Source organism: Crassostrea angulata, chromosome 1 (genome assembly GCF_025612915.1).
Source record: "Crassostrea angulata isolate pt1a10 chromosome 1, ASM2561291v2, whole genome shotgun sequence".
Taxonomy (NCBI): Eukaryota; Metazoa; Mollusca; class Bivalvia; order Ostreida; family Ostreidae; genus Magallana; species Magallana angulata.
In genome coordinates, this window is record NC_069111.1 from 22348952 (window position 1) to 22421040 (window position 72089).

General features: G+C 32.9%; 1 protein-coding gene and 1 pseudogene across 1 annotated transcript; one reads left to right on the forward strand and one right to left on the reverse strand.

Annotated features, from left to right (window-relative positions):
• Positions 1 to 25245: 25245 nt before the first annotated feature.
• On the forward strand, positions 25246 to 35449 carry LOC128165374 (buccalin-like). Its single transcript, XM_052829845.1, has 2 exons — positions 25246 to 25409; positions 34054 to 35449. Exon 2 carries the CDS (start codon positions 34077 to 34079, stop codon positions 34911 to 34913), a length of 837 nt encoding a protein of 278 aa, XP_052685805.1. The 5' UTR covers positions 25246 to 25409; positions 34054 to 34076; the 3' UTR covers positions 34914 to 35449.
• A 13966-nt stretch (positions 35450 to 49415) lies between these two features.
• LOC128191736 (uncharacterized) lies at positions 49416 to 50812 on the reverse strand (annotated as a pseudogene).
• Positions 50813 to 72089: the final 21277 nt, after the last annotated feature.

A 72089-nucleotide genomic window follows, 5' to 3' on the forward strand; every position in this document is an offset into this window, starting at 1 on the left:
TAAATTGGTATTTCGAATCTATAGCTAAAATTTGAATGTCAGAAACCAAGCTACAAGCGAAATACTGATCGGAATTTGTTGTTAGGTAAACAAATAAAAGCTCGAGTCATGTTTTTGTTTACAAAGAATCTCTATACCATTAACAAAAAGAAAAACTGCCAACAAGATAAACAGATTTAATGTGTTCAATATTAATATTATCATCATAAGAAAGCAAAATCTGATCGAAACTTCTACCAATATACACTTATGTATTTTTTATTTTACAAAAAAAGAATTCTGAATTATTTCTACTTGTAACTCAGTATTTGAAATGAAATTTTGATGGAGCATTATAAATACCCATATTAAACAATCTTGATATGAAAAATGTAAAAGTTCAATTTGAAAATTTTGAGCTCAAATCGTGTCTAGGTCCTTTTAAGAAATAAAAATCATGAACTTAAAGTTGTTAAGTCATAACTATATAATGACTTAAAGATCAGAATAGGTTATCTCAGGTTTTATTGGTATTGTCGTCCTGATTTATATACAATGTATTCACGACTAACGTAGTCTGTATGAACTGCTAATGTTGTTTCCATTACGATATTTACTGAATACATGTAAATCGAGTTCAAATTTATACTAACCGTTACGCAATTAATTGCGCTTAATATAAGATTTGTAAATTTTCTACTCGTAAAACAACCTGTCAACTTTTTAACGCAGTCCCAATTGTAAAAAAGGAATGCAGGCTGTATCCATCAAGAAATACCTTCATGGAAAGAAAGATAATCGAACTTGGCACTGTTAAAAATGTATCAGCTAGGTATGATACACTTTACAGGAGCGAGGGTACCAAATCCATCGACGTTTACATCAGAGAAAAAGTTATATCACATCAGAGAAAAGTTATATAACATCAGAGAAAAGTAATATACATTGTAACAGGAAAAAAAAACCCGGTTGGGCGTTACGCTGAACTCAGGCATGTAATTATTTCTTTTTAAAATTATCATTTAATCAAAAAATAATATATAATTCAGAAATACGTTTTTAACTTGCGTCTATAGTTTTCACATGAAAATTAAACGAACATTATTTCCAAACGCTGCACATGAACATGCTTTGTAAAATATTTACAGAATAAAGTGAGTCATCAAAGCTACCTTTGTTAGATGCCTTAGGAGAGAAACTGTTGTGTTCTAAATAATGAGAGGTTTACGTAAGTTTAGCCATCCTGTATAAGCAGTAGTCTTTTTACACGTTGTCCATGCTCCATTTTGTGAGAAGTGGTCTAATATAATATTATTTTATTAGTTCTGAGAATACTCCCGTCGTCGTATTACAAGTGGAGCTCTAGCAATCAACAAAACCAAAAATTGTGTTATTTTAATCCTTTTCAGGTGGTATGGGTCACCTGTCGATATTGATGTGGATTAAAGTACATCAAATAAAAATACTTTCATAGATGCACTGTTTTAGAATTTTCAAATTTTACAAAAAATTGAAGAAGGAAAAACTTATATTTAAGGGCCGAGGAGTGGTCACGATTTTGATCAAATTTTATTTTCCTCTTTTAATTGTTCATAATGATTAAGTAAAGCATTTCTCATGATCATCATTTAATTCGAGTGTTAGTCGTAAGGTTATAAGCAAGATACAGAGCTTACAATTCTTTGTTATATAAATAATGCTCGTGCCATGATTTTGTTTACATTGGCTCAATAAACCGGTAAAATCTCTTCATCAAACTGTTTTTTTATTTGGTTATTCGTTTTGAACATATTTGAATAAACTGTTCCTAGCGTTTGTTTCATTCATTTTAGGTCTAAATCTGGAATTTTCTTAACAACATCCAAATTGAAGCAGGAACTTTGTTTAAAAACGAAGAATTGTGAGGTGTGTATCACGCTTATAACTCGACCACTGACACTCAAGTTTTTGATGAATATTATAAATGCCTTACTGCATTGTAAACATTAAAATCGGGAAAATATTTTTTGAAAAAAATAATGACAACGCCCCTTTAAAAATACTGGAAAGGTGATTTTTTTCAAGGCACAGCGGGTTTCAAACTCATGTCTTATATATTCGTAGTTTACGCTTTAACCCAAGTTGCTACGATGATAAGTATTAATTTTGGTAAAATAATGATAACAAACCAAAATTCTTTATCGAATTATATATGATTTTATTGTTTGTTTCAATAGGAAGTACGTCACAATTAGAGTTATCTTTCATTGTCTATCAAGTTAGGAGATGACTAGAAGGTGAAGAGCAACGAGGTCCTGGAAGGGGTTCTTAAGCTAACCCCTGAAGTAATTTTTTATCTTGCCTTGAGTTGATACCTTGAGTAAAAGTCAAAATTAAGATAATACAGACGTGTACATGTATCTCTCTTTTGTCCTTGTTACTCGTCGAATGTGTAAAAATTAAAGCACAGGAAGTACTGCATCTTCATCTTCGCTAGCCAAGGATTTTCGGTCCAGCTCGCTCCCCAGAAAGGGAGCGAAGTGGACCGAAAACCCTTGGCTAGCGAAGGTGGAAGTACTGATGGGAATTGATTTTATGTTGAAACGAGTGTACAACAAACTTGACATAAAGGAGCCGAACAATCACATTTTAAAAGAAATTCTTTACTCTCATTTCATATGACAAGGATTAACAATGTCGTTTACATGTCATAATGGTTGTGTCAGAAAAGTTCATATTATTTCCATAAATAAAAATAAATTTTCTTTAAAAGTATCGGTGTTGAAAATTAATGAAAAATACATAAATAATAGGGAGTCTGTTTTCATCCTTCTGATTTATGGCCCATTAAATTTAACCTTTTTGAACCTAAAATGCAATTTCAGCCTGATTAGGATTTGTTGTCACTAATTTTGATTAAGCAAACTTATTTCTTTAAATGTCTAATTATGCACAATGATCACAATAAACAGAGGGATTACGAAAAAAATATTGAGGAAGCTGCATAAACTTTTTGTGACCTTTTTGCACTAAAATTAGACAATTCCTAATATAGTTACAATTTGATTTGGAGTAAAAACTTTTTGAATATCAAGAATATTTTAAGATTTGTCCAGTTTGCCGAGATATGTATTCAATATCATCTTGACATAATAAAACATGGAGGTTAGTGATGTCAAATCTATACTACTATATTAGTATAATTTTGGCTTTAATACTGATAAATCAGAAGAGAACTGTCTTTTGTTTTATATATTTTAAACATCATTGGTACTTGAAGATTACCAATTTGTTTTTTATTTTTTCTCAACTCAGTTTCGCTAATTAATAACCGACGAAAACCCCTCAAAAAATCCCGGAAATCATCTGGATTTTTTTTATTTTACAATCTTGCGCGTGCGCATTACATTGATGCTAACGGGATCTTTAGTTTATGTTTGAACAATATCATATTTGCATGAACAAACTCAGAAACGATAATACAAATAAGTGTAAACTTTCATTGGAAATTTGATATTATATTCTGTTCATACATATTTATGATTTCTTATGGGAGAAATTATAAAATAACAAATATACACAACAACTAAGTATATGTACTTACTTAAATTATTTGATTCCATGCAAAAATTCACATTATATTCCTTTGGAGAGTGAAGATAGAATATTTTATTGTTAAAATGATAAATGGCTTACGGAACCGGTTTAACGATAGAATGCGTTCCGTGTATTGTCTCTGTAGCAAAGAAAATATGTGTACGTTGGCGAATTCTTCCATTATAATTGGATTAAATTTTTATATGAAATGTATTTACAGTCACAAAAAGGTTTTTATGATTAATTTGACTTATTTTCAATGCAACTTCATTAATTTTCTAAAAATCGTTTCGGAGCGATTCTGCAATTTTCTGCTAAATTACGGGTATAATTGGGAGGCATTCTTACTGTGGTGAGGGCCTTTTTCGAGACCCAGTTAGATTATTCTAACTAATGAGAGTGTAGTGAATTTATAAGCATTAATGTAGGCTTATAACTTTGTTATGTAATTGTCAACAATACAGTGTGTGACTCGATGTATCCATTTCGTAAATGTCCAATATGCTATGTCAACCCGTGCGCGCACGGCTTAAAGTCTAGTTCTCAATAAAGGGCTTCAACTGTGACATTTTACATATATTTGCATGATTTTATGCTAAACGTCTACCACTCTCTAAAGATTTGATTTTGTACATGTCACACAGAATCTATAAAATATGTTATAAACCTAAACAATTGTTAAAAATGTAAATAATAAGAGCAGGACTGATCAGAATTAAATCCGTCAGAATTGCTGTATATCATTGATAAATTGTCGGTGGAAAGGAGGGGGGGGGGGTATGTAAATATATTTACATCGCAGGACATTGCGACTGTCTAGATTGGTGCAGGATAGTCTTAAACACTAATTGTATAATTGCTCAAATAAAATGTTAAGCTCGATGGCCAATGCAGGTTGAATGTCAAGATCATTGATAAACACGCATGTCATAGGAATATGATATTTAAAGTTTATTATCAATATGTTTATTAAAAATCAAGTCCTTTTTTGTAAAGAAATTGTGCATATAAAAGCAAATGATAGAAACTAATAACACGCATCCTAAACATTTGAGATTGTTATTGTAGCTAAATGTATTTTACAGTTTTGATGCCACAAACTTTAAAGAGACCTTGATATGATTTGAAATCAGAATTTTTACCTTTTTTACATTTACCAGTGGTTAAATTGGTATTTCGAATCTATAGCTAAAATTTGAATGTCAGAAACCAAGCTACAAGCGAAATACTGATCGGAATTTGTTGTTAGGTAAACAAATAAAAGCTCGAGTCATGTTTTTGTTTACAAATAATGCACAATAAAGAATCTCTATACCATTAACAAAAAGAAAAACTGCCAACAAGTTAAACACATTTAATGTGTTCAATATTAATATTATCATCATAAGAAAGCAAAATCTGATCGAAACTTCTACCAATATACACTTATGTATTTTTTATTTTACAAAAAAAGAATTCTGAATTATTTCTACTTGTAACTCAGTATTTGAAATGAAATTTTGATGGAGCATTATAAATACCCATATTAAACAATCTTGATATAAAAAATGTAAAAGTTCAATTTGAAAATTTTCAGCTCAAATCGTGTCTAGGTCCTTTTAAGAAATAAAAATCATAAACTTAAAGTTGTTAAGTCATAACTATATAATGACTTAAAGATCAGAATAGGTTATCTCAGGTTTTATTGGTATTGTCGTCCTGATTTATATACAATGTATTCACGACTAACGTAGTCTGTATGAACTGCTAATGTTGTTTCCATTACGATATTTACTGAATACATGTAAATCGAGTTCAAATTTATACTAACCGTTACGCATTTAATTGCGCTTAATATAAGACTTGTAAATTTTCTACTCGTAAAACAACCTGTCAACTTTTTAACGCAGTCCCAATTGTAAAAAAGGAATGCAGGCTGTATCCATCAAGAAATACCTTCATGGAAAGAAAGATAATCGAAATTGACACTGTTAAAAATGTATCAGTTAGGTATGATACACTTTACAGGAGCGAGGGTACCAAATCCATCGACGTTTACATCAGAGAAAAAGTTATATCACATCAGAGAAAAGTTATATAACATCAGAGAAAAGTAATATACATTGTAACAGGAAAAAAACCCGGTTGGGCGTTACGCTGAACTCAGGCATGTAATTATTTCTTTTTAAAATTATCATTTATTCAAAAAATAATATATGATTCAGAAATACGTTTTTAACCTGCGTCTATAGTTTTCACATGAAAATTAAACGAACATTATTTCCAAACGCTGCACATGAACATCTTTGTAAAATATTTACAGAATAAAGTGAGTCATCAAAGCTACCTTTGTTAGATGCCTTAGGAGAGAAACTGTTGTGTTCTAAATAATGAGAGGTTTACGTAAGTTTAGCCATCCTGTATAAGCAGTAGTCTTTTTACACGTTGTCCATGCTCCATTTTGTGAAAAGTGGTCTAATATAATATTATTTTATTAGTTCTGAGAATATTCCCGTCGTCGTATTACAAGTGGAGCTCTATCAATCAACAAAACCAAAAATTGTGTTATTTTAATCCTTTTCAGGTGGTATGGGTCACCTGTCGATATTGATGTGGATTAAAGTACATCAAATAAAAATACTTTCATAGATGCACTGTTTTAGAATTTTCAAATTTTACAAAAAAATTGAACAAGGAAAAAATTATATTTAAGGGCCGAGGAGTGGTCACGATTTTGATCAAATTTTATTTTCCTCTTTTAATTGTTCATAATGATTAAGTAAAGCATTTCTTATGATCATCATTTAATTCGAGTGTTAGTCGTAAGGTTATAAGCAAGATACAGAGCTTACATTTCTTTGTTATATAAATAATGCTCGTGCCATGATTTTGTTTACATTGGTTCAATAAACCGGTAAAATCTCTTCATCAAGCTGTTTTTTTATTTGGTTATTCGTTTTGAACATATTTGAATAAACTGTTCCTAGCGTTTCTTTCATTCATTTTAGGTCTAAATCTGGAATTTTCTTAACAACATCCAAATTGAAGCAGGAACTTTGTTTAAAAACGAAGAATTGTGAGGTGTGTACCACGCTTATAACTCGACCACTGACACTCAAGTTTTGGATGAATATTATAAATGCCTTACTGCATTGTAAACATTAAAATCGGAAAAATATTTTTTGAAAAAAATAATGACAACGCCCCTTTAGAAATATCTGGAAAGGTAATTTTTTTTCAAGGCACAGCGGGTTTCAAACTCGTCTTATATATTCGTAGTTTACGCTTTAACCCAAGTCGCTACGGTGATAAGTATTAATTTTGGTAAAATAATGATAACTATCGAATTATATATGATTTTATTGTTTGTTTCAATAGGAAGTACGTCACAATTAGAGTTATCTTTCATTGTCTATCAAGTTAGGAGATGAAGACTAGAAGGTGAAGAGCAACGAGGTCCTGGAAAGGGTTCTTAAGCTAACCCCTGAAGTAATTTTTTATCTTGCCTTGAGTTGATACCTTGAGTAAAAGTCAAAATTAAGATAATACAGACGTGTGCATGTATCTCTCTTTTGTCCTTGTTACTCGTCGAATGTGTAAAAATTAAAGCACAGGAAGTACTGCATCTTCGCTAGCCAAGGGTTTTCGGTCCAGTTCACTCCGCAGGAAGGGGACGAAGTGGACCGAAAACCCTTGGCTAGCGAAGGTGGAAGTACTGATGGGAACTGATTTTATGTTGAAACGAGTGTACACTTGACAAAAAGGATCCGAGCAATCACATTTTAAAAGGAATTCTTTACTCTCATTTCATATGACAAGGATTAACAATGCCGTTTACATGTCATAATGGTTGTGTCAGAAAAGTTCATATTATTTCCATAAATAAAAATAAATTTTCTTTAAAAGTATCAGTGTTGAAAATTAATGAAAAATACATAAATAATAGGGAGTCTGTTTTCATCCTTCTGAATTATGGCCCATTAAATTTAACCTTTTTGCACCTAAAATGCAATTTCAGCCTGATTAGGATTTGTTGTCAGTAATTTTGATTAAGCAAACTTATTTCTTTAAATATCTAATAATGCACAATGATCACAATAAATAAAGGGATTACGAAAAAAAATATTGAGGAAGCTGCATAAAATTTTTGTGACCTTTTGCACTAAAAATAAACAATTCCTAATATAGTTACAATTTGATTTGGAGTAAAAACTTTTTGAATATCAAGAATATTCTAAGATTTATCCAGTTTGCCGAGATGTGTATTCAATATCATCTTGACATAATAAAACATGGAGGTTAGTGATGTTAAATCTATACTTCTATATTAAAATAATAGACTCGAATTTTTTGGCTTTAATACCGATAAATCAGAAGAAAACTGTCTTTTGTTTTACATATTTTAAACATCATTGGTACTTGAAGATTACCAATTTGTTTTTATTTTTTCACAACTAAGCATCGCTAATTGATAACCAACGAAAACGCCTCAAAAAATCCCGGAAATCATTTTGATTTTTTGGATTTTACAATCTTGCGCGTGCGCATTACATTTATGCTAACGGGATCTTTAGTTTATGTTTGAACAATATCATATTTGCGTGAACAAAATCAGAAACGATAATACAAATAAGTGTAAACTTTCATTGGAAATTTGATATTATATTCTGTTCATACATATTTATGATTTCTTATGGGAGAAATTATAAAATAACAAATATACACAACAACTAAGTATATGTACTTACTTAAATTATTTGATTCCATGCAAAAATTCACAAATATTTCTTTGGAGAGTGAAGATAGAATATTTTATTGTTAAAATGATAAATGGCTTACGGAACCGGTTTAACGATAGAATGCGTTCCGTGTATTGTCTCTGTAGCAAAGAAAATATGTGTACGTTGGCGAAAAAGTGTTGAGTTCTTCCATTATAATTGGATTAAATTTTTATATGAAATGTATTTACAGTCACAAAAAGGTTTTTATGATTAATTTGACTTATTTTCAATGCAACTTCATTAATTTTCTCCAAAATCGGAGCTATTCTGCAATTTTCTGCTAAATTATGGGTATAATTGGGAGGCATTCCAACTGTGGCGAGGGCCTTTTCCGAGACACAGTTAGATTATTCTAACTAAGGAGAGTGTAGTGAATTTATAAGCATTAATGTAGGCTTATAACTTTGTTATGTAATTGTAATACGGTGTGTGACTCGATGTATCCATTTCGTAAATGTCCAATATGCTATGTCAACCCGTGCGCGCACGGGTCAAAGTCTAGTTCTCAATAAAGGGCTTCAAATGTTAAATTTTCATTATATTTGGCTTAAAAAAAATTAAGACATTTTACATATATTTGCATGATTTTATGCTAAACGTCTACCACTCTCTAAAGATTTAATTTTGTACATGTCACACAGAATCTATAAAATATGTTATAAACCTATCAATTGTTAAAAATGTAAACAATAAATAATGCATGATGAAAAGAAAAGTAAATTGAAAATTCATAAAATTTTATCGAAACAAAACCTTCCGCAAGAAAAAATAGTTCCCGAAAAATCTTGTTTCATGAATTCATATAAAATGTTTATGAATGTTGTGTAAGTATGAAATGTTAATGTTTCTGTAATGATTTAATAAATAAATCATATTCATTCTAAATATTATGATCACTTGTGCAATGAAATCAAACCATGAGTATATACCTTAAAGGGGCATGGTCACGATTTGGTCAAAATTTATTTTCTGTTTTTATTATTTGCAATGCTTTAGGAATGCATTTGTAATGATAACCCAAAATTTAAGAGTCGGTTGTATAGTTATAAGCAAGATACTATGCCCATAAGTCTTTGTCATGTAAACAAGGCTCGTGCCCTATTTTTGTTTACATATGTTCAATATACCACTAAAAATCTTTTTCAACCTGATATAGCTGTCTTCTTATTCATTTTAAGCATAAACAAACAGTTTCTAACGTTTAAAACATTCATTTTAGGTCTTAAACTGGAATTTTCTCTTCAACGTTCAAAATGTAAACAAAAGCTTTGTTTACATAGCAAAGAATTGTAAGCTCTGTAACTTGGTAATACCTCAACAAATGACACTCAAATTTTAACTGCTTATTAAGAAAGCCTTACTGAAGCATTGTTAACAATAAAATGGGCAAAATAATTTTTGATCAAAATCGTGACCATGTCCCTTTAAGCTATCTCAAAAAGAACTTTAAAAATAATAAGAGTTTGGATTAAAAAAAATGTTAATCTCAGAGTTCAATCTTGTCACTTTTTTATGTTGGTGCAACATCGGTTATATTATTTCGATTAAATGAGTTGTCGTACATTGCCAGGAAATAAATATCCTTAAAAGCCACTCTAAAATTGATAAAGCAAAAACCGAATTGAAGTGTTAAAATTATATTCCTGGTTTCTTTATAATGAAATTGAAACATAAATCAAAACTTCAATATGACAAATTGTCTCTTACATCAAGTCTTCCCAATGCAATCATTTATTTTGTAGTGAAAGCATAAGAAAATTGCGTGCAGTTTGTCATAGTCACAGAAATTGACCCACCGTGGACATGCATGGCATAAATATATCTTCTGATTTAATAAAAGAAAATAATGCATGGCATCAAGGATTCTATGACCAGTAAGTAACCTTTACTATGTACAGAGTATATGCTTGATCAAATATCTACGATCAATCAAGAGGGGAATAAAAACGACAACAATGAGGTACAATTTTCACACGCTGTAGGAATAAAATACCGAAGAAGAGGGATATATGTAGGCTACAATGATTAAGTTAATACATCAATAAGATTTGAAAAATATTAGCAAAAAAATGTGAACACTAATTACTAAACTAATTATGCCAGGGTGACATTTTTGCACTTGTCTAAGCTGCAAGTAACGAAAAATTCATGTCATATGATAGACCATTGCTTAAAGAGTTTGTACCCATCTTTGTTATTAATGTATCTCACCTTTCAGGTGAGATTTTTACCTTCAAAAAATAATTTCTTACAGGAAAAAATTATATTTCCAATAGCAAAGAAATTTTTCCTATTTGGAATTTCAACTACCGGAAAAAATTAACTTCCTGTAGAAATTTAAATTCCAATACGATTTGAACAAAACTTCCAGGATTCTATAAACAAACTGGTAGAAAATCTTCATTTCTTATAGGAAAACTTCCTATCCGAATCAAATCCCTGCAGGAAATACTTTTCTCCTGTAGGAAATATAATCCCCATAGGATTTTTCGAAAATACTATAGGATTTTCAATTTTCTCTGTAGAAAAATTATTTCTCCGATGGGATATTAATTTTTAAAGGTAAATATCACACCTGTTAAACTCTCTAGACAATGGTCTATCATTTGGTGTAAATGGATTTTTACAATACTGTATCGTAATTAATAGCACAGGCAATTGAAGTTCAAAAACTTATTTTAATAGAAAAATAAATTCTTGTTCAATGATAAAAATAATTTTGCTCAAGGTCGCCATTTTGATTTTTGGGAGTTGATTTTAATCAACTCTCCTATGCAGTTACTCTGACAAGCCGCTGACAAGACTTAGTTCTTGAAAATAACTTATAAATTCGATAAAATGTATGCTAAAGCATTGTTTTTCAAGAAAACTTATTTATAAATACTTTGAAAATAGACAGGTTTTAAATGGTACGAACAATTTAGATATTTTTTGTAGTCGTATGTATTCTTACGCCAGAGTTCAATATAGTCTCTTTCAACTCGACGCTCGGCTGTCTCCGTAAATCTCCGACAAGCAGAGAGTCTCTCTTGCTTGTCGGAGATTAACGGCGACAGCCGAGCGTTTGGTTGAACGAGACCAGAGTTCAATATTGCTTGGATCCATAAATTTTCCAGAAATATTTTTATCACTGATACATAATTTGATCAATTCTATCTTTAAATATTACTTGACATGATTCATATGGGGTTTTATCAACATTCTTGTGTCGAAAAAGTCCAAAAATTCATATAAAAATGTGCATAATTCAAATACAGATTAGAAACTACCCGTACTTGTAATGTAAAATAACATATCATTGATTTTAAAATAAATAAACATCGATAAAATCAACTCCCGTCAGTTGTTCGGTAGTTTGATTTAGACTGTTGTTGTATAATTTTGGTTCCTCAGAAGAGATATACTTTGAAATGAAAGTCAGTAACACTTTGCCGGATAATTATGCCAGTGCCAAGGTGGCATTTTTGCACCCGCTTAACTGTGTGAGATCGGGATGTCCATTGCGCGACAAAATAAAAGTTCTGGGATTGCGTGTTTTTTGTGTATTTGACTGTGCACTAGTAGTAGTATTATTTTGGATGTGATTTGTTTAGCTATAAACTATTATATAGTAAAGATAATGCATAGATATTAACTTTAAAATTTTAGTATTTTTCCCAATACGGTAAAGACATTAGATCTATAGTTATATACATGCAGTTGATTTTCTTCTAGATAATTTATTGTAAAAAAAAAAAAAGTAAGGGAGAGGCTGAATCCTGAATATTTATGGTAACCGAAGAATTCTACCAAAATATTTGTATTCTGTATTGCTTAACCTCGATCGATACCAAACTTGCACTCACAATTTAACCCTTGATAATGCGGATGTAACGTGTAGGAAGGGATTAGCAGACGGGCATTAAATTCAATCTTTTCAGATCTCGTTTGTTCATGAGAGTGTAGCTCTTCTGGGGAAATTTTAATTAAATTCCAGATTCGTTAACTGATAAAGTAACCTATAACATTAAGTTGTCACCAACAATCTTCATTTTAACGAGTTGAACTTTAATTTAACCATTGCCTTTTGATTAATTATGAATGAATTTCAAAGCAACAAGGTTATTTTCAACGTAACAATTAAATTTCCGCTTAATGCTCTGTAATCGTTCAATAAATAAATTTCATGTACTTGTTGGCAACACTAAATATTGAATTTGAAATCCTTCCAAATCCTTCCAAATCATTCCAAACAAAAAATCTAACATCTACACTTAGTTACAAATGAAGACATTTTACCAATTAACTACAAAATGTGTTGGACATTCTTTGGCGGATCCAAGTCAGTTGGAGTTTTTTTAAGGAATGAATTAAATATTTATTTTTTTATACGATATAAAATGGTTTGGGGCAGTTTACGCTTTATAAACCGCGAAGCGAAGCATCCCAGCATATATAAATAAATGTGTACAAGTATAAAATACAAAGCCCGTTAATATGTAAATTGTTATTTCCAGCGCTTGCGCGGGATATAAAAACATTCGTTTATGTCTATGTAATTAACCTGACAAAATGGCGTAATGATGATTATAAAACTATATGAATAAAGGGTTGAAATTGTTTTTGTTATAAAGAATGAATGTTGTTATACTTTCATGTTAAATACTGAAATCTGATTGGTTAAGACGCAGTTAATAATATTTACTATTACCCTCAGCGTTAGCAACGCACTTGGCAACGGGTAACATTATATAAATAGTGCCTGTTTGGGAGGGTAACAGTTGAAATTGACACCCCGAGAAAACCATTGTCAACCGACGCGAAGCGGAGGTTGACAATGGTTTTCGAGGGGTGTCAATTTCAACTGTTATCCTCCCAAACAGGCACTATTTATTTTGTTATACTGAATGTCTTTTTTAAAAATTTTAAGAAAATTTTACTGCTTTTATATAGGAATAACGTGAATTCTACAGCGAACCGTACGCGCATAATTTTCGCGCATGTAACATTTTTTAATATTACCCGTTGCCAAGTGCGTTGCTAACGCTGAGGGTAATAGTAAATATTATTAACTGCGTCTTAACCAATCAGATTTCAGTATTTAACATGAAAGTATAACAATAAAAAATATTACATGCGCGAAAATTATGCGCGTACGGTTCGCTGTAGAATTCACGTTATTCCTATATAAAAGCAGTAAAATTTTCTTAAAATTTTTAAAAAAGACATTCAGTATAACAAAATAAATAGTGCCTGTTTGGGAGGATAACAGTTGAAATTGACACCCCTCGAAAACCATTGTCAACCTCCGCTTCGCGTCGGTTGACAATGGTTTTCTCGGGGTGTCAATTTCAACTATATAAAAGCAGTAAAATTTTCTTAAAATTTTTAAAAAAGACATTCAGTATAACAAAATAAATAGTGCCCTCGAAAACCATTGTCAACCTCCGCTTCGCGTCGGTTGACAATGGTTTTCTCGGGGTGTCAATTTCAACTGTTACCCTCCCAAACAGGCACTATTTATATACTAGTAATCATCAGAGTCGCTTTGATCACCTACTCTTCGTACCCATAACGAGTAAAAAGCCTTTGGTCTAAATGGCATTAGACTCCTTCTAACTTGTTTTTCAGAGTTTGATTTTTCAGTTAGTGAATTGATTCTTAATACTTTTAGTTTGTTTCAAAGTATAAACACGAGAGTGGCCAGATACTTTTGTCCTTAATTAACATTTGATTATTATACTGATTACATGACCAGCTGTTTCTGGGTACAATAATGCCACGTTAATGTTTTCTTTTTGATATTTGAGATATCTATATGTACGAAGAAACTTCTCGTATACGCCAAATCTCGTAATCTTTTTTACTGTAAAGTACTGTAGAGTCATATTCATTCGGTGGAGAGAGCATCTTGCAATTATTTTCGGCTCTATTTTAGGTACAATGTATGAAGATTTTTTTAATTCGCCAGGGATATAAATGGAATCTAAGCATAGGCGTCGGAAGCAAATTGAAAGTGGGGGGGGGGGGGCTAGACTAATCCTCAGAAATATTGAGAAAAAAGTATTTCCCAAAATCATTGAAATCCTAATCCGTGGTGGGGGGGGGGGGGGGGGGGGGGGAGTATACCTATACTTCCAAAAAAAAAATTATTTATCCAAATTTTTTTTCCCCAAAATCATGAAATTCCTCATCCGTGGGGGGGGGGGGGGGGGGCTAGTATCCTTCTGAATCTAACTTTTCAATCTTTCAAGGTAAATTTAGGAATAATAATCTTTCTTGCGAGAAAAAGTGGGGGGGGGGGCTGAACCCTCTATCATGCTATGTTTCTAATGGTTAGGTATAACTTTGCAAAAAAAGTGGGGGGGCTAAGCCCCCCCTAGCCCCCCCGGTTCCGACGCCTATGCTAAGAAATCCTACCACGAATTCTAAATATTCCGCCAAAGTTTCATGTTGTGTAACACAAATAGGGTAAGTTAAGTTACACATTATATCTATCACTGGGAAATAAACGATAATACAACAGTTTTAGATCTTAGTACATGTACATTTAATTGACAGGGAAATTTAAAATTAACTTAGAAAATTTTGCCTACTTAAGTTTAAAAAGAAGTTCGAATTGTGATTAGTAAAAGTTGACAGACGAAAAATTGATCTAACAGACTGATAAAAAAACATTAATTTTGATTTCCGATGTTTTTTGTCGAGGTTTCGATTGTCAGACATGGGAGAGAATCAATAAAGAAATTTATAATAGGAGGAGGGGCAAATTTGCGGTCAAAATAATAAATAAAGCAATTGTTAGCGTCCCTTTCATTTGGATTGCTCTTTCATCGGGTTTTCTTAATATATTTTTCTTGTTTTTATGTGTGATTACACGATCATGTGCTGATATCCGTAATACGAACCCTATGAACAAAGACTAATTGTGAATCTTAACAGTCAGTGATCGCTTACAAAAGATAAAAACAGAACTTTTATGGGCAATATTATTGATATGATACATTGATAGATTTGAACAACTTTCTCGAGCTCGTTTGAAATTCTACTAGTTCTACACTAAAAAAAACTACATTGTTTTTTTTTATGTTCAAAGATAGCTTTGTAAACGGTCCACAATGTTTTGCATAAGGAAAAAAAAACAAGCCAAAAAAATCATACACTATCCCGCAAAAACAAAGTTTTATTTTAAAAATTCGGGGCTTTTGACTTGTGTGCATGCTTCTGTGTCTGAAATTCAAAACTCGTTATTTTAGTGTCATCAAGACATCTTTCTCTTTTTCCTTGTTTCTTCTCGCTATTTAAAAATGATGAAAGCAGCTATCACATTACAAATCAAATCCATTAAAAATTAAGCGAAGCGCATACAATCAACACTGCATAATTCATCTAGTACATGTACATATGTAGGTACTGTGATTTTAAGTAGGTAGATGGCAAAGAGGTTCAGGATAGCAATGCAAACGTAAGTCACTTCAATCTTACTCTGGGAAAACTTTTATTTTCGCTTCAGATCAAGATTTGAATAAAATTATTGCAATGAATGTTCTACCATATTCTTTAAAAACTCCGGAAAGGAAGAAATATACGAGCAGTTTACAGTAAAATTTCTCTTGTGAAAATTTCTATGGCTACTAGTACATTTATTTACTTTACGATGGTCAGCTATCTCTGGATAAATGAATATCATTAAGATTCATAAAAGTATCGTTTTCCATGGTTCATTAAGTATCATTAAGATATTATTTATTAGAATTCATGGGTAAGCACTGGAGTAAAATGACGCATTGGGGCAAACAAACATAGATGCAGAATGTTCCTTATTCAACTCATATTAAGTATTTGGCCAATTTTCCTAAAAACCAGGAATAAATATACACAAAAACAGTTAGGTTTCGGTCAAATCAAATACTAAATCATATTGTAAGCATTAACAGATATGTATGATGATTATGTCCAACTAACGTCATTTTTCGACAAATTCGTTCTGTCATGATGTCATGATGATGTATAACTTTAAAAGCTTTGAGGATAAAATGGATAAAGCGATAACCAAATTTCTGAATTTGTATGAATATTTTTATAGCAATAAAGTATTCAGTATTCAGCAGTTTCAGCTTCCTAATCATCTTTTTCTTAAAATCAGTTGTACAATACTACTCCTAAAAATAAAAAAAAAACACCCAAAAGAAGGGAAAAAGGCGAGAGTGAGTTCCGAATGCCACAACCCCGTGTCCTAAAGCCCTCCTTTTGCATAAACAAAACACCGTCATCAGTTGAGAATGACGTCAAATAATTTTTGCACGCACCGTCGACCTACATTAAATGACGTAACAACTAGAAGAGAGTTAAAAGTGAATTGATATTCTGGAAAATACAGAATAGAAATTGAATCATAAATAAATATTTACAGGCTTACTTTAGTAGTTGTTTAAATATCAATGCATAATTGCCTCTCAGTCGATATCGCTGCAAAATTACAGAACACTGCCCACGCCACAAACAGTGAAAAAAGAATTCATTGAAGGAATCAATTTCATTCAGACTATAGTATACAAGTTTAGTAGAAAAAATGTAGGAAATACAGAAACTTGATTTAAGAAATATACAACGTTTTTCATTTATCCTTCACCGCCATCATGTTACTTAGCATGTTATGTATGGGTATACAACATGTACATGTAGCCCCGCACCAATAACCAGTGTCTTATTAATCCCCTACCGGTTTTCAACGGAGGGGACTATAGCTTTCCTCTGCGTCCGTCAGTCCGTCTGTCTGTCTGTCCCATTTCAGTTTTCCACACTTTTTTTCTTTATGCGTGTGAGGAATAATATGAAATTTGCCGAACAGCTTCAAAATGTCAAACTACAGATCAAGTTTACACTTTTGTAGCGTCTGGTTGACATATTTTCGAGAAAATTATTTTTTTTTATATTCAAATTTTTTAATGTTCGGGTTCGATATTCTGCATAACAGTGCATTGTTTTCACAATTTCCACAAACCGGTAGGGGACGTGTATTGCTTATGCAATATTCTCAGAATGCTTGTTTATTTATACGGTTGACTTACACATATACGTGGGTAGGTAGGTTTGTGTGCTATTATTTCCGATACTACGGATAATATGATATGATATAATTAATGTATCGAAGAACGGGTATACCGTATGTACGTGTACGCCATGTTTTGACACCGAAACCATGATGTTTCTCTCGTTTACGTTTCATATTATGGCCTATTACACCGTAGGTGATACGATAGCTCGCTACGAATGAAGGATATTGCATATTTATGCCTATCATACCGTTTTCTTTACTTAATTCAATGATTTTTGTTGTTATATCGTCTGAACTTTTGGGTTTACGCAAACCAACGTGCTTCGTATTCCCTCCATTTTTCGTCCGCTTCAACGTTCCGACGCATATTACAAGCCGCCCGCTAATTGGCTGGCAAATATAGATACAGAATGATGTACTGCTAGAAACCGGTCTTTATTTGTGATTTAAACCCCCTTTACAGTATTTCGTTGCATTTCATACTGTTGTAATCACTGGAAAACGTTTTATACTTATCATGTTTGTATTATGACTTTCAAAAAATGTTGAGATTAATTTATAATATGTGACAATGAACGCAACTAGTTGGTGTAAGGTTTAAAAAGCGCATTTGCTGAATGTATTGAAACAAGACTTGTAGCATCTAAGTGTGTACAGCTCTTTGAATTATGTAATAGCTTGGGTTAATTTTATTTTCTAAATTGTTTTTTTTTCTATTTTTTTTTTTTCAACTAAAATTAACAGTGTCGAGAAAGTATACCTATTTATTACTTCACCACAAAAAGGATAGAAATATAATGTTTGACTATTTCAGTGGCATTAATGCGTGAAAGATTTTTGTGTAATCAATAATATGCTGTTTACTTAAAAACATTTAAACATGATCTGAACGTTCTATATTAAAAAAAAATACCTATTTAAAAATATCAGTTTAGATGAAAATAGTAAGCTTTTGAATCATGGAAGTTTAAAAATACACCTATTTAAAAATAGCGGACTTAAAATGACTGCTACACAATTTTATTCAATACACAAACAGAGAGAGTTATTAATTTTAAGGACAGCTAATTCAGGCTATCACAGCATGACTCTATAGAAAAAAGTGTTGAAAAATTATTGCAATAATGCGTCGATAATGTCTTGTTCTCCATGCGTCAACTAAAATAACTTCAAATTTTTAAAACATTTTTGTAGACGTCATGATTTAAGAAATGAACCTTTCTTTTGATCGACGTATTAACTTTATTGTTAAAGAAAATAATCTGAATACATTGAAATACAAAAACTAAAAAAAAACTATTCTGAAGTCAATTTCATGTTCTACGTACTCCAACATTAGAAGGATCATCTGAAAAATATTATTACAGGAATCTTTATTAGTATGCTTCCGTATTGTGTGTATATTCATTACATCCATGTAATACTTATTCTTTCAACAAAGGCTTAGGCTATAATATTTGGTATAAAATCTGAAATAAAGGTTATCGGGTTAAAATGCTGTGAATTATCTGCATCCAGTATTTCAACGAGGCGGACTTTTCTTGAACTATAATATTGGGTCCTACCCACTGAATCATTAGGTGAAAGTCAACAATTTATCAATTTGTTAAATACATATACTTTCTTATATAACCGTTATACTAGTATTTCAATGGTGCAGACCTGAAATTAGGCCCCCTCTTTAACATGGAGAGAGAGAGAGATATTTCCACATTAATATCGGGCTTTTATCAAAGTTTTCAAATCATTTTACCTGTAGTCAATCAAAACACGCTTTTTAAAGGTACTGTCATCTATTATCTTATATCAAATTATATCAAATATTTAAAAAAATTGTTTTGATTTTATGAAAAAGTACATTGTAATTGAAACATAACTACTTCTAAACAATTTGTGAAGGACTAGGACAAAACTCTTAGTAGTCAGGTCTATACAAAAAAGATCCGTTATTAGTTGTTAGAAAACATAGAAAAGATGTGAAAACATCAGAACCAAATGGCATGAATTCCATCTACGTCCATTGATAGGTCTTTGAATATTAGCAAATGCTACTTTTTACATAGTCATCTACATCCAGTTTGATAATTATTACATCGCTTGCTATTGTACAACAGCCATTGTTCGAGTTTTCGTGGTCTTGACGTCTCACGGAGATCTTACGGCGCTGTCACGGCGACCTTACAACGCTTCTACGGTGTGTTTATCAGTACGCAGAGCCACGGCGCGTACTTTGTGCATGTTCAAAGTGCGCGCCGTCGCATGGCGTTCTAAAATGTTCAAGGCGATCCCACCGCGACGAACGAAAATACTGTTGCGTTGTTACGCGCTGTAGGAGACTCTACTGCGTTTACCTTGGCGTTTTACAATATTTAAGGACGCAGCGGGATCGCCGCGAGGACGCAGCCTTGGTGTGACAGGGGTTTAAGGGGGTGTGCACAGGTGTGAATGCCTGCATGGCTTCATTTACTCGTGTGAACCTGTCGAGAAATCCTCTGTTAATCCGTATACACCGAAAGAGATTTTAAAACAAATGGACTAAATTGTGTCACAGGGACCAAGCCCGTTTTAACATTAATTTCAATGTTACAATAAATAAAGAAAGGGGTCGAACTTTGACCCAGATAAAATTTACCAGCTCGCGTCAAAAGCCTTATAAATCAGTTAATTTTTAAAACATTCGCAATATGCATCTAGTTTTCAAAAAAGTGATGTCTGAGATATACTCATGGGGAATTTCAAGTTGATTGGTCTTAAAATGAAGTCGCCAGTTTATTTTAACTCGAACATTTACCTGTCCAGGGCTCACGATGGGATTTTGCCTAATATGACAACAGCAGTGTTGCAACAAGTCGAGAAGCATTCACACTAATCTTTTAAAATCTCACATCAAATGCACGCTACTTACATTTTTAAATTCCGATAAAATTCCTTAAATACTCTCCAAACTGAAATTTTATTCTGCAGCCACATCAACTTCTGACCAGGTCGGCCATTGTGATAGCTAATGTTAAACTCAATTTCATTGGTTAGTATTCCTGATGGTCCAATCAGAATCAGTCTTTTTCGAAGACGTCAAAATGGCTGGTCCTGTCAGAAGTCAATGTGGTTGCAGAATAAAAGTTCAGAAGGAGGGTATTTAAGGAATTTTATCGGAGTTGTTATATGTAAGTAGCGTACGTTTGATGTAAGATTTTAAAAGATTAGTGCGATGTTTCTCCATTTGTCGAGATACTGTTGTAGTCAAAAACCCATCGGGTGCCCTGGACCGGTAAATACCCGAGTAAAAATAAACTAACGACTTCCAGAGAATGATGGCATATATCTCCGCTATTTTAAGACCAATCAACTTGAAATTCGGCATGAGTGTATCTCAGACATCACTTTTTTGAAAACTAGATGCATATTGCAAATGTTTTTTAGAATTAATTGATATTTTAGGTTTTTGAAGCGAGCTGGTATTTTTTTTATTTGGGTCAGAGTTCGACCCCTTTCTTTATTTATGGTTACATTAAAATTAAAGTTAAAACGGGCTTGGCCCCTTAGAATGGTGATGCAAAATTTTTGATTCAGATTCTTGTAAACAGTAGGTAAAAATCTCATCCACTATCAATATTTAAAATTGTACAGACTCGTCAGAGTGATTTAGCGATACGGTGATACATGTACCTGTACGCTGACACATGTACGCTGACACATGTACATGTACGCTGATATATGTACATGCACAGTGATACATATACATGTACGCTGATACATGTACATGTACATGTACGCTGATACATGTACATGTACGCTGATACATGTACATGTTCGCTGATACATGTGTGCTGATACATGTACATTTTTGTATGATGGTACATGTACGCTGATACATGTACATGTACGTTGATACATGTACATGAACGCTGATACATGCAAATGGCCGACTGATTTATGTTAACATCTATCTTCTAGATACATGTACATGTACATGAGCAATAAGAACAATAACTTTTAGAGAAATCTAAATAAGATACTAAGGATAAGACCTTTTCTTGTAGAGGAAAGGCGGACATTAAATGTTAACAATTTAGGGTCGGTCGTACCATTTTACGGGGCGGACCTAAAATTATACAACACCGGAAAACTTCATCAATGCGCGTAGCACATTGGTGCATTTTGGTGTATTGGTGCAACCGCCCCCCCCCCCACCTAATTGCTGCACCTAATTGATGCAGGTATCAAAGAAATTTTTCGACTAATCGGAAACGCATACATCTTGTCAAACTAATTAATATTAAAAATGATTTAAATTCTTGTTTATAGAATGTAATAAAGTAACTGTGTGGCGCTCTAATTTAACAATTATATACTTTTCTTTTGCTATTGAGGTGATTACAGAGTTTGGTATAATGCCGATTAATGGTAGAATTTGGTTTACTCCCCAAACGGCTACTCGTCTAAACAAACACCTAATCATTTTATTCAATTATGGGGTCCTCTTAATGGGCACAGGTTGACTTTACTTGTGTTCATCTTGATTCCTATAATCAGTGAAAATTTTGTGAATTTATTAGAAAAGAATGTACCGGTATATTCCTATAAATTTATTTAGAAGCTTTTCATTAAAACCACAATAACAAAATTGCAGTTTTCGGTCATTTTTTTTTAAATTCAACAAGCATTTTTAAACAATATTTTGTTTTACTATTAATACCTTTATCAGTTTTTAATAGACCTACGTTTTTTTTAGTAATTTTTGTAACTTTGTTTGAAAATATTAGAATCACCATCCTTATTCAACACCACCCCACCCCACCCCACCCCAAACCCATAAATAAAAAAGATAGTACGTGGATGAAAAATGTAACATATTATGAATAAGTTAGATCGATATAAAACTTTAGCCACATTTCGTAAACTATACATCTTTCATGTCATGATCTAGTAAATGAAAGGTGCTTACAGGTTAATTGAATTTAAGATAGATATTCTTACAATGCTTCTTCACAGCAATGGTTTTGTTTCATTGTGTGTGTCTGTGCTTAATGTATTGTTAAACACAATGAAAAATAAAGTTTTAAATTGTCACTTTCAATGAAATATGCTGGAAATAGGAAAAAAATATCAAATTTTAATCCATTTTTTAAGAAATTAAAAATATCTATAGAATGCCTGTGGTTTCTCCAAATATGGTATTATAACTTTTTTAAAATGTTATCAAATTAAATAATTATAGGTTATAGGATTACATTTCCCACGATTTAGATTTAAACCAAGAATTTGATTCTTTTTCCAATATAATTTCTATAAAGAAATTAAGTATCGGGAAAAGATATGTAAATTACATCATTTATAACTAGATCTTGACCTTAAAACAGTCTGGAATGGTCAAGAAATACCCAACTCTGTGGAAGTTTTGTTGGTAAATGAAAATATCTTGAGACAAGTGAAAAGCTGTCAATGTGACAGCAAACCGGGTTTTCTTTTATGTAAACTGTATCCATAATCCATGTCAACCCTTATCCAGTGAAATGGAGTACCCTACATGTATATGCAACATTTTGCCAAAAAATGACTAAGTTCAAAAGCTAGTATTTTTTTCATAAATTATCGGAAATCAAAATCCTAGCAATATGCACACCTCTGATATATGTACAATTGATCTGCAAAAGAACAACTTCCTGTCTTGAGAACTGTAGGAGGAGTTATCCGTACAATGAGGGTACCCTATATGAAACATTTTGCCAAAAAATGACTAAGTTCAAAAGCTGGTATTTTTTCGATAAATTATTGGAAATCAAAATCCTAGCAATATGCACACCTCTGATATATGTACAATTGATCTGCAAAAGAACAACTTCCTATCTTGAAAACTGTAGGAGGAGTTATCCGTACAATGAGGGTACCCTTTTGGCAGCCGCCCGCCCGCCATTTTCACCATTTTAATGACCGGATTTTTCCGTTGGAAAACCCGGTTAAAAAATGATCTGTAACAGTTCCTTTTGAAGGATAACATTGTTACGTAATTTGACATATGTATATATAAATATTAACCAGTCAGTTTTTTCCTTTAAAAAAATAATCGACAGCTCTGACATAATAACTGTCCTGACATACCATTAATAGTTTTGATTATCAAATAAAATACTTAGACTGATGCATAAATAAAATATTGAATTGAATTGAATTGAATAAAAAAAGCATGAATAGATCTAACTTGTAAATTGTTGTTTAAAAAACAAGAACAAGTGAAATTCAACCCTGGCGTGATCTTTGAATTCGTTTCTCTCGGGAACTTTGGTGTAACCGTTTGCCCTTGACGCAGATATATTACATAATAACTACCTTGTGATTCGTCGTTGACAAATATGATACTATTTATCATATCAATATCAGGCCTTGAGGGAAGAAGCAATTTAACACTTGGTAGTTTGTGGCGTAGTGCTGAATGCCCTTCATATAAATGGATATACCAGTATTTACAAAAATACGCTTCCTATATATTAGTATTCACCAAGAACAGAAAAATATCGATAAATTGACGCATGGTCAAAAGCTTTATCGAATGGTTTTTGATTAAATATCCGAAAACCATTTCGGCGATTACCAACAATTTCTCTCTCTCTCTCTCTCTCTCTCACACACACACACACACACACACACACACACACACACACACACACACACACACACAAAGTGGAAACTACCATGACACATGTTGCAGCAGCTCATCAAATATTGGAGACAAGGGTCAGTTGTTCAGTGACATCGAACCCTAAACACAGTTTATCAAAATATGGTTTGTGATCTTTTCCTTGGTAACCTTTATTCATAGAATTAATCTTAAAAGTTATTGTTTCATATTCATAAATTCGTTTCTTGAAGATATTTTTACTATTCATATGTTGATCTATGGGTGGGGGGGGGGGGTCGATTATGGATTAATAAAATTAATATTGAGTGAAAGTTGAAGAGCTTCAATTCAAATTTTGATCGTTAAATTGGCGCTAAGGGCTGTTGAACGGTCCGGATTCTTTATCTTGCCGGCACCTACCATACCACTACTACATGGAGAATGCAAGTCATATGCAATGTCACTTCAAACAAATTGAAACCTGCGTTGATTTCAACATGAGTATAATTTTGCTGACACCTTACACCTCAAATGGTATATCGATAAAGTTAGCCTGTACTTTATTGCCATTTTTGGAATTTAAATTTAGCGCATAATTGGGCAAGTGAACAAGAATTTCTAATTTACAAAAAGCGACGTCTAATAAACTCAAACAACAGCACAATTACACTTATTTGAATAAAACTTTTGACACCCCCCCCCCCCCCCCCACCTATTTTTAATTTTGACATTTAAACCATCTTGGTGAAAGATTGCAATCGCTGTTTGTTACATAACGTGAACGATATTTTTGTAGCAGTTTACCTAGTGTATTCGTTTTTTCAAATCAAAAATCGAAATATCTTTCTATTTTGTCTATAATTTAGCAAATATCTTGGACCACTGCCACCCCCCAATAAATAAATAAATAAATAAACAAGTACATGTTCATATTTTTTTTTACCAAATACTTATGCTGAGATCAATCTGTAACAGAACCGACTATCAAAGGGAGAAACACGAAGATCCAATCAAATGCCAACCACTCCACTCTATTTCGTTGCTGAAGAGGTATCAAATACTCAATGTCTGTTAATAATCGAATTACCTATTATTCATTACTGCATGCAATGGGGTTATCGCTGAAGTATCCGCCTCCTTTACGGGGGAGATGCTATTTACGTGTTTCCCTGACTTCGATTGATTGACAATTTCTCTCCACTATTGGCGCCCTAGGTAGGATCGATTTTGAATCGCCCTCCCCTTGCTTTTTTTCCCAATATAAATCGAAAGCATTCGACGTTGGATGTGAAACTTTTAAAAATATTGTCGGTGTAAAAAAATAATAATAATACTAGATAAGTTGAGTACAGCTTGGCTTTTGGAGGGAACTATTTTGATCCTGGGATAACTTCGCATACACGTCGGTGTGTTTTTTTCTCCAACAAGAGGACTTCATAAGGTAGGGAACAGAGAGAAAATAGTGATTATTTAGATGTCCATTTGTTGCATTTATCTTGTAGAAAATAAGAAGAAAATACGTAGATAAATAATCCTATATACATTAACGTATGTGTTCATATGAAGCTATGTCAAGTCTTACAAAAATGAATATAACCATTTTTTTAAAGAAGCCTGCAAGAAATGAATTCGTTTTGGACTTGCAATTGGGACGTGTCATTTCTTTTATCATATAATGAAAATGGTGACAAAACAGGGGAAACAGTTAATAGTACTCTAATAATGGTTGCATTCTACTGGGAATTTCTTTTTAGAACTCGTGGCTATTCAATTCTGTTACTGAGATATTTGTTGTTGACAATGCTCTTCATTTTTACGTAATACCGATTTTCGACTATTTGGTTTGACATTGGGAAAACATGTTAATGGATGTCAAAAGATGTAATTTAAATCCGAAGACGCAGAGATTTTACCAACTTTTATGGAAACAAATGTCGTACATCATGCTAATGGGTTCCTAACAAACATATTTATGATCATGTGCATAAAACCAAATATTCTATCAAGTCCATGACTCTGGTCTCATAAAAAGCTAGTTTAATTCCAAATATGTTTTGGAAATTGTACATATGTGATTTTAATTGAACCAAAATAGCATTCCATTTTGGCCAAATCAGAACCATGCAAAAATATTGCAGCGATAGGACGTGTAAATTATTAAATATCAACCCTTACCGAGTTCATGGACCAAAACGAAGTGATGTTCTCCCCCCCCCCCCCCCCCACTCCCTCTGTTAGATAAAGATTTTGCTTCTTGCACCCACAGCCACAGTGTTGAAGATTTTCATTTCCCGTTGTCGTTACTCTAATTGTGATAAATATTGGAGTCGTTTAGGGCTGCCTTCAGGTCATTCAAAGACGTTTGAAGATCTTTACAAGTCATCAGAGATGTCTGTTGTCACAAAGAGCTCGACAAAACAATTACGGACGTCAATAACCACCGTTTTCCCCCTCCTTTCCTATTCTATTAGAGACTACTTTCTCTAATTTCGTCAATTCTTTGAACCGAAAATTAAAGAATATATTTTGCTTGGGAACTTGTTTGGCTGTATGTTTATACATGTTGCTTTTAAAAAGGTTGGATGCCAGTGGATGGTCAACTAATATACTATCAAATCTACCTTAAATTTTAAAATATAATTTGTATAGATATAAACTGCAATTATTTAGTTAAAAAATCCATATGGTTTACCATTTGAATTTTAGTATTGTCCTATATTTTTAAAAAGAGCCTTTCTTCTTAAGGAGTTTAAAGCATTCAAAAAATGTCCACGACCATTGAACACTCTTAAGTTTGTAAAGTCTTTTTGCAAAACGGAATCTATCGATATCAAAGTAATTATTAATTGGTAGGGATATTTTTCCTTTTCAATCTCTATCTACAAGGAGTTAATTGTTGTTAATGGAGTACCGCTTCCCTCAACAATCCATTAACAACCCTAGAAATGTAAACTAACCACAACTACAAACTAACCGAGTATCCTATTCATTGTCTGCACATCAAAAGCATCCAACTGACGGAAGGATCTTTAACACGTGTAACAAGAGCAAAGCGTGCATATGATGAAGGTTTACAAATTTTGTAATCGTGTTATCTGGGTTTGGGACAGTTAAAGCTTTATAAATGAAACCGAGACAGCGTATTATAAAAGCTAACCCATCTCAGTTTGGTTTTTTTTTTTTTTTTTTGCTAAGTTCGTAGCTATTGAATTCATTCATAAATATTCAATTTTCTATCAGTAAGTACAAAGTCAGAACGATCTGTGTTCTTGAATAATAAATTAAGAATGCACACAAACGCAATGCACATTGAAAGTGCATTTCAACGTAGCTTTGTGAAAAAGTTGCTTGTATTAATTAATTCACATAACAAATCAAATAGCGTTACAAAGATATCATAATTTATGTTCTCTTTTAAAGGCCATTTTTTACGATATTTTACTTCGAAAATTTTTTTGGCAAAGGGGAGGGGGGTGTCATTTAATGGTGATGTTAAACAGGGGAAATTATTGTTAATCTTTCGATTGTACAAAGTTAGAAATTACAAATTGGACGAGCAAGCAAACCAGGATAAAACAGTCATTGTTTTATTGCAGTTCCTTTGAGCTAAATTTAATACAGGTAGAATTCTTAGCTATTGTAATAATTGTGCATTACATTAATTAGAAAAAAAAAAATTTGTTCAGCCTTAATTATCAAAATTGATATATCAATGTATAGTTGGGACTTGGTTGAGTTTATTTCTGGGTTTACCCGAGCCTTCCTTTCCCTCCTCTCTGTTGGAAATGCTGGGAATCTGAACACCATGTGATTGATTGCCGTTCGCAGAGTCTTTGGTTAAATCGAGAAAATGTCGCAGCGACGGGACAGATGTGATAAATTGTATCAACAAATCTCTCACACTTAAGGTGACCACTGGATGTCAAACGACGGCATCGACAACTGAGCTACTCCAATCTCTCTCTCCCTGTGCGCTCTCTCTCCCTCTCTCTCTCTCTCTCTCTCTCTCTCTCTCTCTCTCTCTCTCTCTCTCTCTCTCTAAGTTGATGTTAAAGGACAATTGTCAAGATTTCATCGAACTTTTTAAAATATGAATAGATTTATCAACTATGAATCCATTTTGACGAAAATATACGCTCATAAACTATATATCTAAACTTACTCTTAAAGTTTAAACCCCGTGAAATATGCATATTCTAAAAGCATTTTGATAGAAAGGACGAGAATATTTCTGAACTACTGCCTACTGATTGTCATAAGTAATAGTCATATATTGATTAATGACCAGTAGTTATGTTTCCATTATTGTATTGCCTGTTTGATTCACTGTTTTTGTAAATTTATTTTCACAAAGAGTAATACTTTTCCAAAACTAAAATTAAAACGAGACACGATGCTGGGAAATTCTATCAGTTTCCCTTAATTTGCAATGAAGTTAAAATTCATTTCGTTTTACTCCTCAAAACCTGTTGCACTCATGCTTAAATAGAGCAGATTTTAAAGGTCTAAGCTGTAGTGGTCTCGATCATTTATCTATGTCAACTTACATGTTAACTGTTTGCGTAAAAATGATGCAGTTTTCGATGCTACTATTCTTTATGAAAATAGAGTACTTATATGAATTCAACTTATTAAATATTTACGTCAAATTAGGCATTATAGCGCATGCATGGTTGTAAGTTAAACATTAATATGAAAAAATCATATACGAATCAGATGATTTGATGTTATTAGAGCGTGGATATTTCCTTCAAATTATTTGATTTATTGAAGTAAAAAATATATACCCGTATCGTTTACCTCCCCTCTCGATAATTAACGAACCTACTCAGTCGGATTCTAAAATATTATTTACATGTTCAATAATAATCACTTCACGATCTCTTCGCTTGCATGCTCAAGAATTGTATCCAATAAAAATCAAAGAATTTTTTTTTTCTGAGAAAGGTTATTATAAAAGTTTCAAGAGTAAATTCCGTAGCATTTACGTCGAACTTGAACTAAAAAAAAAAATTTAAATGTTAATTGCAACATTCTTTACTTCATTTACAAGTCCGCCCGCCTGAAAAAAAATTTTAAAAGGCACACAGAGAGTATGACAGTTGTACGTCTATTTTCATTCTCCTAACACTGGAATCACCGAACCTCTAAGTCGTGAAAAGTTGTGTCAATACCGATAAACATTAGTCAAACGCTTCTTTGGATGGTTAAGTACCCTTGGGAAATTCTAACAACCATGCTCAGTTTCGGTTTACAAATCGGTTCTTTTATGCCGGGCAATAAAAACAAGAGCCTCTGAGAGAGATTGGTCCCAATACTACTTACTTAGAGAACCAGAAGACAGCTGAGTCAAGAAGTGCACACAGGCTTTTAATATTAGATGCGGAGTGGAGTAGCTATGCAAGTTGTTCATCTGATCCGCCAGATCTTAAATTTTAATAGCTGTGGCTAGTAAACCATAGAATGGTCCCCCAAAAAGTATATTTCTATACACTATAATACATGCAAGTTCTATCTTGTGTACACTAATTGGCCAGGCCCACTGTCATCACAATTTTCAAATCACTAAACTCAGTCCTCAACTCAAATCCTAATAAGAAAATTGCATTTATTAAACACTGATAATTGTTGAGGTCTTAGTTTCTCTTAGTGGCAACAAACATGTTAAATAAAGAAGTACTTACTTTTTATTTCACGTTGCAGACAGTCCAATAGTTTATTTACATACGCACTATTGCACGTTTCATTTAAATGCCGTAATCATTTGTCTCAATAAAGGATCTATTGCGAATAACAATTGAATTGACCATTAGGACCGGTATTGTTTTCTGTCTTTGCAAAAAAAAAAAACATACCGATTTCCGTTCTACTTCATGAATTTCGGTCATACTCTGTAAACTCTTAGGTTCTAGTTCTCATAATGTATAGTTATCATTGGCGGATCCAGAGGGGGGGTTCCGGGGGTCGGAACCCCCCCTTTCTCTGGGACATATGATTTTTTTTAAAAACGTTTAATGCCTATTTAAAGGCAATTTTTCCCATTTATAATAGAAATACTGTAATTATCTCAAATAAATGCTTTTAAATTTGCTTATTTAAAGAATTTCGTACTACGTCCCATAATTTTGTTCTTATATGTAAAAACCCTATCGATTTTTTTTATCGAAATAAAGTATATTGTACTCCCCTTCAGCATCCGGTGTTTACTACACTGAGTAAACATGTGGAAAATTAAAGAAAAAATACATAAAATTAAGCAGTATCACAGATTTATAATAACATCTACAATGTATTTTCTACTCTATTTCTTTAAAAAAAAAAATCGAATATAGTTCATACAGTTTTGAACTCACAAGCCATCGAGTAAAGCGACGTTCAAGTACGAGTACACGCATTCGTTTTACTTTAAAAAAAGCCGCTTTCAAATGTATTGTTTAGTTAATTAACCTAAAAAATCATAATAGATGAGTTTTACTTCGTTTCATACGAAAAATACAAAGAAAATTACATGACCCACTTTTGCGGATTATGCTATTTTTCTGGAATGCTAGCTACCTTCATACCCACTTTTAAACACAAAAGAAAGCTTTTTTGGTTTGTTTCCAAGAATTGAAAATTCTGTTACAAATATACCTTGTAAAGGGTTTATATGTAAACCATTATGAAAATGCACAACTTTTCAAAACTTTTTTTTAAATATGCTCGCATCTGTACCAGTCCGGATGATGTAGCGCACCCATTACAGAGGTCACATCAAGTTCCTTGGGACGACAATTGCTTTTACCATTGTATTACACACGTACCATCTTTTCAGCAGATAAATTATCCCCATTCTTTTGTCATATCCTATCATTTAGACCTATATTCAAGAAGGCAATCAATAGAAATCAAAATCGATATTAAATAGTTCAGAATTAAAAAAACATCAAAGACATAAAAAAAATTACCAAAATATCCATTTTTATAATTATAGTTTCTCGTAATCAGTCTGAGTTATTTTTTGTTTCTTAGTGTTTTGCTTTTCTATCAAGCATAGACGCACTTTCTCATTGCTGGAAACATGGGTTTCTTAAGGTTAGATATTATGCAAATCTTCCTTACCTAAACCAAAACGGCAAAACACTCAATAATGCAGTGCACTCTGATGTTGATATAGCTGTGAAATAGATAGTGATGAGATAAATGTTTATTAAATACAGTTGTATACGCAGGAAAACGTTCAAAAAGTCCTTGCACATATTGATTTTCATCAAATGGAACCCCCCCTTTTCCAAATTGCTGGATCCGCCTCTGGTTATTGAAAAAAATGTTTCACAGCTGTTGTCCGGGCAGTATGAGTTATGTTTGCTTTTTGAATAACACAAGAGTGAATAATTCTTGTCCTCAAACAAAGGGTATAGTTCCGGTTGATTGCTTTTACATGTATTTATTAAGTATTTAAGGAAGATCGAAAAAAAAACTTGATATACAAAATGCACAATTCTGCAAAAAAAAAAGAAAATACGTTTATTTATGCCGTTAAATTCAAAAGAGAAAAAGTATTTCCACGGATGGAATCGAACCAGAGCACAAAAAAACCATAACGTTTTACATAGCTAGTGGTTTAATCTACTGAGCTTTCCAGAATTTACACGTTTTGGTGTAAATATAGATCACTATGATAGATATCAGTTTCCGAAATTTTTGTAGGTTTTTTGCAAAATTCGACCCCAAGGACAGGGTGTCCCTTAAAAAATCTTTTTAAGAAAAACTCCGGTCCTGAAGGATATCTAGGCCAAAAACCATGGAGACATATACCCTTTTACTGAGAAAATGCTGTTTTTGTCCATTTTGAAGATTAATAATAAAATTTCAAGAGCAAACTGATACACATGTAGGTTCAAAACGCAAATTAGAAAAGTTAAGAAATATGTACGATCGAAAATAACAAAAAAACTTTGAATCAGATATTTTCAGGGAAAGCCATCTCCCCTATAAGTCAATTCAATTGTTATTTGCAATAGATCTTTTCAACAATTCTGTTCAATTACACTTCAATGAAGTTCGAAACTAACGAAGTACACTACGAAACCTTACATGTGAAACTCAGATGTAGCCCAGGGAGGGGAGTTTGTTATCTTTTCTGCGCTAATTATAAGCCTTTAGTCCCTCCTCTTCCCCACCACATCAAAGTCGCCCTTCTCTAAACTGAAAACCTCTGTCCACACTGCCGAGTCTGTCTTTTATTGACGCCCGAGGCCGCTGATATCTTTGAATCCAAGCAGTGTGTGATTAGAAGACGGAAGAGGTTAAATTTCCCCCTTCTTTTCACGGAATTTATCATTTGATTCTGGCCTATTATCGTGTAGAGTTACTAATTATCTCGGCAAATAACAGGGGGAGAAAACGACCCGGACCCAATATAACATTATTGTGATCTTAATTGGATAGTTTTACAATGGATTTCTCCTTCTTTTTTTTTAATTTTGGTACTTTCACTTATTAATTATTCATTGGTAAAACTGATGAAACAAAGTTCAAACGTAATTTTATACCATCAAACTTTATATATAAACTTAACTGATATTCAAAGCTTTCGAAACCCTAAATCCTACTGTGGTTGTAGATAATGGGATATTCTAGCAACCAAGCAACCAAAGATGCAACAACAACCCTCTCTCTCTCTCTCTCTCTCTCTCTCTCTCTCATCTCCTCAATTAACGACAAAATTTTAATTTCGAAATTGTAATACTAGTATTACCTTATTTACCTTATTAATGTATAACAAGGTTTTCATCTGATATTCAGGTTATGGCGGTGTGTCAGTCGATACTTTATTAATCAAACCATATTTAATTACCAGATGTAGGTGTGATTATTTATTTTTACTTTATCTTCGCATCGATATAACCCAGGATAAAAGAAAATTGCAGAATTATACGTGAGAGCGTAAATATTTATAATCGCTATGTCGCAGATTTTAATAAGTTTTAGGGAAATTGTATACGCTTTCTGTTTGGTCTCACACCTTCATATCCGATGCAATTAACCTAATGAAATGTCGTTTTGTGTGTGTGAACCCAATAAAAAGACAGCGAGACAGGGTGCAGTAATTAATGCTAGGGCATAATTTTGATTAAACGCTCTTGTTCGCACTAGTACTCACTGCCACTATTTGGAAAACACCATCGATAGAGAGTAAAGCACTCATCAATGTTGTAGGCAAATATTTGTAAACAAACAGACCTCGAGCATTCTCTTTGCTCACTGGGAAAAAGGACTCCCTTAATACTTAACAAGCAGTTGGGACCATGACTCCACTTTACATTTATAGTTTGTTCTTACAATTTTATAGGCAAACAAAGCGCAAAAATGAGTGTACTGCAAGATATTTGATAAAAATCTGTATAACCAAATTGACAGACAAGTTACCGGTACCGTATGTCGATGTATTGTTGAAAACTTAGACATGTGACAAATTGATTAAAGTCGTGCTTATGGTAAATCAATGAAGCTCCTTGTCAAAATTCTCCAAATATTTACAGAATATCTGATTCCCAAGCATTCTCCAGCAGGTTATAAGCTTTCGTATTATTTTGTACTCGTTTAGTAATTTACTTTGACTTGTCTTCACTACTGTTTGTAATGAAATGACCGTTTGTTACCCAAGCTAATTTAAAAAGCAATTTATATATATATATATATCGTTTTAGAAAAAAATATATGAAATGACATTTCGTTACTTAGGATAAAACAATATTTCTTGGCATTCATAGAAACCAGAAACAAAAATATCTTTATTGTTTCAGGAAAAAAATTATTAAATGACATTTAGTTACTTAGGATAAAACAATATTTATAATATAGAAACCAGAAACAAAATCTCAAGAAGAAAAAAACATGTACAGTCTGGTGTTTATGAGCTTTAAAGAATCGATCAAAGATTGTTTGACCGCACATTGCAAGGGGAACGCTCTTAGAAGAGCTTTACTACATGACCATAATTTGAGCAATTATGAAACAAACAGAATTGCGGCTAAGATTTTCGAGGGGGCTGAGGTTTTTCTGATTGACTTGTTTTAAAAATACATTCATTCTTTTTACAGATATTTCATTCGGACCAGTGGATATGTGGTCTACGAACTATGCTACAACAGTGTTTGGTTTCTTCTGTTTTGTTCAGGTTTTTGTGTTGACCGTTTCACAACATATTTCATCACACAATGACGACTATACGAAACATTTAGAAAATATCAAATTCTTAAACAAAGAAGCAGAAATTTCACCTAAACAACCTGCAGATGACGACGTTGATTTCGGAAACAGTGATACAGCAGATGACTTAAGCGACCTCACAGAAGAGGAAAAGCGTGCACTAGACCGATACTCATTCTCTGGTAGTTTGGGAAAACGAGGGCTGGATAGGTATAGTTTTTATGGCGGACTTGGGAAACGGGCTTTGGATAGATACGGATTTTTCGGTGGACTTGGAAAGCGAGCGCTCGACCAATACGGGTTTGCGGGGTCTCTTGGAAAAAGAGCTTTAGATAGATATTCGTTCATGGGAGGATTAGGAAAAAGGAAGTTAGATCAGTATGGATTTGCAGGCAGGCTAGGAAAACGGGCATTAGACCGCTATGGGTTTGTAGGAACACTTGGGAAACGAAAGCTTGACCAGTATAGCTTTATGGGAAATCTTGGGAAACGTCGTCTGGACTCTCATCGATATTTTGGAAGTCTCGGAAAACGAGCACTCGATCGTTACGGATTTTTCGGTGGACTTGGAAAACGGGCGGATACGCTTGGAAACTCACAGGAAAACATTCAAGGAGCTGACAAGGATGAAAAATTCGAGCAAAAACGGTTATATCCGTATTGGTACTATAGGCAAGGTGGTAGCCCGATATACACCCAAACCAGAGGAATAGATAGGTTCTCTTTCGCAGCAAGACTCGGACGAAGATAAATTTCGTAATAACCGTACAATGACGCCTTCAGGGTCCAGCTATTGCATTAACATATCTACAGAATTGTGTTAGAGTTATGATTTTTTAGTCTTATAAACTACATTTCCACTAAAACATTCTTCTTTGTCTGGAACAGGATCATGAAAACAACAGGACTATAATGAAATCAAACGTATTTGATTTCGTTGGATTTATAAACGCTCGGTTAAAAATGTTTTTAAATCTATCTGCAAGTCTGATTTATTCATGGACATTTATATGGTAGTATCGGTTTGGCAGCGTAACAATGAGGATATTTCTATATTTTTCTACATGTGTGCAATTGTTTGTCAAATCTTCTTTATAAACATAAATGATATAATGTGTAGAAAGCGAATTCTATTATTAACAATCTATTTCGAGTCATGTGATATGAATTGAATTCACTTTCGTTCCTAAAATTGCCATATAGTTTGTTCGAATTTAGCTAAATGCAATTGAGTTAGATGTCAATGTTGACGCTAAGGATACGAAATAAAGCTGTAAAGAAATACTACGAAGTTGTTTTTCGTTAGCGAATGGTAATCATTCTCTGTATATATTCTATCAATTTTTTGTCGCGGAAACTCCTTTTAGTTCTTAAGGAGGTTTGATGGACATCAAATTAACCATTAGATCTACCTAAAATTTTTAGATATGATTTGTATGCAATAAACTATTATCAAGTAAATGAAAATTCAATAAATTTTAGCTTTTAATTTTGGAAATTTTAAAATATCTAAATACAGAGCTCTTCACTAAAGGAGATCAAAACAGTATAAAAATGGCCACGACCATCCAGCGCTCTTAATATAGTGTTAAGATAAATCTCCTTATCAAATACAAAAATCTCTGGGACATGTTTATACGGGTTTTATTTTTAGCTCACATGAATTCAAGGTTCGTCACCTGTTGTCTGTCTGTAAACTTATAACATTATACTTCTTCTCTAAAACTGGGCCAAATTTATTTAAACTTGGTATAAAGCATCCTAATGGAAAGGGAATTATAAATTGATAATATAAAGGGCAAAACCCTTTTTAAAAGGGAGGTTATTACGATGCAGTGAAAATATGGTGTGTGTCTTTAAAAATCTTCCTCTCAATAACCAATGCACCAGAAAAGCCAATATTTATACATAAGGTTGTATATATAGTAAAAGTTCTAAATTTTAAAAATCGTGACCCCGGAACTAATACTATGGCCCCAAGAAGGTTTAGTCAATCTTCTTTTCAAATACTACAATGCTACAATTTGTGAGATTATTATGCAAACATCCTAAGCTACTGTAAATTCTAAATTATAAAAACTGTGACCCCGGACTTATTTTGGGGCCCCTGGAGGGGTTCAAAGTCTAACATAGAAATTAATAGGGGAAATATTTAAAATTCTTCCTCTAGAGCACTACAATGCTAAAATTTGTTATATCACTATGCAAGCATCCTTAAATGATGTTAATTCTATATTTGGAAAACCATGAACCCCAGACCATCACTGAGGCCCCAAGAAGGGTTCAAAGTTTAACATTGAAAACATATAGGGAAGATGTTTTAAATTCTGTTAAAAAATTACAAGGCTTCAATTTGTGAGATAACTATGCAAACATTCAACGATTATGTAGATTCTAAATGTAAAAAAAAAAAAATCATCACCCCCGAACTAATACTGGGGTCCCTGGAGGGGTTCACATTTTAACCTAGAAAACATAAAAAAAATGTTTAAGCACCTTCTCAAGAATTACGCGACCATGCAAGCATACTAAGATAGTGTAGATTTTAATTTATTTAAAGCGTAACCTCAATGACAATACTGGGGTCCCATCAGGGGTTCAAACGTTGTTTACTCAAGGTCTGAGTTCTCAAATCAGGATTGTTGTTAAGTTTAATGTCAGGAGTAAACTTTGTTCTAAACAAATAACGTATTTATGAAATGAATTATTATTGACATAACAGTCGATATTTTTACTATATTATGGAATTAGGCTTAAACAAAGTTGGACTTCTAGCAAAACAAAGGAAATTCGGACTAGATTTTTCAAATTTTTAGGAATTTTTCTTAAATTTTAAAAAAATTTCAATTGCCATTAATTAAAAAGTAGGTAATTGACCTACTTTTTTAAAATTGAAAAATAACACTACCATGAAAGGTTTATAACACACAATAGATGGTTTTTCATTATCATCAGTGAATTTTTTTTCATTCTGAGTAAACGTATACCTTAAAGGAATTGCTACAGTGCTATAATTTGTGAGATTACTATGCAAGCATTCTCAAATAATGTAGATTCTAAATTGTTAAACTCTTCCCCAATATGGTGCCCCTTGATGGGTTCAAAGATCAAAATTCAAATATACAGGTAAAATTCTTCGATGCTACAATATGTGAGGTCATTATGCTAGAATCTTAAGATGCACTTCAGTTCACTTCAGAAGTATAAAGGACATTTTTTTAAAATCTTCTTCTCAAGAACTACAATGCTACCTATAGGTATTAGATACATAGTGTTTGTTTATTATTTAAGCCCCAGGTGAAGAAAATTTTGAAAACCTTTTACTTTGCATACAAAAAATGTTTTCAAGTGATAAAATAATTGAAATGATTATTTACTTTAGATTTTAAAAGATGGAAAAATGTTATTCTAGAGCTATTATATAAATAGTGCCTGTTTGGGAGGGTAACAGTTGAAATTGACACCCCGAGAAAACCATTGTCAACCGACGCGAAGCGGAGGTTGACAATGGTTTTCGAGGGGTGTCAATTTCAACTGTTATCCTCCCAAACAGGCACTATTTATTTTGTTATACTGAATGTCTTTTTTAAAATTTTTAAGAAAATTTTACTGCTTTTATATAGGAATAACGTGAATTCTACAGCGAACCGTACGCGCATAATTTTCGCGCATGTAACATTTTTTAATGTTACCCGTTGCCAAGTGCGTTGCTAACGCTGAGGGTAATAGTAAATATTATTAACTGCGTCTTAACCAATCAGATTTCAGTATTTAACATGAAAGTATAACAATCAAAAATACACCCTGGTGTGAAGTTTACATGTAACTCTGTGCTGTATAATATTGCGAGTGCCAAGGTGGCATTTTTGTACCCGCTAAGTTGCAGTCTCATAAAAATCAATATATACCATATGATAGACCATAATCTAGAGAGTATATAACCACTTTTGTTTTTAGTGTGACTCACCTGTCAGGTGGGATATTTACCTTTAAAAATTAATATCTTATAGGAAAATAAATTCCATAGGATAAATAATTTTCCTACAGGAAAAATTGAAAATCCTATAGGGTTTTTAGAAAGTCCTATAGAAATTATATTTCCTGTAGGAGAAAGGTATTTCCTGCAGGAACTTGATTTAGACAGGTAGAGTTAGCCTTTAGGACATTAAGATTTCCCATCGGATTTTAATGCTATCAGATTATATCGGGTTTTGATAAAATACTATCGGAATTTGAATTCTTAGAGGAAGTCCTTTTATTCCAGTAGGATATGCAAAATATCCTGTATGAACATTTTTTTTTCCTACGGGAAAAATTATTTCCCAGCTGGAATTTATTTTTAAAAGTAAATATCTCACCTGCATTAATAACAAAAGTGATTTTAAACTCTTTATGCAATAATCTATCATTCAGCATATGCATATTTAAAGTTTTCGATACATGCAGCTTTAGCGGGTGCAAAATGCCACCTTGGCCCTGGCATAATTATCCGGTACAGTGTAATATCTTTATATTGAGAAGATCGCAATCTCATCAAGCCTCGAATTACGAAGTATTATACATTTCAAAGACATTGATTTTCGTTGATTTTTTATCTGCACATTCTCGAGGATACGTAAATTCATAAACATTAGCTCTACAAATATAAATTACAGTCATACATGTATTTCTTACTTCTTCGATGAACGATTGATGTTTTGATTTCGTGTATCCACTCAACAACAAAATCCGCGAAAGTAAGTGCTCAACGAGAAACGACGAAACCACATTTACTAAGCAAAGTACTGAAGAACTGACGGGAGTTGATTTTGTCGATGTTTATTTATTTTAAAATCAATGATATGTTATTTTGCATGACAAGTACATGTAGTTTCTAATTTGAATTACGCACATTTTTATAAATGAATTTTTGTACTTTTTCGATAAGAATGTTGAGACCTCAGCACAAATCATGTTAAATAATATCTGAAGATAAAATTGATTCAATCAAACTATGTATCAGTAATAGAAATATTTCTCGAAAATTGTATGGATCCAAACAATATTGAACTCTAGTCTCGTTCAACCAAACGCTCGGCTGACACCGTATATCTCCGACAAGGATTTACGGAGACAGCCGAGCGTCGAGTTGAACGAGACTATATTGAACTCTGACGTAGGAATACATACGACTACAAAAAATATTTAAATTGTTCGTACCATTTAAAATCTGACTATTTTCAAGGTATTTATAAATAAGTTTCCTTGAAAAACAATGCTTTAGCATACATTACATCGAATTTATCAATTATTTTCAAGAACTAAGTCTAGTCAGCAACATTGATTTGTGCTGAGGTCCAAACTCTGTTTCACTTTCGGTTTGTCTGAGTAACTGCATAGGAGAGTTGATTAAAATCAACCCCCCAAAACAAATAAGAAATTGTAGTCACTTTTTAATGACGTTCCTCCAAGATCAAATGAACAAAAAGATTCCCAGTCATTTCTCTAATCGTCATGAGATGTGTATCGTTGATTGATCTTTACCTTGACCCACTTTTTGAGTTGGATTCAGCCTCCGACAGTTCATGAAATATTCATTTAGAGTTCCTGTTTGATTTCTGTTTTTACACGAACACGAATATGACCTTAGAGGTCGGCTGAATGGGTACCTTACATGTATTTCTTTGCAAAGTCACGTCAAAGGAACATGTTTACATCGTTAAAAATCCATAAGTAATACTTATTTAATTTATTAATTATATTAATTATTTATTGTTGATACAAACTTTGGTTTTGAAAGAAATTGAAATGTTTTTTGTCATTGGATTTTTTATTTAATTTGTAAAACATATTTAAAGGAAAAGATGTTTGATAAATATTAATGTTACGGAATTTCAATAATCGTATCGTCTCTTCTCGGATAAGTCAGGACCCAGTAAATTAATCTAATTAAAATTAGTACTTTCATCCCTCACCTGTTTTGATACGTTGCATTCTACAAGATCAAGGATTTTTGAAATGTGTATGCCTGGATGCCTCTACAACGTGTTCGGGTTGAATGCGGAGAAGCATGAATAGTGCTCTCGGTCCTATATATAGGGGATGTGTAGCGATGAGCGAAACAATAGAAAGCGAAAACACTAATTTTGCGGTAGTCTGAGTCTAGCTTCTCTACTAGTATATTATTCACATTTATCCAAGGACCTACTTATAGTGTTTATGTTATTCCGGATTTTTCCAAGTCTAACACATTCACTCCTAAATTAGCGTGCGTACCGCACCTCCCTTTTATCATTTGTTTGTAAAGCGGTAAGGTCATGCTTTTACTCTCTCTTTAAAAAATCCTCTAACACTTAATAATCTTTATTTACATTATTTTTATTGTTTATACTTGATTTATTTGTTAAACATTTAACATCAGTTGAGGGCTTATGCCTTTTACTTTTCATTGATTGAGCCAATTGAGGTCGGTAGAAATTGCATATTTTTTTTACTAATTTACATCGTACTGTTTCCCACAATGTTGCCAAAATTCAAGGCCATACAAGCGGGTGTGGGTATCAAGACCAATTCAAAACCAAAATGTACAGGTATTTAACAACACTGAGATTACTAGATGCCGACAACCATGTATCACTGACATGAGATATTGAGGTCCAACTCTACGATAAAACAGAGCTTCAACTTCAGTTTGCAGCCTTATATAAAAAAGATACATTTTACATTTCTGATTAAATAGTGAAATACATACTATTTTAAAAATTACTGTTAAATTCATTAATGACTGCTTTGAACACAGATGTCAATTAGTCTAAGGAAATGTTAAACTGATCTATATAGATCAGTAAAAATATATATACTGTACATGCAGTTATTGTAAACATACAATGATGTTCCTGTTTATCAATTGGGCCTTTGCCAATTATTGTAATTGTGTTTGTGCCAATAAATATTTGTATAATATACATCAGTGATCAGAAACGAGACCATGAATCATGCTCATATGGATAATGTTAATTTTTTTTTAATTTTCCCTATAGCTTAATTTATTATTAGGTTGCTTGATATCAAACTACCCCATCATTAATTTATTCACCCCAGAACACAATCATAAATACAACCACCTATTGTTACAGACAGGTAACAATACAAGCAACCATACAGTAACTGTATATACTGTATACCGCATATATTGGATTCGTTAAGCAAAAATTAGTTTTAAACTATTAATGTAAAATATTTATTTAGGGTTTAGTAAAAATAACACTTGGAAAATTGGTGCTTTTGGCTAGAATAGCTTTTGAATAGCGCAGGATGGAGGAGAGTAGACACAAAGTATGGTACTACAACTGGCATATCATTATACGTCTTTTGTTTAAGTCATTTATCAACAGTATGTGGTACTGTTTCATTGTATGCATACATTTGACCTTGGTAATCTGTGCTCATATCACTTGAAGTAAGACTCAGTATCATCTTGTTTGAGACCAGAACTACTGGGTACATCATATTTGAATCTTTTTAAAGTACTTACAGTACTACACCAAACACATTGCTGATGTTGATGGGTCGTCGTATATTGTTGATTGCGAGGTGGCGCTTGGTAGCCTCGAATTAAAATCACCGCGGCCAGTAAATGCCACATAATCACACTGAACATATCAATGTTAATCACCTTGTTATTTATTTATTATTTAAGTATCTTGGATAAATACTGAGTAATTCAGCAAGTTTAAACGCAGAATTTTACATGCATATATGCAAGTATGGAGTCTTTCTTTCCTTTAAAGAATATGAGTATTTAATTAAGGAATACAGATCGTTATAAGAAAGATATATTGGACAAAAATTACGATATGCTTCCGGATTACACAGAGAGCATGTCAATTAGAACTAAATAAGAAACAAACCAGAAAATACGACGCATTTCCTTCTGCAGAACTTCCTGCTAACAAAGGTGTGTCATCTGTTGAAATATAGAAAATGAAACGACTTGAAGATGAAGCAAGAAACTAAATCGCCAGGGCGTTAACGGTTTATAGATGGATAGCATTATAATGTTTGTTACATTAAGGTGAACAATATCATGATTATTGGCTTCAGCTACGGTATTTTATTATGAATTTAATTTAAACAATATTTTATTATGTAAAAAATATTACATAATAGGATTGGGCAGCAGGCAATCTGCCTATTTGAGCCCTCTCCTTTAACAGTCAATTTGAAACACATTGATGGTACAATGTAACAATAGAATATAGTAGAGAAAAATAAAGGAAAAAATAAGTAGAATCAAAATGCTTGGTACCGGTGTATTATTTATGTACAAAATGAAAAATAGTTGTAGAAAGCTATCAGTTCAGCTGTTTGAGTGACACTGTGAATAATGCATTAAAACTTAAATCTTTTGGTAGCTAATATATAATCATGTACAATCTTAAATTTAGCAACATTTTCGTTATAAGGCAAACTACTGTCCCCATATAACAATAAGTCCAGAGAGATGGGGATATCTAAGTGTAAATTACTTATTGACTGTATAAAAACTTGCCTCTGTGCATCATAATGTGGACAGACAAAAAAATAATGATAAGCATTTTCAGATACATAACCACACATATCACAAATAGAATTTTCACACAAAAAATGATTGAATAGGTCAGCATTTAAATTGCTTGCATTATTTCTTATCTGACAATGTATAATATTTGCTTTTCTGTTTCCAAAGTCATAAAGTTTGTTTGGCTTTCTAAAGAATATGTTTTTTATGGCTGTTTTGAATGAAGACTCAGTTGGTAAAATTCTAATGCGAAGAGGTAATTCATTCCATAATTTTATAGATGAAGGTAGAAAACTGTTCATAAAGGCAGTTGTTTTTATCTGGGGTATAACAAATTTAAAATCATCTTGGTGTCTTAGTGAGTAATTATTTTGCGGTGTACATGGCATAAGTAAATCCTGTAGATATTTGGGAGCAAGACCATGGACCATTTTATAAAATAATGTGAGTTTATGAACCTTTCTTCTATCTGATAGTAGATCAATACCCAATTCATCATATAGAGCTGACCTGGATGGGTTACTTCTAAGACCTGATATAATCCTTGCAGCAGTTACTTGAATATCTTCTAGAAGTTTAACTTCTCTATCATAACAATTATCCCAAACTATATCAGCATATTTTATTATGAAGTGTTGTCATTGGCAATATGGGGGTATATTAAGGGCACATAATTTATATTTTTTTTAAGATACCAGGGATAATTATATCTCGTGAAAACGACAGATTACACTGTATCTTGTAAAAAACGACGCGTACGTGTGTTATAAATACACTTACACGTTTTGTAATGTATTACTAGTAGTTGAGATTTCATAACTTGTAGGATAAAAACGTGTACGTAAATTTCAAGCCAGTTTTTGGACATGAATTTACTGAATTAACTCAAAATAAATGGTGAAATTCTTAATATCAATTTACATGCAAATGAAACTATAAACTCTATATTATGTATCACAAGAATATATTCACCAATCAAGAAGATTATTTTTGTTGTAAAAGCTACAAGTTTGTTCTTACGTGTAGACGACACTCTACAAGTTTATAGAATGCGTAGATACCTTGTCGTCACAAAAACCGATGACGTAAAGCGCAAAGAATTTAGGTGATTCCCTTAGTACACGTACACGTACCCGTTTTAAATCTTAACCTCTCTAATAATACGTGTCCTAAATGTACCACCGTAAGATACAGTGTATTAGCTAATAATCAAAGGACCACTGTACTCGAAAGAATAAGTTGTTTTCAAGATAATTACAAGATAATAGAGAGGTTGAGCATTTAAACGTGTACGTCTACGGGTACGTGTGAAGCTACAAGTATGTTTACACGTAAACGTACCAAAATTTTAAGGTATGTTTAATAATCTATACGTGTAAGCAAACGTGTAAAATCATTGGATTTAATATTTTCAACAAGTTCAGTTTACTCTCACTGATGAAACCAAAGCACAGTCGTCCTCAATTTATCGTCTGCTTTCAATAAAATTATGTTTGATAAACACTAAGTCCATATTTTTATTTTAAAATGCTACAAGTTTTCACCTCCGTGTACTTTTGATTCTACACGTTTTGTATAACTTGTAGATTTACGCGGTATGCAAAAATTATGACGTAATACACATTTTACTAGGGGATTCCCCTAATTACACGTACACGTTCAAATGCTTAACCTCTCTTATATCTCGTTTTCACGAGATTAATTTTAAAAAATAACGTATCCTTAATTAATGTACGACAATAATAGTGTAAGGATGTATACGTACGTCGTTGTATACCACATATGAAACTGTGAAACTCACAAAGCACGTTTAACATTCAGTAAGAATTCGATTGATATCGTACGATTTCAATTCAGCTGTGGGGATTCATACAAAATTTAAAGTCTTTCCAATCTAAAACACGTATTTGTTCATGAGAATATCGTCTACCATGATTACCCATGTCATTCGTAAAATTTCCTATACAAATTATTTTAAATTAATTCTTCCATTGCTTTTTTTTCAATACTGATGACAACTAAATAATGTACGTACTATCTAGGGAAAAAATACAAACAAAAAGTACTATTCAATCGAAGGGGCGAAATGACTAACCTCTGCCTCGTAACATTTTTATGAAACCGATTCGCTCACACCCCAATACACTCCTGTTTTAGCCTGTAAATCTTTTGGGACGGTCGTTTTGATGATTAAGCAGGACACCCCACGTAAAAAAAAATGGATTTCTATTATAACGCCAATAAACTGCAATTGCACTGCTACAGTGTTTACCTTAATGTGCATCATGCATGATGCCGGAAGGCTAATACAGTTCAAAACACTGTGTTCACTAAAATCTTTATTGATTTTATCAAATATTATTAGTGTTAAAGGTTTTTTTTTCATAGGATCATTTTGTAATTATGATTTTTATGAGATATATAATAAATCAAGCAAGATTGTTAAACTTAGTTTCAAAATACCGCTTGAATAGTTTATTTGTTGCTTTTTTACTCTGATTGCGTTTTGCAGAATACTAATACAAATATTTCATATTTAGCTGTTGATAGATATGAAAAAACAATCAATGTTATTTCAAAAGAGAATAAATTGGTCAAATTGACATGATGTTAATGCTTTACCAGGAGTATGTCCTCTCTTGGGATTTATAAAGTGTCAGCCATTGCTGACGAATTGTTGCTTCAATGTTTCACTTACGGTATGATGTAATAAGTTGGCATTATTAAAAGATTACTATTGAGTCTGACAGAGGGTGGCAGATAAATATTAATTCAATGATCAGGGGCTGCAGTGTGACAAGTGATTTTGTTTAAGTGTTTACGTTTGATATCATTGCTATGTAAATGTATTCACAACTTGTGATTTTTGGTCGAAAATTTACTACCATTGAGAACTTGATGAGAATTTATACGAGACATGTTATTAGTTATGCGAAAGATGTTTACTATGATGTCTGATTTTAATAAACAAATATACCAATGACACAATCTAACGAAATTAATTTATAAGCCACAACATGTCTGATCTAATCAAGAATACTTCGATTCTTGAATATGGGATGGCTTTTATAGTTTGATGAAATGTTCGTATGATTGCATTCAATGTAGAAGGTATGAATCCAAAGACTCAATCTATAACGCAAATTTTATAGTGAAACAAGAATATTTACATATGAAATAATGATCAAGCTTGGAATTCATGTAAGAGTTATATAAAAAAAAATATATCCCCCTAAGCAAAAATCGTAACTTTTAAGCCAGCTGACTTAAAATCAGATCTATTAGAATACAGAAAATCGTTGGCAAAGCAGAGTTATCAGTTATTGTCACTTTCGGAGGATGATGCATTTTGCTGAATCTCTTAAATTATAAATAAGCTGTCCCGTTTGCCAAGGTAACAAACGTTTAAAGATGTTAATACGACAATTTTATTTCAATTTGAGGACAAATTGTAGGCGATTGTAAAAAATGGCAGAAATTATAGCTTTTCGAGAAAAAAATAAGTTTTGCAAAAAATTTTCAATTTACAAATGGTCGAAAATTACCCATCTTAAAATTCTCAGCTACTAGTATATCTTTAATTACTGAAATTTTCCAGTGAGTGATTTCTGAAATAATATTTTTCTGTAATTTGAAAATCCTATGTCAAAATTAACATATTGGTTTACTTATATAATAGCTTATATTCATTAAGACAAGAGGACAGGACTCTGCATTTTTCATCTTATTATCCGCTTCCTTTCCAATGGTTACCCTTAGCAACCATTTTATGGCACCTTATTGCCTTTAACGTCAATATCTATCTATAAATGCCATAGGCCACATCGCTCACCTGAGCAACCTGAGCAACAATAGGCATGATAAAATCAGCTTAATGGAGTCATAATACAAAATATCTGGACAATGTAGTACAATACATGTAGATTATGTATAAATAAAAATCCATTTCCCCCTGGATGTTATTATGGTTATAGCATGATAAAATCAGCTTAATGGAAACATAATACAAAATATCTGGACAATGAAGTATAATACATGTTGATCATGTATAAATAAAAATCCACTTTCCCCCTGGATATTTTTATGGTTATAATCAAGTACCTACTAACAGTTCTAAAAAAGATCCTAAACAATTGTTTATATATAGTCCAGGGGCCAAGCAATTAAGAATCTGCAGTATGTCAAAATGCTTGCATATAAGGAAAAGCATATTTTATAATATTTCAGTTTTTGTGAATAATTAAAATGTTTTCCTTTGGATCCTAAATGTGACCCCAGCCTACTCCTCACGATTTTGATTTTAACGAATTTAAATTTACATTATTTGAGGTTGCTTTTTTTTTACAGTTACAGCTTCTCTGGACAAATTGTTTTTAGAGAATATTTTTAAAGGTTTCTCTCTATATATTTCTATGTAAAGATTCAAACCCACATTGTGACACCAACCTACCCTTTAGGTGATCGTGGTTTGAACAAACTTAAATCTACATTACCTTAGGACGCTTCCAAGCAAGTTTTAGCTTTTCTGGTACGTTGGTTTTTGAGAAACTCTATATAGAAACATTATATTCTTAAATATATATTCACACACGCCAATTGTGACCCAACTTTACCACCAGTGATCATGGTTTAAATAAGTTTGAATCTACCCTACCTGAGGGTGCTGCCACACAAGTGTCAGCTTTCCAGGCTGATTAGTTTCTGAGAAGTAGAGTTTTAAAGACTTACTCTAAATATTCCTACGAAAAAATGTAAACCCCCATTGTGGCCCAACCCTACCCTCGAGTTCATAATTTTTACAACTTTGAATCAACGCTACCTGACAATGCTTCCACACAAGTTTCAGCTTTTCTGGCTGATTAGTTTCTTATAAGAAGATTTTTTAAAGATTTACTCTATATATTCGTATGTAAAAATTCGACTTCCCATTCTTGCCCCCTCCCTACCCTCAGGGTCATGATTTTCACAAATTTGAATTTACACTTCCTGAGGATGCTTCCACACAAGTTTCAGCTTTTCTTGCCAAATGGTTCTTGAGAAGATTTTTGAAAATTTTCAAAATTTTTCATTATTTCCTAGTTTTCTCACTTTGAAAAAAGGTGTGGTATTAATTTTTATTATCCCAACTTTGATTCCACTTTGCCTAAGGGTGCTTTGTGTCAAGTTTGGGTTGAAATTTGCCTAGTGGTTCTCTAAATATGTTGAAATGTGAAAAGTTTAAGGATAGACGAACAGACATTTGGACGACAGACTAAATGTGATCACTAAAGCTCACTTGAGCTTTATGATGACAATTTGTACTGGAATCCCTACGTAAAAATTTTGCTTCATATTTAGATTAAAATATGAAGATCAGCATCGCGCAAACATTCAATGAAAATTAAGTTTTCAACAAAGATACCTACTAAAAATGGAGAAAAGAAAAAAATAAATCCGTCATTTGGAGGTACAATGTTCTGCAACAAGGATAGAAACAAGCTAAGCTAATGTTCTTCCCACACTCTTGTTAAGAACCATACTTGCACCTAACCTCAAACAGTACTATGCCATTAATGAATCTCAAATTGATATGCACACTGTGTTATGGATGGAGGTAGATATTGCACAACGTCGGTAGATTTGATCTGGACCCTGGGTTATTGGGAATGGTTTTATGGCATTTACTATCATAATTTCTAATCCATTCAACCCGTGATACTACAGGTATTATTTTTAATGACGTCTACGCAGGGAAAGGTATGAATTAAAAAGGTCACAAGAGTAAACTAAAGTGATCTGAATTAAGTCACAGCAATATCTATTTCATTACAGACATTGAAAACGCAATTATGTTATTTGAACTTCGGTTTGGCAGTTATGATTGCAATAAAACCTAGATTTTCTGAATGCTTATAATTATTGGAGGGGGGTAAAAATAATTATTTTCACAATTTTACAATTGTTTTGGCCATTTATCGAAATTGAAATGTATATAAAATGTATTTATCAGAAGTGTTACAGATAATGTTTTTATGAAAAAAGCGATTTTTCCTACTATTTAATTAGATTCCCCCTTGTTACTTAGTATTATTTATTCAGAAATTCAACCTTGGGCAATACAGCCCATCAGTTGACAAAAATTCACATATTACAACATAATAAATTAAATATTAGACTCTTTGGAGTCTAAAATAGGGGGATGAAACCCCTGGTCAAGTGTTCCACAGTTCCCACAGTTCCACACATTACATATAGTGAATTAAATGTAAAGGTGCATATTATAATACCGATTGAAAATACAGTTTTGAGTCAACAAGTGTTACACATAATTAAAGGCATGGTATAAATTTATAACATATGTTAACAAACAAGAAAATATGTTTCTTAAATATATTGAATGAGTTTCATGCAATTTGGCAATTAATAATTACGGATTAATAAAGCACATTATAAATATTTAGCAAGACCAAGGTAGATACGTAATCCGAACCCAACACCTAAAGTAATTTTAATGTTCTTGGAGACTTATTTAATAGTACTCGCTTAAATATTTCTTTCCTAAATTATAATATTTTGGACATTGAAGAATGAAATGAAACTCGTCTTCAATTTGTTGAATATCACATTACAAGAGATGTGTTGTCAATTGGCTGCACATGGGAGGGTCCAGGTTCCTGTGAATGACCTTTTGTTTGAGCTGATGTTTTCCTCTTCTTGTTTCCACACTTTGGACTTTTACCATTCTTCGTAGAGGTGGTAGGGAGCGTCTGATTTTTTATGTTTTTTCTCTGTTTTGGGGCTGCTGTTGCTGAAACATGCTCCATAGTTTTTGCTGATACCTCCGGCTCAGTAATTGCTCTGCCTGATGTAATCTTGCTCAAGGTTTTGTGTTCTTTTTTGGCCTTTAATCCCTCAGATTTTATAAGAACAAGCTCTCTAGTTCGCTCTGCAAAAAAATCCTGACTGTTGTTGTTTTCATATGCATCCAAATCAGAGTCGCTCTTGTCTTCTTCCTCGTTCCTTTGAGTCAATACCGAAGAAGGGGCAAGAGCTTCTGCTGGCACCACATCAGCATTAAAAGGATAAATTCCACACTTACGGAAGGCAGACTGAAGATTTTGAGCTGATAAAGCTTTGCTGTATGCCTGGCATGCTAGGGCACAAACATCCTGTTTGGTGATTACTGTTGATGTTGCTCTCATCTTTTGGTGGCACAAATTGTTATAAATTTTCTGTAAAGGGCCATAGCAACCAACATCCATGGGCTGAAGAATATGACTAGTGTGCGCTGGCAAAACATGCAACACGATATTGTGTTCCTTTGCCCATTCAACGGCTGCAACTGAAACGTGAGACCTATGCCCATCTAATAGCAGCAGAACTGGTTCATCGAGTCCACCAGGAACATAATGAACAAAGTGGCTCTGTAAATACTGAAGAAATATAACAGAGTTTGACCATCCACTCTCTGTGACATCACCAGCTGCTCCAGGTGTTGAGCCTTCCATCAACTCGGACCTCCTCCGCATGCCAGGAAATACAAAATATGGTGGAATGGCAACCCCAGAGGCACTACCACATCCCAGTATGGTAACCGTAGAGGACTTTCCTGTTGTTACAGCTTGAGGCGTGTCTCCAGTGCCGGATACCACATGAGGAGGTGCATGGTTGAGTGTGATCCCCTTCTCGTCCACATTAAAAATTCTATGGGGCTTATCAAATAAGTTGTACTTTGTGAGGATCGACGACAGTTCAACAAAGTATCGTTGTACATTTCCTGGATTCGATGATTTTGCGCGTTGATACTCCAATGCCCGTGGCTTAACAACCTTCAGATCTGGCCAACGCTTCATGAACCCTCTAAACCATTTTAATGTGATAGGTTTCTGCTGCTTGGTTCTCTTGCGTAGCTGAATGGCATAGTCAGATGCCATATTGGTCACCTCTTTTCGGGTATACCCATAACCAAATGAAGCCATTGCTTTCAAATGCGAAACAAGCATAGCCTCCTCTTCTTGTCCAAGCAATGGTGCTGGCCCCATAGTTACCTTCTCCAGGTCTACCTTCCCTTTGACCCGGTCGCGAAGAGTTTGGGTTGGGACATTATACTGCATTGCAGCTTTGCGAACACTTGTCCCTTTTTCTTTGACCGCTAGATATGCATTTATGAGTCGAGTTGGACTGTACTGTCTGAATTTACTTTTGGGTATTTTCTTTGGGATCTAAAAATATGAAAAGGGATCTTTAATTTGACTTTTTAATTTTTCTTCTTAATACAAAGGAAATATTTTATTTAATGAATAGAATATTGAACATTTCTTATAGATTTAAACTGGACAAATATTTCCTGATTAAAATGTAGATTCATTCAAATAATTTCTTTTTTGTGTAATAAATAAAAATTCAAATATTTTAAAATTCAAATTAAAGGTATAAAAGAGTTTTTCCCTCGATTAAAATTATTGTTTTTATCCCCTCTCTCAATTAAATTTATTCCTGCGTTATAATTATGTCTACAAAAAATGTAAGGAATATGAACATTTTCATAGCCACTAATAAAAATGTTTGGCCTGTAGAAACAATCGATACGCATTGTGACCTCTACAGATATGCTAATTAGCCATGTGCCTTTCATGCTTCAACCCGGTAAACATGCATTTTTATAAATAGTAAATTTGGTATTAACAAAATGGCGGATATTATACATAAAATATATGTTTCTATAATTTCCTACCTGTTTATTCCGCATATTTAACTCTTCGTTTCTGTTTATACGCACTTGATATCAACCTTTCAAAATCAGCCGTTTATAACGTAAGATTTTGGCACGTGACCAAATACGACAACAAACAAGATGGCGCACGACTACAGGGCACGCACGACTATAGGACCTTCAACCATAAATAAGCGAGGTTAAACCGGATGCTATGGGGAAAATTTAGCCTGCGCATGAGCAAGCCTGGTTCCTGTCCTTAATGGGTAGCTCAGGGAACCAGGCTAGCACACGTTCATCGGGATCGGGATTCCATGCCATATGCATATAATTAATAAGTGTAAAGGCGCTGTAATTGTAAAGTTGTCGGTAAACAGTACAGAAACAAAGTATTCATTTTAAAGAAATGAACAGGATGTGATATAAACCGTCAGTATTATGAAATAAGTCAATGTTATGCCGAAACTACAACATGCATCAAATAGCATATATAATTTTCAACGTTTTGTTGTTTTCCGAATACACATGTAGTTTAACTTTACCTTTATAGAAGGCGAGGCTAGAGTACATCCCGATTAAAAGTTTTTATGCATTTAAGTATGATTAAATAGCTATGTGACTGTACATAATAGATGATTGAATAATTATGTCACTGTATAAAAGTTTAAATCTCAAGAAAAATGCATCAAAATATGAAATTGATTTACACAAAGCTGTCACTGCATAGTAAACAAGATAGTGCGAAGCGTAATGTGTGGTATTTGTATAATCAAAACGAAAAGAAAAGAACAAACTATTTCAAGAGATGCTACAGAATATTGCTTTCAACTAGTTAACAGAAAAATGAAAGCCTGAATTTCGCTAAGAGCCATTTTTATTGTTCTTTCGTTTTCTCGCTTTTTAAGATTTGAAATCTACGAAAATTGTTAAGTCGTACGTAAAATCGATCATCAGAAAAATATCTCCCTTGTGCCGAACAGTATATCAACCAATGAAATAAATGTAAATTTTCACATCATGTATTTTCTACCAATCGCAAAGGAGAGGAAGTGCACAGCCCGGAGACTGTAAATTATTTCAACTCCTTTTACCGTCTTCCTTGGAAGACGGTAATAAATGATCATTTGTTATAAGCATGCGACACATTATAGGATTATGAATTTCAGAAACCTTTAAAGTTAAAAAAGGAAAACTTATATATAAGCGGTTATTTATTTTTATCATGCATATGGAAAATACATGTAATGCAAGGACATTTTTCACATATTTTAATACATTATCAACGAGATAAAATCACGAACTTTCTTTTGAACTTACATGTATGTGGATGCATGCATTTTATAAACTTGGTTTTTTTTTCATTTGTATTCGATTTACCCGGGCCTGTATTTCCTTGAAGCATAACTATATCAAGTGTTTCATGACTATGCTGTACGACTTTTAATGAAGTTATCAGAATCTGGAATTTTATTCAGTTCAATCTCTTCTGCAATAGTTAACAACGGTTGATTTTGTTCAATAAAAGGTTCCACAAAGCAGTGCTTTTTAGCTCACCTGAGCTGAGAGCTCAAGTGAGCTATTCTGATCACATTTTTCCGTCGTCCGTCTGTCTGTCTGTCTGTCTAAACTATTTACATTTTGAACTTCTCTAAAACTGCTTATCCAGTTTCAACCAAATCTCGCACAAAGCATCCTTATGGGAGGGCGAATATAAATTGCAGAAATAAAAAACCGATCTGTATTCAAAGCGGAGAAAACCTTGAAACTGTAGAAAAAGTGGTTGCATTTTTAGAAATCTTCTTCTCAAGAACTACTGAGTCAAATTCAACGTAGTTTAGCATAAATTATCCTTATGGGAAGGAAAATATAAAATTGCAAAAATTAAGGGCTAATTCTGTTTCAAATTTGAGTAATTTACGGAAATGATAATAAGACAGAGAGAATGACGGTCAATCAGTTTAACTTCGGGTTCGGTATTCCATATCTCAAAACCCTCTTTGAAACAAAGAAGCGGCCATTTTGAACGTATAAGAAATGGTCAATCTGACAAAGATGAATGTGGTTGTTGTGGAACAGTTTGCGTGCGAAAGGAATATTTGAAACGTGCAAGATACATTAATGCCGATTTTGTCAAGTAAATTGAGATTAAATATTCCAATGCGTTGACATTTTCACCTTTGACGGTGGTTTTAGCTTGTTTTGATTTTCGTTTCGTTTTCAGGAATTACGGTTTGTAACTTACGGGAACTATCGCCTGTATTTTGTAATTTTTACGTACCAATCAAATATAGACATCGGAAAGTAAGACAGCTGACTGTTATTTGCGGAAAATAAGATACATTAACAGGTACGGTACTTTACCAACTAAAATACAAATTCTAATAGTAATACGGTATGGTTTTTGCGTAATAGTTGATTACTGCAATGTGTTTAGGCTAGTTGTAAGTTTTTTCTCGTCCATTCGGTCTAAACGGAGATTAATTTTGCTGATGGAAGTACTAAATGCGTGTACATGTAGCAGAGACATAAATAATTGTTAGCTCACCTGAGGTGAAATATACAGAGAAATATCTTTAAAAACATTCTTCTCAAAAATCAATCGGCCAAAAAGCTGTAACTTGTGTGGAAGCATCCTCAAGTAGTGTAGATTCAAGCTTGTCCAAACCATGATCCCCGGGGGTATGGTTGGGCCCCAATGGGGGATTAAATTTTTAGATACATGTACAAATGTATAGAGAAAAATCATTAAAATCTTCTTTTCAAAAACCAGTTAGCCAGAAAAGCTGGAACTGTGGAAGCATCTTCAGGTAGTCTAGATTCATTATACCCCCCGCAAACGAAGTTTGGGGGGGGGGTATATAGGAATCACCTTGTCCGTCTGTCCGTCCGTCTGTCCGTCCGTCTGTGCAATCGTGTCCGGTCCATATCTTTCTTATGGAGAGGCATTGGAAGTTGTTACTTCACACAAAGATTGCTTATGACCTAAGGGTGTGTCATGACCTTGACCCAAGGTCATTCGGGCAAGGTCAAGGTCACTGGCAGAAAAAGTGCAAAATTCGTGTCCGGTCCATATCTTTCTTATGGAGAGTTATTGGAAGTTCTTACTTCACACAAAGATTGCTTATGACCTAAGGGTGTGTCATGACCTTGACCAAAGGTCAGTTGGGAAAGTTCAAAGTCACTGGCAGAAAAAGTGCAAAATTCCTGTCCAGTCCATATCTTTCTTATGGAGAATTATTAAAATTTCTTACTTCACACAAAGATTGATTATGACCTAATAGTGTGTCATGACCTTGAACCAAGTTCATTTGGGCAAGGTCAAGGTCACTGGCAGAAAAAGTGCAAAATTCGTGTCCGGTCCATATCTTTCTTATGGTGAATTATTGGAAGTTCTTACTTCAAACAAAGATTGATTATGACCTAAGGATGTGTCATGACCTTTAACCAAAGTCAATCGGGCAAGGTCAAGGTCACTGGCAGAAAAAGTGCAAAATTTGTGTCCGGTCCATATATTTCTTATGGAGAACCATTGGAAGTTCCTAATTCATACAAATATTGCTTATGACCCATGGGTGTGTCATGACCTTAATCCAAGGTCATTTGGGCAAGGTCAAGGTCGTTGGGAAAAATAGTATAAAATTCGTGTCCGGTCAATATCTTTCTTATGGAGAATTATTGGACGTTGTTACTTCACACAAACATTGCTTAGGACCTAAAGGTGTGTCATGACCTTGACCCAAGGTCAGGTTGGCAAGGTCAATGTCACTGGCAGAAAAGGTGAAAAATTCGTGTCCGGTCATTATATTTCTTATGGAGAAGCATTAAATGTTCTTACTTCACACAAATATTGCTTATAACCAACAGTTTTAAAAAAATAGAGCAGTTGTTATTTAAGGAAAATGGACGGTGAAATAGATTCATCCAATATTTTCTATAATTGGAAAAATACACGCATTATGATTTTTATCTTAGCGGGGGGTATCGATTGTGAGCTTGCTCACAGTACCTCTAGTTTATTTTCAAATCACGATCCCCGGGGGTAAGGTGGGCCATAATGGGGGTTCGAAATTTTTACATTGGAATACATAGAGAAAAATCTTCTCAACAAAAACCAGTAGGCCAGAAAAGCTATAACTTCTTTGGAAGCATCCTCAGGTAGTTTAGATTCATTTTAGTTATTTCAAAGCATGATTTCAGGGGATAGCGTGGGGCCACCATGGGAGTCAAATTGTGGTGTGCGTGTAATTCGGTATTATCTCTACATAAATGTTGATTAATGCAACATGTTCTATTAAGATGTTCAGCAATTTCAATCTGAACGGAGATTATTCTCGCTGCTAGAAATATATAACTAAAGTATATATATGATGAAAAATAAATTGAGTTTTCTATTTGTTTTAGTGCAGTTTTCTCTTGTTTAAATTGTTTACAAATTCCTATAATTTTACTAACCTGAGAGTCAAGCTTCGAGTTATAAGCAAGATACAGAGCTTTGCGCACAATGCTACTATATGTTTGTACACAAAGCTGAGGTCATCCTTTAATTTGTTTATATTTTAAATGCAGCTATGCTGAATAGGAAATACCAAGTTTAAAATTCTTAAGTTGACTGTAATAAACTCATGTGAACAAAAACATGACTCAAACCAAGCTATGTATCTTGCTTATGATTCAACGATTGACACTGAAATTTTGGTTGATCAATAGAAATGTCTTGCTAAAAGGATGATATGCTGTAATTACTTTCTGGTGCCCCTTCTTCAACGATGAATTGCATAAAATCTACACAAATTTTTGATAGTTTTTCGAACACAAGTAAATGAAAACAATGCCTTTTTAAACAGTTTCCATAAGCCTGACACATTATTATTATGAAGATAAAAGCATTATCGGTGTTCTTAAAAAATTATTGCAATGGAAAATCATCTTTGTACACATTTGTTGTTTTTTAATAAAGATGAAAATAATGGATGGGCCTTGGTACAATGGAGCGACATGCCCGCCAATAGATTGATTTGAATTATAGCTCTTTAACATATGTGACAACATTTTCAGTTAAGTTTATTTTCTTCAATCAAGTGAGTAAGGATATGAAAGGTCATACGAAATGAATTCATGCCTGGTAAATGACAATCGTCTATAATGGAGAAGGCTAATTAACTATTTCAATGTTTTTAATTTGAGGAATTGAGCGCATTCATTCTGGTGCATTGAGGTACACTTTTCTTCTTTCACATATAGAATTTTTTTAAATACAATAAGTAGCAAGAAGTGGAGGGAGAAAATGTACCTTTATGCTCTCATGTATTTTAATCGTTTTATAAAGTGATGGGGAGGGGCTAAAATAAAGGGAACTGGAAGTTAACCGTGAACACCAACTGAAAATTTAGTTATTTATATTGCATATATATTATATATTGGTAAAAATGGTATTCCATGAAGGTAAATATGTCAAAGATTACATGTAAGTATATGCAAAAAAAAGTGAAAATTCGGATATTCATTTTTGTAGTAGGGGCCACATGGCACAATATCCTTTGAACGCCCATATAAAGCCAGTGTTGCTCAGGTGAGCGATGTGGCCCATTGGGCCTCTTGTTTAATTTGAGAGAGAGAGAGAGAGAGAGAGAGAGAGAGAGAGAGAGAGAGAGAGAGAGAGAGAGGTTGCGCGATGACACAAAAGGTGACAATCAATATTGATGCAACATGGTCAGTGGCTGATAGGTCGTAAATTGCAAATGCCACATTACAACCTGGACGACTTTCCAAATGTCAGCCAATAGGTCAACTTTTCGCAACACTGAGTAATGATATTTAGCAGCCATTACATTAATTCAAAATAGCTAACGTTGAGTATTGTGGTCGTTGCCTTGAAAAGTGATCATCATTATTTTTATCTGATAATTTTTTATTTAAAAAATCTTATGTTAGTTCGATCTTCATAGTAATTTTCTCTGATGGTATAGAAGCAATGACTCGCTGTGGGCAAACTGGCAATTGGTTGGTTCCTTAATCTGGTTCGTTTCCTCTACGTCTTGAATTCAATCTAGTCAAAATTGATAGGTTACGAGGAGAACTGAATTTTGGAGATCAGTTTTATGAGTTCTTTTTCGGCGGGACTAATTCAATCTGTTGAATTATGCTGTGGAACGTTTATGCAATTACCATGGTTATCGCTCCATATGTGTTCGTGACTTTCAATATCCACGAGTTTGCAGAATTTCAGAACTGTAAAATGAGATATTTTGAGGCTCAAATGACGCAAAAAAAATTCCCCCACCAAGGCGTTAATCTTTCACGAACCAAACATGCATTCCGTACTCTACAAAATTCTGCATCTAATGATAAAAAGTTGATGTGTCGAACACTTCCTGTTCGATTTCTTTTCTTTTCCTTTTATATGTACATGTGATTAATTTGTTCAAGCTAATTTAACCATCCGTGTAATCTGTTCAATTGACAACGTAAGAACATAAAAACGTCATTATTGCATCGATGATAGATATAGAAGGCCCGGGTGACGGAAACTAGTGTATTTTTTCTTTACTGAGACTCACTCATGGACCAATCCAAATGATTTTTGTGAAATATGGGTACTTTTATTTTTGGTTACTAAGAATGAAACATATCATAAAGGTGAAATGATGAAGATATTTAACCAGATTTTAATCGAAGTATTTAGAGCCTTTTTAATACATCATATTTTTATTTAAATTTTATAGCTATTAATTATTTATAAGCATTTAATTTAAAAGTTGTGCAGTAATTGCAAATAAAATATTTAATTGCGAGTCATTATTCCATTTTGTAATTAAAAGACTGTTTTCATACATAAAACAATTAATTCTTTAACAGTGGTTTTGCTTTGAAATTTAAGACCAGAGCTTGTTTTTTACGGTTCTATTTGAGTAATTATTGAAAGGTACGACTTTGTTGATTGAAACACAGTATTACCTTTTTAGATAACATTTACTACGTTTTTCTATGTGTACTGTACAATTTAGAAAAGGGTGCTGAATCATTCACCACACAGTTATTCCTATCTAAAGTCCGACAGAAAAACTATTTTTTCAGATAATGTTGCACCATTTTGGTGATCAATCATTCAAGGGCATTTCGTTGTACTATAATTATGCACAATGAAGCCAGCAGTAGTACCAACTATTGGGGCATTTTGCGTCTCTTATTCATCCAAGTTGAAGAAAACATTATTCAATTCTGAACTGCTATTAATCAAACAAAAATAATCACACTATTTTAATGATTTATCTCTCATAATTTACAGAAAGATTCACTAATTTTTCGTTATATGCCGGCTGTTTGCATTGAAATGAAAACGCGTTATTATTATATTGAAATAATATTGAGTTTAATAAAGAAAAATAGATTTTACAAATGTTGCCAGTCTTAAGGTTTTAAACATAAAATGATATGAATTAAATCTGGTCTTTTGATTTTATTTTCAGTAAAACGTTTGAACAAGTATTTGGATGAGAAGTAAAAAAAAAAACTTGGGAGAACAAATACTGTGCATGGGCGCTTGATCAGGTATTATATACAATGTAGTAAAGTGTAATTTCGAGTTCTGAACATACAATTAATGCTGTTTGTTAGACTAATTGTTTCGTAGCATTCGTAATTTTAAACCATCGAACATTGGAACTCTTAAATCTTCTTCGAACTGCATGCATGTAACTTCCTAATGTTTGGACAACATACATGTAGATAAAGAACAATGTGTCTGACTCTGTAGAAGTTGTTTGATTGTTCCTTGACTCCGGCAGCGGACGATGTCACCAACTCGGTTCATAAACAGCTGCTCGTAAATTCTATTTCTGATCATTCAATAAGTTTGGCATAATTATATACAGCCTGGGTTCAATTATATAACCGTAACACTCTAAAACGCGGCCTTTTTCTTTCTAGATCAAGTTTGACGATCTGCATGCGGGAGGAATTTTCGTATCATGTGTCGCCTTTAATTTATTGTTTTGTAAAATCTAAACCAAAAACCGAAAATAATTTGGTCGTAAAATTTTTATATCAATAAACAAACACCAGTGTCACCTCAAATAAACAGAGCGGTAAAATATTACTGAAAAAAAGCTATAACTCTAGGCTAATTTTATTGATTAGTGAGCGTTAATGTTAGATTGAAAGAGCAAACCCAGAGAAAGAAATCATAGAGTTCTAATCTCATGGGTGGACCTTTGCAGGATTCAAGGTCATAACAACTGCAGTGTGATATATCTTTATTACACTTCTACATTCATTAATTGTAGCCACCTTAAGGCCAGCCAATCAATTTCACATTTTCATCCTTCATTTTTTTTTTCGGGGGGGGGGGGGGGTCTTTTAAATCTTATAAATCTTATTAAGTTGCCCAATTTGTTTAAAGTGTAAGATTGGTTCATCCGATAGCTTCCAATTAATCCAAATTAAAAATATCCAAAACAAAGAGTTTTGCTCTTGGGATCTTCCTATACAATCAACAAAAAAGGTAGTTGGTCTTTTAAGGATTGACGGCAATCCAAGTGAGTAGGATTTAGCAGCAGAGACACTGTGTATCGACATATTGCAACAATTGATTCAAAGTCAGCAGACGGGCCATCACTTGGCAGTGTTACTTGAATGTTTCTATGTTCCAGCTTACTGTTCACTAATAATTGTTCACTAATTGGATAACCACAAAAAGTTTTACTTTCTTAACCCAATAACAGTTCAGACACTAACTAATAAATTTCCAAAAAGTTTACGTAATAACAAGATAATGGCAGATTTTTTGGGGCTCGTTACAAAATATGCCTGTAGACAACGTGGCATCAAAATGATCTCTTTATGACCGCCAGGGACCTTGTTCGATATACTCTGAGCAGACCCGAAACCGTTTAAATTTACAATATTAACACTATTTAAAATAATAATTATCTTCCGTTATGTGACATTATAGGTGGAATTTTGCAAAGAATAAAAACCTTTTCAGCTAAAAAGGAAAATAATTAATGTGACAAGTCTTTATTAAATCAATGTTTAAAAATAAAAACACGGGTCTAAAATTTTGTTGGAATAGATGAGAAATAAGTACACTCTAGGGACATTCAAACTTGTGAGTTAGGGCTCAATACGTCATTAGCCTTTACCCATCTTAAAGGTTTTGCATGTTGAGTCCACGTTTGATTCTACTCCGATCTTTGGATGCCAGGAAGCGTAGGAAGCGCATTGTATGTTTCTGTATCAGATGGTTTACACCAGGAACGCGGGTTTTTCTGATCGCTGTATCAATATCAACGAATCAGTTTCCTACACAAAAAAACCTCATCAAAAAGGAATCACAGGTTTATCTGTTTGGGTGTTAGTATTGAAAGGGAGCTTGGCATGCGATGTTGTGAAGCGCCGTAGATTCATCAGATAAACACTGTGCAGTTCAAAACGGCACCTGTGGGAGAAAACGGCAAAACCGTAATCAAACAGTCATGTATTTATTTTTTTCGTGATTGCAAATAAAATCCGGGTTCCTTTTTCTTCATTAATAGGTGTGCCAAAAAACGGAGGACCAAACTGGACTAAAAATAAAAAAAATACAAAGTGCCAAATAACAAAGAAAAGTTATCATTATTGAATGGTCTTGTTCGAGAAATGAATCAATGAATACTTCTGATATAGTGTGCAGACTAGCATTAGAACCGGTAAAGGATTTGTGTTAAAGGCTTTGGCTAAATCGAAATGATTTTTATTATCACTCTATCCAGCATTGTTCTAGCCACCAAGACACGACAACGAAACCCTTTAAATGAATTTCCTCAACACTTCCGGTTTTGTGTTTGATTTGCATTTAATCATTCAAATTGAATATTGCATCTGAACATAAAGATTTATATTTCTCAAATGTAAATCATGGCGGAGGGTCTTCTAACAGTGCACTTCTACTTGCGTGGGAGGGACAATCTAGCGGCTCGTCAATTAAACACTACCGTCCTACAGATCTAAAGGCAACTGGTTTTGGTGGGTCTTGAATGTCATTTTGGTCAACATTTACTTTGATCAAGGGTTCGACATTGAAGATCAAGGTCATTTGATGACATAATCATGCTCTATTCTCAAGAAGAGGAAGAAGAAATAAACCCTTTTAGTCGAAGTACACAGCACTAACTTTCAGTTACAGAGGTCATGCTATACTTCATAATTCACAACAGTTGTAAAAATGTACGTCACTTTTATATTGTCTCCAATCAATCTTAATCCAAAACAAAAGTAACAAACCTGCAGACAGTCTATAAAGTATTCATTGTACATGCATATTTCAAAATATCTAAGACAGTCAACTGACAATTTTTAAGTTAACGACAGTCGGATGAAGAAAGGACAGCAATCAACTCCTTGACCAAAATACTAGTATGTTACATGTATGTATGTATTAATTAAATATATAACCTTAAGTTAAAATTTAGACACCGTTTTTGTTGTTGCTTTTGTAGTTTTTTAAAGGTTTTTTTAATCGATACCATAGAGCAGTCTTTTGAGAAGGAAATGATACAAGTGACATATTTCTCTACATATTGTATTCAAATACGTACATATTTACTACATGTACATTTTAATATATTATTTTTTTTTTTTTTTTGGCAAAGAGTTTAAGTTTATAGAGAATGCAGTGCAAAACTATGCATTTCTTTTGTATATCTTAAAGTTCCTTAAGAGATAATAAGTTGTGCCTTGTAAGTAATTTAAATTGTCTTTATAAAGAAATACGGCGTTTCAATAGCGAAACAGTACACGAAACAACTGAACATCACGGAAAACAATCATTGCGATAGAGAATTGGCATTGTTGTAAAGGAAACTACATGTACAATTACCCCTCACGAAGAAGCTGATATAATTAATCATTGTAAACGGTGATCTGTAAGATGAAGTTTCCTCCATGGACTTATTCTGACATTCTGATGAGAAGGCCTTTGTATGGGCTGCCGTGATCATGCGTTAATTGGCATATATTAATTATTCAAACAACTTGGGAGACAGGGAGACTAGAAAGCAGAATTTATATGCCAGGAAAATTCAATTCTGAATAGGTTGGAGTTTTTCTGTAAGCATTGCTAACATGTTAGGATTTGGAAAGGAGTTAAATTAATTATGAACACAATGTAGCCATTTGCAATACCACCAACTCCTCCTCATTATAACCAGGATCTACCGAAATAGCAAATACGCTTGTTAATGGCTATGTACATTGGTGATCAAATGCCAAACACAACTTATTAGTAATTTCATTTCATTTTTTGATTAAAAAGGATTGTGAACAATCAGAAAAAATTTGAGATTTATTTGCATATTTCTTCGCCGTGGTGTTACACCTCCCTCTCATCCATAGTTGAGAAACGCAATCAAGTCCCCAGGAGATTTACAAAGAGTTTAAACAATTGATCTTTAACATACGAGATTCAACATTCCTTTTCTTCATGATTACAAAATACATTATATCAATAATTGGGACTATTCGTCTGTTTACTTTTATTGATGCGTTTTGCTAATAATTATAATGTTCTTTAAAAGCCTTCGCAAATTGAAATGAAATATAGCTAAGACACGTGTATGGTTTGCTACTGGCTAGATACGACTTACGAAAAAAATTCAGAAGCTTGTAAAAGTTTGAATGTTTTACAAAAAGTTTGCTGCCAACCTCTCCCATATTCAATTTGGGTGTTTGTTTTAATTTTAATAAATGACTTAAGGACAGGTTCTTTACAAATTGGTCTAGACGTGAAATTAGAACTTGAAAGAATTAATTGAATAATTTATTATCCTTTTATTCATTTCCTCTTCCAAAACCATTTGCTAGTGAAATCATTGCTTGTTGTGAGTATATATCGCTTTTGTAATGTGACTAGGGAGTGAATTTTTTTCTTCTTCACGTATTATTATGTATAGAGAGGCGGCCAAATAGGTTATATACACAGGGATTAAGGGGAATAAGAAAACGCATTACCGTCCATAACATTGATCTGTTTTAAATGAAAATCAGAGTGTCACCAAGCTAACCGTGATAAGCGCGGGAAATGAGAATACAGAGAAGACATTGTTAGCTCGCCCTCGCCTTGTCTTTGAAGAGTAATTATTTACAGAAGAAAAAATGAATTGCTCGATCGCTAAGACACTGTCGGCGTTAGAGAAATGAGTTCTTTTTCAATATCTAAAATTGAGAACAAAAGTGAGAAAACGACCATAAAAAATACCAAAACCAGCTAAGACACTGTCAGTGTTAGAGAAATGAGGGTTTTTTTTTCAATATCTAAAATTGAGGACAAAAGTGAGAAAACGACCAAAAAAAACCAAACAACACGATCTCGATAAAATAGAACCGATTCGTCACCTAAGAAACTGACATTTCTCTTGTATTTAACAACATATTTTATTGCTTGCTTTATTGATAATCAATTTTGATAAGATTAAAAATGTTGATTCAGTAAATACCAGTTTTTTTTAGTGTAGTACGTTATGATTCGAATACCAAATAAAGATTTCTGTCAAGAGTTGCAGGCTGATTTTCTTTATCTTCAGATAAAACTAGAGCACTCACAGACAGTTCGGATTAAGTGGGACTGTTCTTCCTGATCGATATACTTGAGCATATTAAATATACTTTTAGACTTTTGTTTATGTTTTATTTGTTAAAATATAGAATGTGCATGGCTAGAAGACTCCTCTTGTTATACACTTCTATATGTTATTTTTTTTAGACATATTGTTTGTGGATGTTTCAGCTAATTTTGTTGTAGTTAAGGTATTTAACCTATGAGGAATGAATTTTAAATCATTTTAAATTAGTAAAATAATATATTAATAGATAACGATTAAATTGAAATGAACAAAATAGACATGAATTGATGGACAACACATAAGCCGGCCATTATGCACCCTGAAACCTTTTCGAAGAGTTATCTGCCTTGATAAATTTTGTAAAAAAAAAAAATGTATGCGGTAAATTGTTTATTTTTTCATATTTTAATAAAGAGAAAGTTTATGCATTTATACAATGAGAGATTTGTGTGGATATTAAGTTACTTTATACAATATTTTAACAAAATTGCCCTTAGACTTCAATGTACAATTCAAAGTGCAATAAATTGGACATTAATTTTCCTTTGGTAAAGTGTTTATTTTACATACCTTCAAAATGATATTATGATTAAAAATATCGGACCATTCGTTTATTAGGTAAAACATGTGGACGTTATACATTGAATACCATAATAAAGTTTCTTTCAAAAGAGACAATATTTAACATTGTTTATGCTTTACTGTTTTTATCTACATTAAACGGCTCTGTCGTTGCCATGGTCAGTTAATGTGGTTTTAACATGACGCATATTATAGGAAGGACAAGTGAAAGGTCTTGCCTCTCTTGATTCCAATACACGTAGGCCTCTATCAAAGCCGAAACAAACCATTGGTAAATACAAATTGTCACAGGAAATCATGCATAAAAACGGAAAACCGTAAAATAACAAGGAAATCATTAGGATAATTACTGCGGGATTTCTTCATGGAAACTTCACTTATTTGAAACAGAATTCTCGATGAAATATCAACTATTAAGTGATAATTCTAGAATTCAAGATGACTATGCACAAGTTATTTATAAGCTTTGACGCACTTTACACTGAGAATTATCTTGGAAAATTGATTATAGTTTGCACTAGCTGCCATTAAATCTTATTGCATAAATTTGGTGTAAGAAACTCACATTCAAGCAATTTATTTTCAAAATACAACTGTTTGGTTTATCCATCATGATATTCAATGATTTCATAATGATAGATGCTTTAATCAATGTTTTGATGGTATTTTAATGCGAAAAAAAAATTATTAAATTGATATAAATATGTATACCTGAACTTGTGTGTTCTATTCGACTAGCTTTGCTTTTCACTTTGATTAAAACGGATTCTTTCTTTATTTTAAGACTTAAATAAAAAAAAATCTTTAAAAAAAAACCAGAAAAATACAAAAAACATTTTGCAATTTTCGTTATACTGCAGTATGCTTCTTATGAAGATATGAAAAAAAATCAAAAATAAGTGTTAACTTTTTAGCTTTGCTTGTTCAAACATTGATATATTGTCGTTATTTAAAAGATATTTTTTAAAAAAAATAAACAAAGGGTTTTTGACAACGGCAATTTGCCCCCGTCTAGACATAATCCTCTGGATGCAATCACGAACTCTTGTCTCAGCACCCACTTCCAATTACCAAAATCGTTGTCCACAATATAAAACCAACTTCAATATCAGATATCCTGATATCTTTTCTTGTTCACTGTCTTGCTACATTATTTTTTTCATTGCTTGCCTTTTTTACCCACAACTATGAAGGCCGTCATGCGGAAGTTTCATTGCCAATAGCAAGTAGCAGGTGTCGATCTAAATTGAGTGGTTGGAGGAGTGAGAGCGAGGAAATCAAATCTCCCGTAGTTAAGATACCTCCTCTTAGTGTCTTTTAAGACAATGATCTATTCTTCTGGGATTTTTTTTTTATTCATTCATATTTATTCACACAGATTGGCTTTCCTTTTTATTTTTTTTTCCTTACTGGATAAGGGTAATTATTTAGACAAGGAATCGGGTATTCTCTTGGTATAATAAAAAGTTTCAAGTGTTATTGTTTTTTTGTTTTTTGTTTTTTTTTTGAGAGAGAGAGAGAGAGAGAGAGAGAGAGAGGGGGGGGATCTATATGATTTTTCATTGAGGATGACAATGTTATGGATAAAATATTTCATGTAGTGCTGTCTTTCGCGGGTATTGATCCCCAATTAGTTCTCTAAACATGTAAGGATGACGAGTATTGTCGATGTCGATATTCAATTTGTCACACAGTCGTTTTCCGTGAAGTGTCGCACCACTACAACTTAGCAGCAATTCCGTAATGAAATTCAAGGAGAGAGAGTGATGAATTCGTGCGAAAACTCGTCAAAATATTATTGATTACAACGAGGGTCCTTAAATGGATTTGTGAATTTATGTGCATTTTTTTTATTCTTGGAGATAAGCTCATTTTTTAGTCTACCCCCCCAAAACTTTAGGATTTTTAGTATATAAACTTTTTGATTTGTTTTCAACTTTTTCTTTCTTACAACTATATAGACCAATTCTCGAGTTTATTAAAATTCTCTCAGACGTGTACTCATGATTTCATTCTGACAATCACAATTCATCAAATGAAATTAATTTCCTGTTGATCTTTTTATTGAGAAAATTATGAAAAAGGTGTTTTTGATACAATCATCAAGAGTCGAATACATGAGACCCTTCACACTTTGTGGCAATCAAGAAAAAAGAACACTATAGATCCAAATCAAAAGAAATTAAAAAAAAAATAACGGTGTGATTCCCAGTGGTTTACCAAAACAACAGATCATGGAACTCTCAGAACAGCTTTTCATACTTTACAATTAATCAGCGACAATGAACAAAAGGATGTTGGGAATATAAGAGAAAAATTGATGATGCGTGAAGATTGGGAAATCATTGAACAATAATAGCGGACACTGTGATTCTCAAGCTTCCGACCGCAAATATAGAAATGAACCCGAGTCTTTTAAGACTGGTTTTTATTAAAAGTGCGAAAAACCTGCATAATTTGAGACGAAAGTACATTCTAAGGTTTCGTGAAACCATGAGATAATTAAATACTCAATGTTTTACTACGCATATTCACATGAGTACATATCGGACCCTAAAAGCAATCAGCGGTTAATCTGTGCTGCTGTAATTGCTATATGATTTTCTAAATATGCATTAAAACAAAAGCTCATTTAATCACTTAAGTTATATCCGCCAAAACTTTTCGCCATAACCAGCATTTTAAAGCAACGGGGTTAGGGATAATTCCTCATTTACGATAAGATATTAGCATCATTTGATTTATGATGTTGATTAATGATATATACAAATGCAGTAAGTCTCACTGCAGATAAATTGGCCTCAAAATATAAAAATCCAACTAAAAAAAATGAAAGCGTTGATTGGATATTCGTTTCTTAAGTTAATACTTTAAACAAGAGGCCCATGGGCCTCATCGGTCACCTGAATCACTGCAGTGTGGCTTTTGCAATGTATATTCATGTGCATTATAATGACTGGGCTAATGAGATAATTTTTATTATTTCCTGTGCCGGTTATAACGCGAATTCTGATTGGTTAACAAGCCGGGTGTAAATATCCGTACCACCTGTTGAGGCCGGATGTAGATAAAATGTGGCGTCACAATGCACTTCTTGTTTACATCGTTGGTCAAATTAATGAAACTTTTGATAAAGTAAGTGAATAAATAATTTTTAGCTATTCGTATGAATAAATGTTTTCCGCACAATTTTTGAATTAATAATTTTTGGTTCTTTGTATCAAACTTATTTCACTGGTATAACAATATGATTTTACCCTATATATTCATTAGAGCCCTGTCCTTACACCAGAAACTCTACATGTAACCCAGGGGGCCATAAAATTCATAATTTTGGAAGAAACACTCTTCCTCATCATAATTTTTTTCCTAGTTCATCGGATTAATACCCTGGAGCAGAGAGGAGAAGATTTTCAATCAATCAATGCATTTTCACTACATAATTATTAGAACCCCACCCTACCACAAGAAACCCTGACCCAGGGGCCATAAAATTCACAATTTTGAAAGAGACATTCTTCCCTTTTATTACTATGTACTTAGTTTATCTGCCAAATATTCAAAAGCAGAGGAATATAAGCTGAATATTCTAAAATGTATTGAAAGAAATATCAAAATATTGTTTAGATATGTTTTTCAAAACAACATAAATATATCGGGTATCACTAGTGAGCATTGGCTTACAGATATCTTGGTTCGTGCAGTCCGTGATTTTTCTTATGTCGCTGTAAGTTTCGACCAATCGATAAATAGGGCGTGTCAATTTCAGTACTGTCTGTTTCTTGTCAGTTTCAGCCGTTGTAGATTTCGATCAATCGAAAAACGGGGCGTGTAGATTTAAGTCCGGCTGTTTCTATAGAGCTATTAATCAACTATAAATAAAAACTGTTTCCGTAAGAAATAGAGGGAATAATACTTGGTAGATGTAAATATACAGAATTGAACGTTTTCGCTATTCTATAGGTTCATATACATGTAAGGAAACATATTTGCAAATGTAAATATTTATTTTTGATACATGCAACTGTACTGCGTAAGTTACATTCATTGCTTTTATCATTGACCAAAACTTAATCAAATTAAATGTCTTTGGCTAAAGAGTAAATCTATTTCGGTTTGTTTACGCAGTGCATTATCATTCTTAATTTTTATCACTTTCTTCTGAAAAATAATCAACGATTTTTCCTTTGTTCGATAGGCGAGCGTTGCCATCGTGCTTTTTATGAAGTTATGTCGAAATAATGCTTTGTATGAAAACGTTATAAGAAATAAAAGAAAAGAAAAAATAAAAAGTGCACGCCTTTGAATTTTTACACACAGAATAATGCCATCTTCAGTGTTTTTTTTTTTTAATATTTGAATGAATTCGTTGTATTAATCTTCATTTGTAATACTCCAAAAATATGGCAGAATTTGGCGCATTTCGATAATTAGAGATGATCCCCATTTAAAACCAAACGGTAGAATTCAGTATTTTTTAAATATAAGGTAGAAAATGCTATTACTTATCAGATAGTTCAAATTGAGGGGAATTGCTATTGTGGTATTTATAAATCGGCTTCGAAGTGCGGAAAATGACAATTCACTATAATATATTCCTATAGCAAATGTACTTGCATTTTGAGATGGCCCCTTTAAAAAGAACCAGTTGTAGATTAAAACTTCTAAAATATACTAGAGTTAGTGTAAATTACATATGGTTAAAAATAAAGAGTCGTTTTTACGCAAAATAAAACCAAAACAAAAAACAACAAATAAATCGACATTCTTACAATGTATATATAACACCTTTTATCGCGAGATTAAGTCATTTAGAAAGGCCTTTTTTGCAGACGGCGTTATTTTGCCTTTTGTCACGTTATTACGCCTTTTATTTTATCATTCAATTACATAAATGATACTTTTAGGCTTTTGTAGGAAAATGCAAACTGGGATTAAGAAATATTTGATTGATTCACGATTAACTTTGTCATTAGATCGGCGTGCTCTCTTTCTTCCATCAATATCAATTTGAAAAAAATCTTCTACTGCACACGTATTTATTGATTGGATGGTATTTTAAAACTGGGCCAAAGCTAGTCAAGTATAAACAATTATTCTTGATTTTTTTTTAAATGCATTATCTAAAAATATTAATATATGACGGTGCATGCATTATTTATACTGGCATCTAGGGGGAAAAGGACAGATATGGACATATGTCTATACAACTCTTACTAAACTCCTACAAAACGGATTCGTTTGATGATCATTTATGTTATCATTTTACGCTCAATGCCGTATACCGAGATGACATCAAGAGACACTTGTATCTCGAAATATACTACTAAAGCACGTCATATGAGACATCCATTTTCAGCAGTATTGCCATGAAGTCACTCAATTAAACTTCAATCAGTATCGGTAATGGTATTGTCAGAACTTCGAAAACGGAAATGATACCTGTTAATTGACAACTATTGAAATTATGGTTTTGATTGTTTTTATTTGGAACGTTGTACCATATCAGGAAACAGAAACAAAGTATACGTGTTTGGATAAATCCCAGTAATTTTTTTCCTGCAATGATGTTCATTGACATGACAATGTTTAATTAGAATTGCGAAATTAACCTTTTTGCTAACCTTTTGTGAATAAAATGTGAAAGGCTCGTGAACGTGTCACGTACACTACATACATCTTGTAAATTATTTCATTAATAAAATTAATCAAGTATTATTCGAGTGTTTTTTTCTTTCTTGTAAACAACTTGTTTCTCAAAGATTGACATATATATATATATATATATATATATATATATATATATATATATATATATATATATATATATATATATATATATATATATATATATATATATATATATATATATATATATAAACTTCATTTAACAAAATCAAATATGAACATTCGATTCAAACATAAATATTTCTTCAAAAGAGTTATAAGGGAACTTATGGCGATACTTAACACAATGGGCATTACTGTTCCCCCGAGTTAATGCGTGTATTCGTATTATAAGCATTTGTGGTGAATATATATTACTGCATCTCTTAAAGGTATAAGTGGAGTATTTGGAGTAAAATTTTTGACAGGAGTTTGAGTAAAAATATACATTGTGCTTCTTATAATTAGACGTTTCACAAACTCCAACATATTCTTTCTTTAGTTATTTGTCTCTAAACTTTGCTACACGTCTGATGAATATTAATGTGATCCGCCATTTGTAACGCCACTGCGCATGAGTGCGGGAAAACCTAGTATTGAAAACACGATGGAAGAATAGTTTGTTTACAAATTAGAATCCCGTTTTTCATGTCTTAAATTAGATAATTCTTATATCAGATGATACCTGAAGCTTTATCATTCCGTTATTCATTAACGTAGAAAGGTATAAATTGCTAATTATGTGTAATAAAGATGAAACACGATTTAAGCATCAACGACACGGTAAAATGAGTGAATACCCCCTATCCCTGAGGGATGCATGTACTGAGAGTGTTCATTTATTCTTTATTTAAAAAATTCCTCTACTTGTGGTTTATAACTTATAAAGTAAAGACATGGAACACCAGGAGTAAGTACGAACCTGACTAGCAAAACCTCTACAACTTCATGATAAAAACTTAAGTTTAACTCGGCTTTAATTCCTATTCTATCATTCTACATGGTCTCCGATGACAATTTTCCCTTTGTTCCTATCCTTGTCAGTCTCTCTCTTTTTTCGTTCTTTGCCAAATCTGTAAAACTTAACGGTATGTCTATAATTCTCCTTTAAAGTCTTAAGTTTACCAAGTTTATAAAAGGGTTTTTTGGCTCTAATATGACGGAGAGGTTAGAAGCAAGGTGTTGAGTGCTATGCCCTTCGTGCTTTTTGGTGTAAACTCGTACAAAGGGCAATAAAACAAGTCATGTTTTAAAGACCGCCAAAAACTTTTTAATGCGTCAAAAAGTACCTCGATTTCCGGATTTTCCCGTTCTTGCGATAGTCTTTGTGTAATTTTATTTAATATGAAATACTGGATTTCCCGTCATTTGGATTAAATCTAAACAGATATGGGCAGGAAACGCGAGTTTTTCACGCTATGCGATGTTGATCTTTATTTGCTTAGTACTACTAAACGGCCATAAGAGGGATGTCATTTCCTCATTTTACCCCCGATCACGACAAAAATTGCTGTATCATTTGTAAAAGTTTTATTGGAATCAAATAATTGTTTGCCCGCAAGAGTATCATCAATTATCAAATTACTCCATGGATTGTGTAATGAAATATTTTGTTGACATCTGCACCCATACGGCCAGTGTCAACAACATCGGATGTACAATCTTAATTCATTGCTGCAAGCCCTATAAGGAATATGAGTTGTCTACTTGAAAATGAAAAAATAGTAAAAAGGACTATGTTTGGTATGGTTAGATATCTGCCCCCAATTTCAACAAAATTTTAAATACAATCGCATGAAAATTTAAATCTTTATTAATCTATGACGTCACATGAATGACTCAAAATGTTTC

Bases quoted from the DNA above. Each gene is read 5' to 3' on its own strand.
- LOC128165374 (XM_052829845.1), top strand. From the start codon at position 34,077: ATGTGGTCTACGAACTATGCTACAACAGTGTTTGGTTTCTTCTGTTTT.